The sequence below is a fragment of the Chenopodium album genome, chromosome 17 (genome assembly GCF_948465745.1).
Source record: "Chenopodium album chromosome 17, dcCheAlbu1.1, whole genome shotgun sequence".
NCBI lineage: Eukaryota > Viridiplantae > Streptophyta > Magnoliopsida > Caryophyllales > Amaranthaceae > Chenopodium > Chenopodium album.
The window spans coordinates 32,926,014-32,998,102 of NC_137850.1; the positions used below are offsets into that span (position 1 = coordinate 32,926,014).

At 36.1% G+C, this 72,089-nt stretch overlaps 2 protein-coding genes across 5 annotated transcripts; both read right to left on the reverse strand.

Annotated features, from left to right (window-relative positions):
* Positions 1 to 14,214: 14,214 nt before the first annotated feature.
* LOC145587792 (trihelix transcription factor ENAP2-like) lies at positions 14,215 to 21,533 on the reverse strand. Its single transcript, XM_081644466.1, has 2 exons — positions 20,509 to 21,533; positions 14,215 to 14,681 (listed from the first exon to the last, which is right to left on the reverse strand). Exons 1-2 carry the CDS (start codon positions 21,398 to 21,400, stop codon positions 14,668 to 14,670), a joined length of 906 nt encoding a protein of 301 aa, XP_081500592.1. The 5' UTR covers positions 21,401 to 21,533; the 3' UTR covers positions 14,215 to 14,667.
* Positions 21,534 to 25,272: 3,739 nt separating this feature from the next.
* On the reverse strand, positions 25,273 to 42,644 carry LOC145589577 (serine/threonine-protein kinase CTR1-like). 4 transcript variants are annotated; one of them, XM_081646203.1, is made up of 17 exons: positions 42,374 to 42,644; positions 40,076 to 40,448; positions 39,579 to 39,782; positions 36,269 to 36,460; positions 35,911 to 36,170; positions 34,602 to 34,712; positions 34,325 to 34,402; positions 31,111 to 31,206; positions 30,491 to 30,577; positions 29,778 to 29,898; positions 28,671 to 28,968; positions 27,657 to 27,780; positions 27,556 to 27,575; positions 27,105 to 27,261; positions 26,258 to 26,546; positions 26,084 to 26,156; positions 25,273 to 25,505 (listed from the first exon to the last, which is right to left on the reverse strand). In XM_081646203.1, exons 2-17 carry the CDS (start codon positions 40,310 to 40,312, stop codon positions 25,423 to 25,425), a joined length of 2,430 nt encoding a protein of 809 aa, XP_081502329.1. In that variant the 5' UTR covers positions 40,313 to 40,448; positions 42,374 to 42,644; the 3' UTR covers positions 25,273 to 25,422. The 4 variants fall into 4 exon arrangements, with proteins under 4 accessions (XP_081502329.1, XP_081502330.1, XP_081502331.1 ...); XM_081646204.1 differs by lacking the exon at positions 34,325 to 34,402; XM_081646205.1 differs by lacking the exons at positions 34,325 to 34,402; positions 34,602 to 34,712.
* Between the last annotated feature and the right edge of the window lie 29,445 nt (positions 42,645 to 72,089).

Genomic DNA, 72,089 nt, shown 5'->3' on the forward strand with positions numbered 1-72,089 from the left:
CAAACACACACAACAACCAACAAGACTCTTCAACTAGACACTAAATAATTTATTTAGCAGTGATCACGCATCGAACGGGTTTCCAACTCTACCTCCCCCAAATTAATTGAGGTTACTGACACGGGAGCTAACCGTGCCAGCATCAAAATCACACATAGGTGGCGGAATTCTTGCGCATAATAATAATAAAAGGAATGTACAGCGTCCTGTACTCCAGTAGAAGTTATGGTTAAATATAAAACCCCATAACTCCCCCCATATGTTCATACTCAAGGTATATACGTTCCAAGAGTTTTGGCGCGTAATCTCTTTCACTTTACGTTATTTATAGATTATTAGACTTGGTGATGACTCACAAACCACAATCATTCAATCAACAGTAATTATTCAATCAATTAAACATACCAATTTAATTCTTGAATAGTTAGTGACCACATAATATTTAATGTTGAACCCTTTTAAATCTACCTCAGTGTCAAAGACACCTTAAACGCATAAAGCGCCACAAATTCTATCCCTCGGTGTTAAAAACACCTTAAGTGCACTAATGCACCAACATACAATTTATTCCTCGTGTACATAGACACTTATATAGCTCCTTTCCCATGCTTATAGCATCAATAAAAAATTATATGAACCATAATAAAATTCCTTTTCAATATTCCCAACCATATTAAACATTTAGTTTAATTAAACATGCTCTCTATCATGCCATAAAATAAATATGTGGTTCATAAATAATATTCCAAGCTATTATTTTCCATTCAATAATCCATCACAAATAAATCATGCTTCATAATCCAATCACCAATAACATCCAAATCATAATTTTCATTCCAAACCTAGCATGATATTACTTGTAATCAATCAAACACATTTAGCATGCTACTACATCAACATAATTATGCTAAGTACGCGAACGTACCTCAATTAAGCCATTAAAATAACCGAGTACTCTACAACAATTCTCGAACCAAGTCTCATACATAAAGGGACAATAATACTAAATAAATTACCCTTGTATACACAATTTCCAGCAACTTAAACTCACTTTAAACTATTTAAAACAATCTGAAAATTATTTTAAAACCCCTAATTAAACTCCTTTTTAATGGGTAATCACACCCTTTTATTAAAATCACAATTATACTACTTTAAATAAAATTCCAGCATTTTAAACTAATCAAAAACCCTTTAAAACTTCCTCAATATACATCTTTATACTTAAATTATCCATAGAAACATTAAATTATCTCTTACCCTTTAAACTCAAGAATAAATTTAAAGCATAAAAAAAAACTTCGTTAAAAATCAAAAAATGCCCGAAAATCATATTTAGAGGCTGAATTTGGCCACGAAAGGGTGGTGACTACCAAATATAGTGAGTCTTTCTTAAAACGTTGTTTCCACATGGAAAACACTACTTTTTTATCAAAATCGGATGAGTTTAGAACCTGGACGGGATTAAAACGGGATTAATATTAACGAACGGAAATCTAAAAATTAAAACACAAATTTACGTGTTCAAAGTAATCTAGAATTAAGTTAAACTAATCAGTAGTTATAATCACCAAAATTTCAAGACATCATTACTATAAAAGCCCTAAATCAATTGTTCATAAAAACCCTAAAATCATGATTTTCAATAATTAAAAAGCCTAGGTTATAAAATTTACAAAATCTGAAAATTATGACATTTATTAAATCTGAAATTATAAAGTTTAATCATCAAAAATACAATTTGATACTAATTAAATTAACTTCAAACAATAAAATCAAAACCCTTAAATCAATTATTATAATTACACAAATTAATAAAACAAAGGAGAAAGAAAATAAGACTAACCTTTTTGTATGGGAAATTTTGGGGATTCATGGGGTATTTATAGAGTAGAGAGTGTAGGGTTAAATTTGGGCTTATAAAAATGTGGGCTTAAGTTATGGGATAGGGCTTAAGTTATGGGTTTTGGAATGTGTTATTGCAATAAGAGTATGTAGGAATAATTAACATTGCCCATAATTAATAAATGTTTGGCCCAAAATATATTTTACTTTTATAAAACCTTATATTTAAAATATTTTAACCCTTAAAAATATTTAATTAAAATACTTGAGTACATAACAATACATTTTATTAATACTTAAATACTTTATAAAAATACATAAAAATACGGGGTATTACAGATTGTGTGTTTTGTGTGTTTGTTGGTCTTGTATGTATCTTGGCCCTATGATGACCCATTTATAATGGAGAGTAGTGGAAACAAGTAGAGATAAGCTTTTCAGGTGATGAAGCATATTCATGAATGGGCATATGTGAAGAGCGAATCATGCTAGTTTCTATAAGTATATGAATGTGTTATTGCTTTATTTATTTATGATTTTATTTATATGCTCGACTAACGCAAAAGTTTTAGAGTTGGTTAGGCTTTAATAAGGGTCTATAATGGTTCCAAGTTGTAGGTTGATTTTATTTTACTTCATTTGACTTTGGTTTTGACTTTACTTTCATTGGTTGACTTTTCAAGTTGACTTGGTTTGAATTGTTTTGAAATTAGTCTTCCGCTGTGTGTCTTTGATAGTTGCCTTAGCCGTTTTCACAGTGGCGGTAATGTCTTAGATATTCCTATTTCAAGTTTTAACAGGGCAAAACAGGTATTTTAAAAGAAAGGAATTTCTAGGGTGTTACAGCAGTAGCGGTGTTGAGGGATGAAGTTAGAAGAGAGAAAATGAGTTAGGGTTAGAGGAGTAGTGGCATTGTTAATAGCAGAAGAGTAAGAAACAGTAGCAATACAAGATATAATCCAATTTAAACAAGTTCAGTTAAAACCAAATGCAGAAAAAGAAGCCCATAAAAGATCCCACTCAACTCGATCATAAGCTTTTTCCATGTCTAATTTGAGGGCTAACCAACCCTTTTTACTCTTAGATTTATTAAAGAGATTAAGAATCTCATGGATAGCATGATCAGGGGTAAAAAAACATTTTGCAGAGGGCTAATTATTTTCATTAGGGAAGGTTTTAATCAATTGACCAAACTTTTGAAAATAGCTTTTAGATTGTTGTACAATAAGCCTATGTTGACTTGCCCTAGATGGGAATGCACTTTTGGAATTAACATAATAATAGTATGATTAAGTTCTTTAAGGAGAATTCCATTAAAGAAAAAACCTTCATTCCTAAAAAATTTACAGATGTCCGGGCCAATAATATGCCAATAGTACTAAAAAAATTTAGAGAAATTATCTTTGGTAAACTCGAACTTTTTGATTTTTCAGTGGTAAACGTTTAAAAAACTTATTACCAATGGTAAACTTGAATTATTGATTATCATAGATAATAGCTATTTTAATATAAACCCACTAACCATGGTTAATTTAATTTCTTTTATTTATTAATAATTAAATTATTTTATATATAAAAAAAGTCAACCTCTTCTCAGACCACCACCAACGCAGAAAAACCACCGCCCACAACCCTCCTCTCTTTCTCCTCCTTCCAACGCAACCCTTGATAACCCTTCCCCTGGCGGCGGCGACTAGCTCCCCACTCCCGCCCGTCGCCAGCGACCCCGATTCCCCCCTCCCCCGAATCCCCCTGCCATTCCCTCCACCCCGATTTCCCATCCCTCATCCCAATCCCAGATTTTTACCCAAACCCTAACCCTAAATAAATCATGAGTGATACTAGAGCGACGACCGGATTTACAGTAACCGCTGTTGCTGCTACTCGCTCCACTTCTCTTTATTCCTTAACCTCAAAATTCAGAATTACGGCTTCGAAATTGGATTACAAAAATCAAATTTCCAGAATTTGAAGATCATAATTTCTACTTGACTTGATTTGATTGCTTTGGTTGTCTGAAAAATTCAATTGATTAAACCCTCATCGGCTGCGTTTTCTGATTTCTTTTGGCCTTGGAATCGAAATTGAGATATGCTAGCAAGTGTGGGGGTCGCCGAAAGGCGCCGCTGGCCGGAGGGGAGGGGGTTAGGTGGTTGAGTGGCCGGGTGGGTGGAGGAAGGGGTTTGTTTTTTTTTTTAAATAATTATTTCTAATATAATTTTTTTAATTAAAATAACTTTAACTATAATTAAAGAGTTTAATGAAAAAAATGATCATTAATATTAACAATGAATTAATAAAGATAATTAGGATTTACTATTGATAATAAGTTTTTTTAAAGTTTACCACTGAGAAAATTAAAAAGTTCGAGTTTACCGAAGAGAATTTCCCAAAAAGTTAGGCCCATAAGCCATAACTATTCGAACCAGGTGCCTTATAGGGAGACATATCAAAGAAAGCGTAACGAATTTCATCATCCGTAAAATCCATAGTAAGAATTAAGTTATCTTCATGAGAAATAACTAAATCAATCCAGGGTAAGGAAATATCACAAACATGAGAATGTTCGGACTTAAATCTTATAGAAAACTCATTAAAAAAAAGATCAGTAATTTCTAAACGAGTGTCCACCCATTGATTATCTTCATTTTGGAGACAAAAAATTTATTTTTTACTAGAACGATATTTAACCGATCTATGGAAAAATTGAGAAAAATGATCACCTTTAGTTAACCAAAGTTTTCGGTAGCAAACATAATCTCTCTCCTCCCAAACGCTCTCTTCTCTCTCCTCTAAAAAAAGAAACCTACCCCTCCCGTAAACCTAGGTGCTCGCCGGAGATCCGGCGCCGCAGCCGTTTCTCCGGCGAGTGTCCTCCATTTTCTCTTCTTTTTATCTGTGAGGATCGCCGCCGACGAGTTTTCGTGCTCCTCCTCTTCTCTTACTTCCCTTCTCCTATCTTCTTTCCCTTTCTTGATCTGTTTTTTTAGGCGTCTTCAAACTCCGAGCGACGCCCTCATCCCTTCTCTTAAAAACATATTAATATCGGTTTAGAAGGTGTTTTTGTGACCCTTTTCCCGGCTAAGAAGATTTAGAGAAGCCCCTGTATAACCCACCTTAAAGAGGAAGGTTCAAGTTCAAAGAATTTCGCCGGCGAAACAAGAGGCCTAAGGACTAAGCCTAACGCCGCCGTCATAAAGGTCATTGGTATTTTTGATCGTGACGGAAATGGTGAAGTTAGGGTTAGGGTTTCATGGGTCCTTGCGCTGGAGGGCTAAGCCTAACGCCGCCGTCAAGAGTGGTTTGTGACGGAAACGATGAAGTTAGGGTTAGGGTTTTGAGGTTCTTTGTTGTCATGGTTTCGAATTATGGGTCCGAAAGGGGCTCTCTGATTTGGCTGGCTTACTTAAGTATGTATTTTCTTCTTGTTATTCAGAGTTTGCTTTATTTTATAAAGTTATGTATGGTTTATTTTAGCGTTTCTTGGTTGTTGTCCTGTATTTCTGGTTGTATTGGCTATATAGTTTATTGAATGGTTGTGTGCGGAGGGAGTTTGGATCCCTTGTTAAGGGAATGGGTTTTGTTGTTGTGTTGGGAGAGTTAACATGGGTTGGCGTTGTTTGGGAGACGAACAAGAAGTTGACCATGGCTAGGGTGAAGTGTGTGTTATGGTGGAATGATTATGGTTGTCATTCTGCTCCCTTCTTTGTAGTGATCATTATGATCATTACTCTTGAAATTTTCTATCTGAAGCAGGTGCCCAAACTTTGATTTGGGGTTTCTCGAGCCTTGACGTTGTTAAAACTATCTTGCCAACAAGAACAGCTTTTGAAGGAAAGGTCACATGTACAAGTGATCGGTTTGAAGGCCTTACTTGGTGATAAGTTGATCCCACTGTAGGAGTTTATAGGTACTATAATGCGGAAAAACATGAATCATATTCATAAAAGCACCTAATCCCAAGATCGCATGCATAACACACAAGACACATAATCATACCATTGAAGCGTGAATTCCACGTAGCTATTATAATTGGACGCCGAGGAGGAGGAGAGAGCCGTGAGAGAGAGAGAGGAGTTTGAGAGGGTTAGGCTTCGTGTTTGCTAATTAAGGTTTGATCAAACTGATCACAGAAAATCTTACATCAAACCCTAGACGCCTAGTCTATTTATAATCTTATTATAATTGGACTAGGGCACGAAGCCCAAAACCCTCCTTATTCCTCCCTATGGCCGGCCACCTAGAGTGATGAGGCTCATGATGGGCCTCGTCCTCTAATGCTCGATCTAGGCCCTTTGTGTGACCTTATAGGATCCGTCCAATTGGGCTTTAGGCTATTTTACTAGCACAAAGATCGTTAGTACCTCTAGCTATGATAAAACGACGATCCAAATGTCCGAACTTAATTATCTCCATAATTTGATCCAATTATATATCTAGTAATTGCACACGACGAAGACATAAATCCTTCACCCACTAGGTAAGGTTAAACTAGCCATGATCGAACAATTTTGATACTCTCTGCTCTCTTTGTGTTTTGAAGTAGGTATCCGCTCTTTGTCCTATAAAGAGGTCCTAATCCGCAACATGTCCGACCAACCCCAGTTATGTAATATGGTTTTTAATGTCGAAAGTTGTAAAGGCTTAAATGTTAAAAGCCATGTAGTAGTATGTTTTAGTTTTTATTTCGTATGTTGTAAACTCTGATTTTATAAATATAATTTGCTAGTGTAAAAAAAAAAAAGTTAACCAAAGTTTCCTGGCATATTTACCTTAGAATTTTTGGCCAATCAAATAAAAGAAGTTTTTCACGCTGTCGTATAAGGCGGACAAGGTGTAATCTTATATGCATATTATTAGGAAACAAAACCAATTGAGACTCAACTGAAATAAGGGGTAAATACAAGTTTATCTGTCATATTAACCAATTTTATTAATCTGGTGGCAATTTCTGTAAATATATTCAAAAAGCGTGGTCATTTATTCAGTACTTTTGGTGAGTTATCTAATTACTGTTTGCAACTTGCATTTAGGAAATTACACATGCACCCCTCAACTAGTACATGAAAAGACGCATGTACCCCTCCACTAGTACTTGAAAAGACGATTATACCCCCAAATAAACAAAATATTTCTAGAAGATAAAGTGCGCACAACTGTGAAATAAGTTTAGATTGCTTTAAACTTAACTTAGCTTGGATATTACCATATTTGGCATGATCTTAATGTTTTAAATCAATTTTGGTGCACTACTTAAAAAAAATCAATTTTGGTGCGCTTAAGCTTTTGTAGAATACAGAAGAAACGAGAGCCATTAAATCGGCCTTTCCAACTTTTAGTGATTATATTCTCAGCCTCCATATCTGTTTGTCCACACATTTTGGAAATGAAAAGTAGATAATTTAGGATTCATAATATTATTAGTTATCAATGTGATAGGAGCATGATCCGAAATGGAGAAATGTTCATATAACATAGAAGCAGTGATGTAAATCGAGTCCCCTTTCTTATAACTATCTTTATTTCATTATTTAGGTACTCTTTTGGTTTTACCTTACTCTTAAAGTGGGGGTTTTACAAGTGAGTTTTTAATAATGTTTTTATTATTTTCTTAGTAATAGTTATGTAATAGTTTATCCTTATACCCAAGACTAGAGAAATCTACCTAAACCCCTCATCCACACTTTCCCGCATCCCGCACCCAACAAACTGCTACCTACCCAACTCCCCAAGCCACATAAAATAATACTCCCATTTTCTTTCTTTTTCTTCCCTTCCAAGCTAAATTCATATTAGGAAATAAACTCTTCAATTTCAATCAGCTTTTTTTTTCCGATCAGTTGAAGATCTAACAATGGGACGCAATTGCAGCAAATTAAATTTAAGTCTTTTTTCTCAATCTTATATTTCACTGTTTACTACTTTGTGATACAATTATTTGATTGAATTTGCTTTTTTTTTTTTAGATACAGTTATTTGATTTAGTTTTTTATCTTTTATTTTTATTCTTTCATGATTAATTTTAGATCAAATAAGCAACTATAATGCTTCCAATAAATCATATGTGCTCACTTTGAAAAAGCGTTAGGTAACTTATGTTCATTAGTGATGATTATAATTTCCAGATTAACTAAAATGATTAGAAACCACTTTTTCTATATGAACATTATGATGAGTATATTTTCATAATTCCTCAATTAATATTAATTGTATAAATTCGATGCTTATTTTGAGATAAGTTGATGTTCATTTGGAGATAAGTTAATGTTCTTTTTGAGATAATTTGATGTTAACTTATTATCTTTTCATGACCATGTCCATACTATGATATGTTCATTTATGTATTAATAGATGTTCATCTCCATCCATATAAAATTATTTCGATCATGTCAATTGTCTCACTCATGTTCATTTTCATATAAAATTGGTTCATTTCAACACTAATTCTTGTTCAAATCCAATAATTTATATATCTTGTCTATCAGGTTAATAACGAGTTGTGGATATTGTGAGTTAGACCACACACACTAGGAAGACGACAAAAAGAAGGAAGACGACAAAAAGAAGGAAACCAAGAAGGCATGCAAGCAAAGAAGAGCTTGAAGTTTTTTAATTTGGATTGAGAAATTTATTGTGTTTGATATTTTGCGTGGAATTGTATTGTATATTTTAATATCTAATACTTGAATTTTTGTTGTATACAATTTTACTTTGATTTTGTTAAGAAGGAAATAACCTTGAATACTATAAGTAAAAATCACATTCTTCAGAAATAGACATCTAGCTAGTATATATAAAAAGTTCACATTAGGAAAGCAACATGTTCATAAACAAAAAAAATAAATGTTCATAATTACTTGATTTGGTGATTGAGCATTAATAGTGGTCAATGTTGAATCTTCATGGACAATATAAGATATGATTGTAAAATTATTTTTAACAAAAAAGTAAAGGTTTTCAGTGCATTATTATATTAGAATGAATATGTTCATTAACCTCACACTTAATCATTTCTTTTACTATCTCTTTTACTACTATATATTCATTATTATGTCATTAAATGTTCATAACCATATCATTAAATGATCAACAACAACATAAAAGGAAGCACCTTTATGAATAATCCACCTTAACAATTTTTATTATTTAAAATATATCATAAATCATAACCCCCAAGAATGTTGTAGCAAATCTTAGGGAAAAGTGTTCAAAACCCAATTCTTAAAAAAAAATATATATATTCATTATTGTATTAATAGGTGTTCATTTTCATTTGGATACATAAATAATGATGAAATAGTATATATAGATAAAAAAAAAAAAAGGAGGATTGTTAATAATAGAAACAAAGATACATATACTAAGATTTATTCTTCAATCTAGCAAGGAAGATATTATATATTGTTTGACAAAGTAATTGATGTTCTAGAAAACTATATTATGTTTATGTACATAGAAATTTTTGTATAATAAATTGAACATTTATGGGAGCAAAACATTATGCACGTTAAAGAGTAAATTTCATTTTTAATATTCGTATAAGTCTAAAGGTTAAATACTATAAGGAAAAATCTTCTGTATATTAAAACACCTAAATGGAAAGTCGGTGAAGTAGACCTATATAAACTAACCTTTAAGAGTTAGGGTATCCTAAGATGTCACTACACGACTATTTCAAAATTCTCCCACTTTTATTCATTTATAATTAATATATAAATGTTCATTTTCATTCCAATACATGATCATCTCATTCTAATCAATTCTCGTCATTGCAATGATACATGATTATTCACATATTGAAGATGAATAATCATGTGTTATATTAATACATGATTATTCATATATATAAATAATCATATATTAATACTTTGTGCCAATTTTAAAATTTATTCTCACTTTTATCTATGTACATATTTATATTAAAAAATGTTCATTTTCATTCTAATACATGATCAATTCATTTATAAATGTTCATTTAGATATATCAATGTGCTCATTTTCTTAAATAGTCAAATGTTCATCTCTATAAAATCATATGAACATTTATAAATTATAATATTCATCTCTTTTTATCCTTTTATATATATATAAGTGGTCACAAGATATGACCAGCCGCACAAAAAACACGCTATTATAAAGAGTAGTGTCTTAATATGAAGCACAATGACCGCCTAGCTAGTTTCTTTGAAGTAACGTTGCCACATCTCTCATTATAAATCCGAAAACACGATAATATACTCTAGATAATTTACTATCATTCATTTAATTTCTTTTTTTATGAATAGTTTGTATGAATTGTAATAAATATACTTACATCGTATAAGAAGTACTTATAGATTTATAATGAACATGCTCATTTTAAGAGACCTACATTATTTGTACATTTACAAGGCTACAACATATGTTCATTTTCAAGGTCACATACTAGCTGAACATAAATATATGGTGGTTGGAGCTTTACTCATCTACTTCTATCCCCTCATCAATCCTTTAATATGCAGATGTTTTGTTTAACGCAACTTCAACTTCAGCCACAATAATTGTCGTCGTCGCCGCCGCCACAATAAAACATTAGCAATTAAAAATCATCATCGTGACAACCTTTATGCATATCTTCATCCCAACCAAAACTAGGGAATTTTGGCTCAAATTCTCTATACTATCCCTGTGCTATTTGCTTGATATTGCTTCGATTAGACTTGTAGTTTGCTTAGCTTGTTGACTTAATTGAATATAAGTTAGGATCATCAATTTAAAATCATTACAGTGGAAACTATAAAATCAAATAATGATAATCGAACAATTACAATAGAAAAACAGAGTATTATCAAATTCAAAATCAAAAAACAAAATCGATTGATTAGATTGTCATTAAAAATACGAATTACTCACAATCATGATTAAAAAAAATTAAGCTAGAAATCTCCATGGAAGAAGAGAGAATATTGAAAAACAGTAAAAAAAAAAAAAAAAAAAAAAAAAAAAAGAGGAGAGAGTATAAATTCACTAAAAAAGAGGAGAGAGAAAATGAAGCAAATTAGCTATGTTAAAATATTTACACAACTCTGCAAATTAGAAGTAGTAAATAAGGAAAGAAAAAAAAATAAAAATAAAAAATAAAACTTGCGAAACATAACGAAAGAAAAACCTTTTAGTTTAGAAGGGGGTGTAGGGAGAATTGCATAAACTAAAGTCTAGGGAAAAATTTGTTATAGTTATGGGGCATTGGGCTTCCAAAGTTGTGTTAATTGGTTAGAAGACTAATATTAGGGCCTGTTCATATTTACTGAATTGAACTGAACTGAACTGATTGGAACTGAACTGAATGCGACAAAAGTAAGGCTTTTCTCTGCTTATGGTTTCTAGTAATGTCACTTAGGTGACCTGTTTTTCTTATAGCCTTAATTTCATTGTTAAGGTGTTCTAGATAAACTAGCCTTGTTTGTAATCCTCCAATCACCTTCCTTACATAGTATCCAGCTGAACCGAATCCAATTGTACATACAATGGTTGATATTTTTATGCGTGTTCTTTGCTTTCTTTTGTTGTTAAAGTGAGCCTTTGGCTTCAAATTCTAGATGTTTTATGTCGGGTTCTTTTGTCTAGTATGTAGATTTTGTAGGTATAAATGATGAAATACTACTCCGTAGTATTGATCTTTTGATTGGTTTTTCTGCCTTGTCATTTTCTTATGCCCATCACCTACCTATTTCTATAATTTCCCCCCATTGACGATCTAGTTACGCTATCAAAATATCAAGTGGAAATCATTTGAGTGAGTCAATGGGTATGCTGTAAACATGTACACGAGCACACACATTGACATGTTCCAATTACAGTTGATAGTTTTTTTAGGCCATGAACCTATATGATTTTTGCATGTTTTGCATAGTATAGTCCATCGATAAGCTATATTACTACTTAACTCTCTGTGATCTTTGTTCCTGATCCTTATTTCACATGTTTGACTTTGTGGTAACCTAGATATTTCACCTTGTGCCTTTTTGAGTGTGGTGAAACATTAAAAATTGTTATTTGCTAATTTAATCTGTGCCTGTTGAGTTGTTTGCCTACTTGCCTGGTATTTTATGTTACCTTGTAACTGTTTTCTATTGTATAGAGTTTATTCAACTGTTATTTTGTTGGGGGGCTATTCTACCGAGTTACTAATGTTAGATGGCATTTCTTTATTTCTCCTTCAGATGCATGTGATTATAATCTTTGATGAATGTCCTGATATTACATAACCTTTATCATCAGCTTCCGTGTTTCCTTCTAGGTTTTCTATTGTTAAAATTTTCTAACAATAACGTACTAATATTTTGGCTGATAATATGTCTACATTGTTAATCTTTGTACAATTAGTATAGTATGTCAGGGGGAAGAAGGAATTCAAAAGGAGTATGCTACCGTTGCTAATTTGCTGGACATATGTTATCCTCTTCCTTATCCTTTGAAGAATTTGTTATTCTCGTCTGATTGCGAACAAGGGAGTTGATCAGGGGGTGATGTCGAAACTGTCTAGTTCTCTTGTTTAACCTTGGCTACGTTGTGATGGTGTGCTTTGTTATTTATTTTTCTGATTGTATCATGTGTTCCGGAGATCGTATGGCTTCTTGTGGTTTATAGCTTATACCTGGTGCTGTTAATAGTTTGCACAGAACACAGGTGAAAACTACATGATACCTTGGTTGAGCTGTTGGTACTAGTAGTCAAACTGGCCTTCATGTTCTGGTAAGTGCAGTAAGTAAACTAAGATTCTTTTTTTTTTTTTTTTTTGAGAAAGTAAACTAAGATTCTTGAGTGCATGTTGTCATGTACTTGCTGTTTGGAAAACATGGGGATGCTGTGCTCCTTATGGCGATAGTGGTTTGGAAACAGGTACTAGGGTAGTTTTCGAGTGGGGATTTCTCCCTTAGTGCATATGCATTTGCTTTATTCTTGTGTAGTTTCGTTGAATCATTGGAGGTGGGCTTGTAAGGCATTAAATTACGTAACCTGGTAAATAATGACCAATGACGGCTAGTCTGCCACTTTGATTGTTTCCCACATACATGATACAAACTACAGAGTACTAGAGTAGTGCCTATTTGCTTTGCTCTTGAGTCATCTGAAACCACTTTCAGGACACCTTGGAACAGTTGGAAGTGTTATTGTCATTTGTCGGCCTTTTATTATTGACGGCGATTGCTCACTAGGATTAGTCTGTTTCCATATTTGGAAGCCCTGCACTTACTTTTTCTAGTTGAATTTGAATCATTGAGCTTTTTCATGACTATGGTCACATGTTTATGATGTTCACTTCGCACTGAATGTTTACCAATGCATACGGAAATATTACCTGATTATACTACCTTATGGTCTTTTGGTGAATGAACATTATGTAAGTATCATCATGGTTTAATTTGCAAAAATCCTAAAGTACATGGACAATATGTCAATACCAGGAGAAAACATGCTATGAACTTTAAACGAAGAAATAATGCAATTAAAAAAGCGAAGGGGTTATGATTATGGACTATGTCATAAGTGAACCCATATTAATATGTACTCGTATTATATAAAAGTATAAAGTAATTTCATTTTATACTTGCAGTAGCTTGAAACGATAATTTGCTACATTTTACTCGGTAACTTTTAAGAAGCAATCACTTGTGACTCATATTGTTCTTCTTGATTTACTCGACCAAGGTTATTCTGCATTCCACCATAACTTGTTAATTAAGGCTTTTTTAACAGCTAATATTTCACTATTTCAGGCATTTCAACTACTAAATTCCAATTTATTAATGTTCTTATTGTTGAGGAGTACTGTAGCATGTTTATTACAAGAAAAAAGAAAAATAAGCTTGCTTAGCTTAGCTTAGAATAAAATACGGAGTAATAATTCTCAAGAATTTTTTAAACACAAAATATGTAGTATGAGCGTAATATTTTTGCAAGGAAAGATATATAAAGTTGGACTAATTTTCTCTCAAGATCATAGAGTATGATACTATGAGCACATATGCACCTATATGAGAGTTGCATCATTGCATGACATAAGAAATAGAGATTTATGAGGCTGCGCTAGATTATGTTCATTATTGTGACGTGAAAATTTCTTGCATGGGATATTCATACCTCTTTCTATATTTTCTTACGGCGTAGGTAAAATATTGACTTCATATTTCTATTTGATTGAAAAGGCTGTAAATTTTAACTTTTATTTACAATTTATAAATGTCTTAAATTGTTTCAAAAAAAAAATGTCTTAAATTGTTTCACAAGTAGCATTTTAGCAAAATTTAAGAATAATGTAATGCATAACTATTTGTTAAAAAAAATGTAATGCATAACTATAAATTTAATAAGAAATTCAAGCCAAACTAGTTGAAGATAAAACTCTATTGCTTTCAGTATATGATAACAAAAACAAAACTAACTGTACAAACTTGTAGTCTTGTGATCTAAACAAGCCTATGACGGACATCACCAAAGTGAAACAAGGAGATATGCTACTCATACTAAATTTCAGACTAACATGACAAACAACGCACATCTTAAACATACTAAGAACTAACTATGTATGGATTTCTGAGATCAAGTTGTTCCTATTAAGCAAAAAGAAACTATAGCAAATAAAAAGGGACTTTTGACGCAGCTATACGTCTTCAGAAGACTAGATTTGTATCTTTAAACTTATCTGAGTTTTGTTGTAAAGCACCAGCAGTATGAACCAGAAAGGTGGATTTGCCAGTTTTGAAAAGATTCGCAATATATCCTAACACATGAAGTATTAACAAACTTTTGCATCGTTTCTCTTTCTTCTCAGTGCACAAGCTACAAGTAACTGTCTGCCACAAGAAAAGAAACCCGCATTAGAATCTGGATCAAGTTTTCTCTGCCAAACTGCCAAATAAAATAAGAAAAGCATCTTCCAATCGCAACGCAAAGCAGGGGCAAAATTAAGCATGGCTTACAAAACTTATAAATAAAAAATTCCCAAAAATGTTTCAGGGCAAGGCACATTTGAAAACTTAACCTGGTCTTTCTCAACAATCCTCTGACAATTCAACAGCAGAAATAATCAAATCTGAGATTTTCATGTATGTAGTTGAATTTCAGTCAAATTGTCTAGATTAAATGAAGCAAAAGGATCTTTCTTCTCTCCGTGCCATGCAGCAAAACAACCTTATGATACAAAGAGCTATTCTAACATTTTATAGTTATCTCATTGCAAATAAGGAAGACCAATAAGACAAGTTACATATCGAACCAGCAATTATAACGCCAAGTTTCTTTAGCTGTCAGTACAGCAGAAGATGCTGTTTTAGTTGCATAATGCTATTAATCTCCAGATGAACCATGAGCATATTGAAGACTGTAATACTAAGCTCGTGCAGATTAAGGAAGATTTAGAAGGAAAGTAACCCAGAGTTGCTTTGCTACTGTACTTGGCAGCACAGAAACAAAGTGGTGTGGGAGAAATGCCTAAGAACTGTTAGAAGGCCTGAGCTGCAAAGAGATTTGATGGTTGATAATCTTGATATCTTCCAGAAAATCAGTTTTGTTATGCCTGTTATGACCAGCAGGAATAACATGAATTGGTTCAAACATTCGTTTTGTAATTAGTTTTGGTGCTGGGGTTTTGTTTACCCTGGTTTGTCTGATGATGTTGTACAGTCTGCTTCAGTTGGCAGAGTTTTGATTGTATTTGTTTTGAGTTGTTAATAATATTTCCTTTTTAACTTTTTCAAAAAAAATAAAAAAATAATAATAATGACACCGAGTAGTTTCTCTAGTTCAATCAAATTCCAAGGTACTTTAAAATTCTTTATGGCCTATGCACTTCAGATGCATCAACATCATTGTTCCTTAATTCCCTCAGAAAGATAATGCATTCTGCTATTAATAGCAAGACGTCTATGGATCAGTTAAAAGGAAAAACCAAAGGTTTGCAGTCCAAAACATCCATATATGAACCAATCAGTACAAATAATATTATATAATATTGAGAAAACAAGACATTCTATATGGATTTATGTGACAAAAAATGGTTCTTTTGACCACTTCCCTACTGAAATAAGAGCACTGGAGCGAACAGAAAGGACATTCGCACTACAACTGTAACAAAACTATCTACCAGAACATAGATACCATGCAGAAGCTAATAGCTACCACGAAGAAAAAGGAAATTTTTTCAAATAAAAATAAATAAATTAATCTTGTTTGTCTCTCTCAAGCATTCGATTTCAGACTATCACTCTCTGCCACGCCAATTGCAATATTCAAAAACCAACTCAGGATTCGCAAAGACTTTAACCTTCCTTGCTCCTCAAATTTAGAATCCAAATTTACCTTTTCACCTTCCTTAGTTCTAAGTTATGCAATCCTCAGTTTCTCCTCTCTTAAAAACAATCACATCATCTTCTCTCAGGTTGCGAACAGCCAAACCAGGAGTAGGTAATGACAACTCTAAGCAAGCAGTTGAACATGTTGGTGAGCAGTCAGAAGATTGGATGCTTGGCAGGCTAACAGATGCACATATCAACTCTTTCTGACCAGCTAATACTCAGCTCTTTTCTCTAACAAGTAGAAATTAATATTCAATTTTTGTGAATAAGACCAGCTTCAAATTTAATCCCCCTCTAACAAGTTGAAATTAATATCCATTATTTGTAAACAAGACTAGACTTCAAATTTATGAACTACAATTGGGGAAATTTTCAACTTATATGTATGTCGTAGGCCTTGTAGATTCATGTTATATGCCAAAGGAATAATGTAATATAGGAGCAAAGGTTATAGCTACTGGTTGTCATGTGAATGTTGAAGCTATTTTGGTTGAGAATATTTAATGAAGTCTTTGTCTAAAGTTGGAATAATATTGTTTGAAGATAATTGACTCTGACTAATGAAAAGGAAGAATAAAAAGGACTGATCATAATATGCAATTGCATTAGTTGTATTCGTGTCTAGATTGTGTTATGGATTGTGGTTCAAACATAAGCCTAAATTTGATTGCTACACCAAATTGAAATTCCTGGATACCCTTCTGTCCCCATGGTAAAACATCTTAATAAAACAGAGATTTATAGCAGATATTTCAAACTTAATTCTTCTAACAATGGCTCATGTAGCCATATTCATGAGTAATCATTAAAAGATCAACCATCTAAGAAAAGTTTTAACATATTTTTGCAACATCAGCCAAAATGTATAGCCTCTAGATTGAAACCGCTTATGGACTCTCTCATTAGCCCCTTCCAATCTAGCTTCATCCCCAACCGCTCTATTGATGAAAATATCATCATCATAAAGGAGGTAGCTCACTTCTTCCATAAGTCGTCCAAAAAAGCTAACATTATGGCCCTTAAGATTGACCTCACAAAGGCTTTTGATAGCATCGAGTGGAGTTTTATCGAGGATACCCTTAGGGCCATTAATCTGCCTGAACATCTCATTACTCTTATTCTAATCTGTGTTTGTACCTCGTCAATTTCTGTCCTTTGGAATGGCCAAACCACTAATGCTTTTAATCCAACTAGGGTATTAGGCAAGGATGTCCCCTTTCCCCCTATATCTTTGTTCTTTGCCTTGATTGCCTTTCTTGTATGATTCGAAGTAAAGTCCACAATAACGATTGGAAACCTATGAAAATTGCAAAAGACATCAACTTATCCCATCTTTTTTATGCCGATGACGTTTTCCTTTTCGGAAAAGCTAACTTGGCTAATATTGAAACCATGATGGAGGTCCTTGATGAATTCAAAAACATATCTGGCCTTGCTATAAACATTAATAAATCTACTATCATTTTTCCTAGGAAAATGGACTTCAACAAAAGGAAGTCGATTTTTGATTCTGCAATATCAAGAACTCTTCTTCCTTTGGGAAATATTTGGGGATTAACATAAGCCCTAATAAACTGAAAATTAAAGACTGCTATGAGCTCCTTGGCAAAACCAACTCTAGAATAAGGGGTTGGCAAAGCAAATTGCTAAATATGGCTGGCCGCACAACTCTTATTAAATCTGGCTTAACTCTTACCCAATGTACGCTATGCAAACGAACATCCTTCCTATTTCCCTTGTTGGTGATCTCCAAAAAAAACATTAAGAAGTTCCTTTGGAATAGGGTCAACAAGGCTAGATACATCCCTAGGACCTCTTGGGGCATTGTTTGCAATCCCATTAACTGTGGGGGGTTGGGCATTAGGAACCTTAGAGTTTGGAATCTTTGCTTCATGGCCAAACTAGGTTGGAAGCTTCTTACCCAACCTCACAAACTTTGGGCTCAAATTCTAACCAAAAGATATCTTAAGTACTAACTTCCTTGATTATAATGGTAAACCTTCTGATTCTCAAATCTGGAAAGACATTCTTCAGGGTAGAGAAATCTTAAAAAAAGGCCTTACCATTCGTATTGGTGATGGAGAGGATACCTCTCTTTGGTATCACAAATGGTTAGGAGATAAACCTCTCTATCTCCATGAAAACATCTCCATCCCATATAATAAAGGCCATTGGAGAGTCTTTAATATCATAAGAGACAAGAAATGGTTCACCAACAACATCTCTCACCTTATTCCCTCTAGCATTCTTCTTAATATTGAAGCTACTCCTCTTCCTATTTTCCACTCCCCAAAGGATACTCTCACTTGGTACCTTCATGTCAATGGAGCTTTTACTATTAAATCGGCTTACTACTCTTCTATTACTCCCATCACTTCCCCTAGCCATTTCCTGTCTAACTTCCCTTGGAAACGAATGTGGAAAAACCATGCCCCTTTTAAGTATAAAATGCTATTTTGGAATATTATTAAAGGCATTCTACCTGTTGAGGTTGTCCTAGCCACTAAAATTCCGAATTTTGACCCTAAATGTACTAGATGCACTTGGAATAATGAAGATAATATCCACCTATTTCGTGATTGTCCAAATAGTATTGCCTTTTGGGCCCTCATTTTCTCTCACTTCCCTCCTACTGATTTTAATTTTACTGGATTTTACAATGATAATTTTGAAAATTGGATTTCCCTAAACTTCAATCATGATATAGGCTGGAAAGTTTTATTTTGTGTTGCTCTTTGGCATCTATGGTCCATCAGGAATAAAATTGTTTTTGATCAATCTATGGATTCCATTTCGACTTGCATTAATAAGTTTTACTCGGATTATGCTATCACTATGAAGCTGTCACAGGTTCATATTGATGTTGCTTCATCAAGTTCAAGTGTCTCTCCTAGAGTTTGGTCTCCCCCGCAACGAGGCTACTACAAACTCAACACAGATGGGTCTTGAATAAGCTTAGGGGAAGCAGGAGCTGGTGGTGTTATCCGCTGCAACAAATGGCAGATTGGTTACTCAATGAAAATCAAGACTCTTGGGCCAGCTTCTTCTGAATTGCTAGCCATAAGAGAAGGCCTCACTACAGCTTGGGAAAGGGGGATTTGGTTTTTAGAACTAGAAACTGACGCTCAAGCCCTCACCTATATGCTGCAAAATCCAGGCTACTACATGGACCATCACTTGGCTAATATCACCAACGATGTTTCTCAATTGCTTCAAAGGGAATGGAGTGTTACCATCCTCCATGTCAAGAGGACCGCAAACAAGCTAGCCCCTGGCTTGGCCAATATTGGGAGAATGCAGGATGACGAGCTTGTGACCACTTCCACGCTCCACCTGATCTCACTCACTCCTACATGAAGGAGCTTGCTAACACCGTTGCCATGACTGATGGCAACTGACAGTTACCAGTGTTCAGGGGCTGCTCATGAGTCTCTTCGAGGCTCCCCCTCTTTCTCTTACTATGCCAGTTTATGCTTTAGTTTAACTATTGCTTTTTCTGTTTTCTTCTTTTATGCCTATTTGCTTTGGGCTGGGTTCATGATTGCCAATTTTCAGCTTCAGCGCAATCATGGAACCTCATTTTGGCAACAAACTTGGTATTACCTAGATGATTTTATTCATCTAGTGTTTATGTAATATACTACCTCCGTTTCATATTTTTTGCAACTTTTGCCAAAAATGGATGCTACACATTATTTGCAACTAATCTTTTCTTTCCTTTTTAGGTTGTCATTTCTCTCTTTCTCTCTCCTCATCACATGCATTCTTAATTTTCTCTCTCTATCTTACACTCACAAACAAATTTTGCCTAAGAGTCCGTGCACTCTTCAAAGTTGCAAAAAATGTGAAACGGAGGTAGTATTTCTTTTTCTTGTTAAAAAAAAAAAACAGAAACATGATCAACACATTCTCATCTTCGACAAAAGCACAATCATCCCACCCTCCCCTTCTCTACATTTCCAAAAGAAAAGAGACACCAAAGTGCACTTTTGCTTTGGCTATGCCATATTCGAATCATTCAAATACAATCGATTCTCATTTTAATTCCAGCAGTAAATTAGAGATATTCATCATGATCATTGCCATAATTGCTAAATTCCCCACAAATAATATGCTTAACATTAGCTTCAAACTTCACAAATTAAACAAATTCCAACCACTTAAAATTACAAACTTGCTAATTAACACACGCAAACAAAACCATATCATAATTGCAATCATTAGAAAGCTGGAAACATGCACAATCCAAGTCTAACCTAATCTAATTATAATTAAAGCCATGATTACTATAATAAAGAACTCGAAAATACAGTAAAGTAAATTATACCAGCATCATCAGAATGTTTGGACCGTTTAATCCTAGCAAGCTGAAGCTGAGTATCCATCAACAATTTCATCCTCTGATACTCCAAATCCTTAGTAAATTGCATCCTATGCTTCTCTAAATCAATCAATTGCTCTTGCTTTACTGTTTCTACTCTCTCATACACTTCTCCGAACCTCATTATCGCCTCCGCCAACTGCCTACATCCATTGTTGAAACCTTCATCCTCTACTCTACTATCTCTTCTCTCTCTCCCACCGCTATCGCTCGATGTGCCGGTTCGCTCCGACGACTCTCTTTCTCTTTCCTCCGACGACTCATGCGCCTCCACCTCGGCTGCTGCTGCAATAACAGCCGCAAACTGCCGCCGGAAAAACGAATCATCAACAGGCACCGGCCGCTTTCGTATCAACGCCGACCTCGGAGCCACCGGAAACTTCGTCAGCGCCGTCGTCGTCGACGGAGTATCCGGCGATATTTTCCGACCAGAGGAGAGAGGTTTTTCGCCGTCGCCGGAGATGAGGAAATCGAGGCGGGAGAAAAACGGCCATGGACTAACGTAACCGCCGGAAGAATCAACAGTCTTAGATTTTTCGATCTTGTACTTCTTCTTCAACGTGTCGATGCGATTTTTGCACTGGATGTCGGTGCGCCGGCGACGGTCACCGGCGGAGTTGACGGCGGCGGCGACTTCGAGCCAATGGTGTTGACGGAGGTTACCGCGATTGAGAGCGAGGTGGTGGGAGCCCCAAGCTTCGATGAGAGCGTGTGTCGCATCTTCCGACCAGCAATCTTCCCGGAGAACGGGGGAAGCGCGGGTGAGAGTTGCCGGCAATGGTTGAGGTCGAGGTCGGAGCGCCGGCAACGGTGAGGTGTCGTCGGCGTTAGCGGCCATGAAAGGTTGCCGGCGAGATGATTAAGGGGGGTGTAGGAGAGAAAGTAATAATGAGGAAATTTTGTTTTGTGAGAAATTGTTTTTTAGGAAGGAATTATGGTTTGTGATCGGCGGGGATAAAAGGTGGGGGTGATATGGTAATTGGGCTGGGTTTAGTAAGGCACTAGCTTAAATTCCGTGTAATGCACAATTTTACCAAATTTATAAAGATTTATAATAACATAATTTTTCTTGCAAATTTTTTTCACTATATAAAATATACAATAAGGTAGGTTGTACCCATACATCTTAGGTATATATTTTAATTTTAAATTTTAATTTATGATTTTCTTTATAGTAATGATGTATGGTTAATTATCTCTAAGTAAAAGCAAAAAAAATTATTGAATTTGGGAGTGAAAAATTGCATTACATTCAAATTATTTTTTCTTGATATAATATCTTATAGAATGATATCTTATACAGTGAAATAGATATAGAAAATATGTGAATTTTTTTTTAAAAAAGTGAATTACGATTATATGATTTAGTTAATATTTTTTTAAGGAAGTGAATCATAGTGATATAAAGAAGTGAATATTTTTTTTCTCAAAAAAAAAAAGTTTTGGAGGGAAATAAATAACACCAAGAAGTGACACGTGTCATTCTTGGTGTCTGTTTTAGTATTATGTTATTGATGATTGTCCTCCTCACTTAAAAACTTCAAAATATAACTATATAGGCCCTGTTTGGTGGTTGCATTTGAGATAGCGGTTAGCATTTTTACCAGTCAAAGCACTACTAGAAAAAATTTGAGAATGTTTGGTAAGGTAGCGATTTCAGTAGCGGTTAGCGATAAAGATAGCTTTTAGGTAGCTTTTTTCAAACGTTAAAAATAGCAGCGGGTAGTGTTTGGCAAATTTTTATTATTTTTTAAACAATATGTATGTGAATTTTTATATATTTTAGTATTACAACCGCTACTTTTACCAAATATTCATACTATCAACCATTACTTTGACAGCTAACCTATACCCACTACTGATTGACAGCTACTCGCTACCTTAACAGCCCCGCTATTTGGCCGCTAAAAGCTACCCGCTACCACTACTTTTGCCAAACATGAGCATAGGCCATGTTTTGTGATAGCGGTTAGCGTTTTGAACAAAATACCACTAAAAAAAATAATAGTGACTGACAAGGTAATGATTCGGGTAGATGTAGTGTTTAGGTATCAAATGTTAAAGATAATAGGAGATAGTTTGTAAAATTTTTGGTTTGAATTAATATGTATGGATTTTAATGTATTTTAGTATTGTAACCACTACTTTTGCCAATCCCTCATACTATCAATCATCACTTTAATAGCTAACTTTTCCCCAAAACTAATTAGCAACTAAACATGGCATTGGGCCGTGTTGGGCCAACCAAAGACCTTTTTGGGCCCAGGCCAAGCCTGACCCAATATTAGTGGGCCATGCTAGATCGGGCATGAAATTGCAAAAACGTGGTCCAGGCATGGTCCAAGTCCATGGGCCTTTGCGATCGTGCCGCATTAGCCACGTGCTTGGCCATGGCTCACGGACGTTCCTCAATAAATCCAATTTTTCTTGCACTTTGTATGTTTTTTTTTTTTTTTTTTTTTTTGACACAGGCTAAAGCATTGCACTTTGTATGTTATGATATGATATATATGCAATGAATGATAGTTGATCATAAAACTTACTTTGTTTATTCTTCATTTTGCTTAATTAATAGTTAATTTAATGATTTTAATATTTGTATTAAGATATTTTGGTTGTACTAGTATAATGGTGATGGGTGTCTAGCGGTCTAGCCTATGGGCCTTTTTCGTTCTTCTATGGGCTAGGTCGTGTCGTGCCTACACTCCAAATTACTAGGTCCAGGCACGACCCATGACCCAACATGAATAGTGTAATATCTCCGTATTTTTATATTATTATATATATAAACTATATAATTTATTTATTTATTAAAATGATTTTTTTTACGAATTAATTATTTGAACTAATCAAACATACTTTAAATAACTAAAACCAAAAATACATAAATAAAATTATCAAAATAATTTAAATAAAGAGAGGAAAGAGAAGGGTGGAAGACCCAAACAAGGGGGCCGGTTGGTCAGCGGTTGTGCGACGGTGGAGGGCTGCCGATCGTGGCCGGAAGCACGACGTGGTCGGTCGTGATGTGGCACTTGGTGGCAGCTAATGGGTGGGTTTATGCTCACCCAAAACCCACGAAAAATAAACAAGGAGAAAAAGAAAAAGAAAGGAAAAAGAGAATAGGAAAAATAGCTTACCTTGACCTTTGACCTTTTGGGTGGCAAAATTTGGGGATTGAAGGGGTATTTATAGAGTAGGGTAAGTTAGAATTATTTAGGCCTCATAAGAAATGATATGATGGTAAAATAATTGACCTAAATAATAAGTAAATAGGATGATTGACCTTATTGTGAAAATGGGTTACGTTTGGATTAAATATTTATTGATCCAATATTAAAACTTGTTTTACTTATATTAATTATTAAATAGTTTGACCCCAAATTTTTTTTATAATTTAATAAAATACATTAAAAATACGGGGTATTACAGAGATCAACTTGGATTTTCTCTTCTTCTATTTACCCTCTTATTCCCTCCTTTCTTTCATTCATATAAACCCTTCTCTCTCTGAAATCTTCAATGGGATACTCACCCAACTCTTCCAACCCACCACAAACCCCAACACATCTCCCAACCCTACAATGCTTCAAATGTAGAGCACCTACCACCACCACCACCACCACCACCTGACTCAACCTCTCTTCCATCCTACATCCCAATCCGTCTACCTGTCGTCAACCTCCTTCCCAACATCGCCACCAAAAACCAACAATCCATCACCTTCACTTCCGTGAATCCCGTCCTATAACCCCACCATGTCCCTCCTCTCTCTCCTCCTTTCTACTTCACCACCCTCATCAACATACATCACCTTTCCTTCCGACGCTTATCAAAACCGAAATTCTACTTGGAATTGAAAGGGGCTTTCAGAATCGAATTGCAAAATCGTAAGATTTCGTGGACATGCATAATTATTGTTAGAAAATAGTTGTTTACCCACTAAGCAAACAATAATTGACAATATATATTTATAAATAACTTCGTATGCATGTTTTAAACTCAAGGTTTTTGCTAGGTAAGAGAAAAGAAATGTGTAAAATCAGGTAGAATCGTAAATCGAATCGTATGGACAAACATGAATCATAAAATCATATGATTCTGAGATTTAAATTGGGATTTTAATAACTATAGACGCTACCCATTTCATCGATTTCTTTTCCGGCAAATCTTTCCACTCTTTCACCGCTTATCTCTCTGACTCCATTCGCGGTCACAAGATCTACGATCCTTTCCCTGTTTCCAACACCCTTTCCAAAATTATCGTCGTTTTCAATACTTTGAGTTCCTAGGTTGATGAGATTCTATGTGCTCTGCAATCCGCTAGATATGGGAATACCACTTTTAGGGTTTGGCATGAACGAATGACTGATAATTCCCAGAAGTTTATGCTTCATATTTTGCTACAATCTGTGAGACTGTGATTAGGGATTCTGTTATTGAGCTTGTTCCTTGTTGGCTTGATAGCTTTCACAGAGAGAAGGGCTTAAATGAGGGAAGGAGGAATTAGAGGGAACACACAAGAAAGAGGGTGAGAATATTAAAAAAAAAAAAGAGCACACAAGCTGCACATTACGATAATCTTTTTCCATTACTGAGAATTTACTGGGGTTTTTGTCTATGTGTGATATACTTGTATGCAATTCACTATAGTTGTAACTCTTTTCAACAGTTTACTGCTGATGTGAAATTCTCTAAGATGTAATTATCTTCGCAATTCAAATTATAATCTCCCCTTTTTCCATTTCAAAATTTGAAATATCATCTACTAAGTTTACAACAAAGAGAGCCGGAAACATGGTAATAATGGTAACAACTCTATTCCTCTACTAACATTCTCTCGCTATACAAGGATGTGAATTAGCAAAGTGCATATTCGCAGTCAAGCAAGCGGGAAAGTATCTCCTTGCAGTTTGGTCGTTCATGTGGTTCTGCCCAACAATCTGCAACAATCAAATCAGACAATGAGCTCCTAAGTCCCAACAAAACAATCTTATGATGCCAAAAGAAAATGAAGAATTTTAATATAGTCAAGTTAGTATTCAACAATTAACTTTTACTGGCAGTGCCACTCCAAAACAACAATGGTTCATGGGACTTAACTTCATAGTAGAAGTTAAGGTTCAAAAAAAATTACATGGGTTTTGTTTCCTGACATTAGTCAAGCAAAGATAGTTGACTCGTGTGTCATGTACTCTCAACCATGGTGAACATTCTATATGGACTAGAGGACGCATCTTTAGATTAGAACAAGGTCAATATTCTACTGGTCTAGCAGCTACTGTTTTTTAACTAATCTTAATTCAAGTAAACACTAACAATATAGTGAACAAGAATCATATAACATGTACTCTATTTCATTATTTCTATTAAACCAGCTCAGCACTTTACCTATTCTGTATACGTCAACCAAACTGATTTTCTACAGCTCACTATATGTCATGCACTTCAAGTAAATAGTTGGCAAATCAATGAACTCTCAGCTATACAAGAAAAGATGTAGCAATAATCAGAAGAGTACCTGTAATGAGCCGACCAAGAGGTCCTTCAGGAATTTCTAAACGTGAACCCTCATTTGCAACGGCATAAACCACCTGCAAAATAATGTCCAGATTAGGCAAAACCAAAATTAGTTCACAAAATTTTACCTTCTTCAGATCCAACAAGCAAACTTAGCAAGGTAAATACTAAATACCTTTTCCGGTGGTACACCTTCCCAAGGCCTGCTCAGAGTACAGAGCTCCCACATGATGACACCAAGGCTAAATATGTCACACTTTTCTGTAAAAGGTTCATTCCGTATGAGTTCAGGAGCCATCCATTCAGGAGTTCCAGCAGATGAAGAGTCTCCGATGGATGAGTCTGTCATTATCCTTGACAATCCAAAATCACATATCTTTACTGTCCAATGTTTGTTCACAAGACAGTTAGCACTCTTCAAATCACGGTGAACAATCTTCATTCGGTGTATGCACATCAACCCTCTGTAAGTGGCACACAGAAACTATGGTAAGTTTGCATTCATAAGATTTAACAAACCTTAATAGATGAGAGTGGTCCAACCTAAGCCAAAAGCCAACGGTAATTCATCAATCACACAGCATATTCTAGTTTGAGATATAATTTCATCCAAATGTAAATGTAGATGCTCATGATAGAAAAGCAGGACATTTGACTAAGCTGTCAGAGTTATCCTTTTTAGCAATAATGACCCATGAAGGATAAATACCTTACTATTTTCTCCTGAATTACACATTATTCATGCAACCCTGGGAACTTGAGAAGTACTATCATTTTTACGCCGTACAATCATACCCCATATGAGTAGCATAATTGCCATTTTCAACACTCAGCTTAAATTTGAATAATTTGGTCTGAATAACGGTAACACTTCAATTGAGTTCAACACAGAAAATTGTAAATCATTCAACGACTGAGGAGTTCAGTTTTCATCTCGTAGCAAGAGTATCAGTCACAAACGCAATACGAAGTAGAAAAATGACAAAAAGTAGTTTTAAATATAATAGCATATTCAGACAAACCTGCATATATCACGTAGCATTTTTAATCTCCTCCTCCAGCTAAGCTTCTTCTTCTGACCACTCAGGTGGATCAGATAATACAAAGAACCCATTTCCATGTATTCTGTGACCATTGATAAGCGTGGTGGTTTTGTGCAAGCACCAAGAAACAAAATAACTGCAGAAAGACCAATAGTAAATGAGAATATAACAAGACAACAAACTACGAAGTACTATGCTGTTCAGTATTAACAATATTTTTCATAATAAGTAACGCAGAACTGTAGGCTTCCCAGATGAGTATTTAAAATCCCAATTAATATGTTTGCCAAATTCTAAGGCTTACTCCTATCTATCACAGATGATCTTGATTATACAATTTATACTTGGTTCTAGGGCCAAATTTTGCAAATGAAGAGCCAGATGCAGATATTATTTTTGAAATGCAATTATAACAAGATAAGATGGTTACCATTTGGGTGTCGAAGGCGGCTGGAGGCAACACGGGAAAAAGAAAAGGTGTTAGATTTCACAAAACAAAAAAGAACATAAAGAAATAAACAAATGTAGTACCTAAGAATAGCTATTTCATTGCAGAAATCCTCCATGTTTTCAGAAGTCAGATCCTGCTCTAAAAACAATTTGATGGCAACATCCGTCCCATTCCATATTCCTCGAAAAACTTCCCCAAAGAATCCTAGTTAATGAAGAAAGATAACATAATTAACAAAAAAATGGTAATTATACTTTATAAAATGGGGTAGCAAAAAGATCTGTTAAAAAGTACTCATTTCAATCAAAATTAATAGTCACATATACTATAATAATTGTATCAAAAAAAAAAAAAAAAATAGTCACATATACTATTTTATGTTTACATCTTCAACTGTGGAGAAAGTTGTCACCTTTCATTAAAAACAATTTGATTTGTTTGTATCTTCAATTTTGCTCCGTAGTAACAGAAAAACAACAGAATAAAGATCTTTAACCAAGTCTTAGAATCTGACAAGTAGAAAAGGAATGAGACTCCCATAGACTAAATAAGGATTTCAATCAGAGACATGCCATAAAAGCAATCAAAACCCAAGTTAGACCTTTGGTTCAACAATTTCCTTTAAACTTATAAACCAATAATCAAAGCCTATTAGTTTGTCACTGAATCCAAACAAAATAATGTAGACAGAAGGTAGTTGACACGTCAGGTGGATATGATCTCTAATAGAGAGCCTTATGAAGGACACATGAGGCCTGCCATACAAGTGTCTGATTTTATCCTTTTCCAGCTGCACAACTGCAAAATTTTAGGCCTGTCAATCTCCACAACCATTCCTTTGGCACATCGTTTATACATTACCATCCACATGTTCAATCTATCTTACATTTCCTAATTCCTAGGCTAATTAATCAATTTTACCCTTAACATTGTTATCGTTATGCAGCTAAGAGCCTAAGAGTACCAAATACAGACAGCTTAGACTTGCAATGAACACCTGGACCACAGTTACAGCACATTTACAGTAGCATCAGCAGTTCCTAACAGTTTCACAGCTCCAGTACACAACAGAAGAGCAAGAGAAGAGGGCTTACCGATTCCAACACGAGTTCCAACAGTCAACTCAGAAAAATCAATATTCCATTCATCATAAGGAAGCAGGGATTTGTCACGATACATGCGCGCTTCCAAAATTTTATTCCATGTTGACACCATTTCATCACTTGGAGCCTGTCCTGATGTCATATTCCTTTCTAAGGCTCGACTCATGTATTGATGAGGAGATGATGGTAGTGATACAGCTTTTTGAGTACTTTGCTCCCCATGCAGAGCATATAAAGCAGATCTGGCCCCAGAAATTTCATCTCGATTCCCAAGACGGAAATCAGAGGCCTGAATGTGGAAGGATAAATTGGTCATACACTCTCGTCAAGAACGTTTTTCTTTTTGGTATGATTGATCAAATATTCAAGAAAACATTTGTTGTACTAGATTTTCAAGCAGGCTTACATGGTCCCTAAAACACATGCAACACTTTACATATGTTCCCAAAGGAATAATAGAAAAAACTAATAAAATAAAAATTTGAAGTCTAGACAGAGATTTGAGCAACAATGTGCTATCAGATAGGATATTGACTATCAGAATCCACCTTACAAGTTTTTGTAGTCAACTCAAAAAAAATAAAATAATAAATAATAAAATAAAATGATTTGGAATAAGGAAGATTTGTAAATCAAAGAACTATGTTGTACATATTAACCAGTAGAATAAACATTTTTTTTCATACATTAAGGGGACGTTTGGTTAGAGTATTCAAAACAGAGTGGAAAGGAAACATATAAGAGGGAGAAAAGTAATCATTTTACTCTTACCTTTAAATTTGTTTGGTTTAACCATGAAAAGGAATCGCTTACACCTAACTCCCTTTCTTTTTGTTTAAAGAGGGTAAGGGTAATTGTTACCTTAAGTTTTAAAGAGGTAACAAACAGGTGGAAACCATTACCCCTAGGTAATGGTTATTGTTACCTAAACCTTCTAACCAAACCATTGGCAACGGTAATAGTTAAATTGAATCCGTTTTCAACCCAAAATAACTCTTACCAAACATGATAGAATCTAGAGAGGAAACTGTATATCAAAGAGTAATTCCCTTTTAGACCAACATACATACAGTCTACTATAAAGTGAAACCTACATACATTTGTCTCAGGATTGACACCAGCGTTAGTACTGCTGGGCGAAGTGGGAAGAGACCTGTCCTCACCCCGATCTCTCAATATACGGTTTTGCTTCAACGTCTCATTCATTGCTCGCACAGCCCTGAAAATTTAAAACACGCATACATAAGAATGTAAACCATACCCGCAATATTAATAAAGCAAGTAATTAAGGATTTCCAGGGTCAAACAATTCTCTTTAATATGAACCCTGCTCAAGCAAGCAACCAACAACATAAATTGTTCAAGTAATATAATATAAAACAAAAGGCATAATATGTCAGTTTGGCATTTCATGTATCCGAGTGGCAGAACAGTATTTTATAATTTGTCTGGCTCATACAAGGAAACAATCACAGCAGATGCATTTTGGGCCAGAACAGCTCAACTTGCATCCATCACAAAAGATGACTGTCACGTCTGTCAGTCATTCTCCAGGAAACAATAATAATCTGGATGAAATCCAGAAAAGTACAATAAGTTTGATGGTTGAAAATCATGAAGAAAAATAATACAGGCACAATTCACTTAAAACACTAATCAACTTTTTCCTGCACAGTATAATGATAAAGTCAGCCCGTGTACCTGATCACCTGATGCCTCACTATAAAACAATTCTATTCCCAGACTGATAGATTTGACCAACATTCTTTGACAGATGTGCAAGCTTAAACACAAACACCAGAAACACAAACCTCACGATATCGTCACCAATTTCTGGGGTGATGCTGATGCTTCTTCGTCGTAATCTACGAGCTTCAGATGTTGGTACACCAACTGATCTGTACACAAGAACCAAAAGCAGAATTTTTTTTAAATAAGAGAGAGACAAGAGTGCAAACATTGGCAAAACTTAAACAAATCAAAGGCCTCCTACCTTCACACCCTCAAATCAAGAGGGCAACCTAGGAATGGTACAAACCAAAGGAAATCCCTAAGAAAATGGCAATATGAATTCTGTAAAGTTTTTACTAATGTTAAAACAGATAAGTTATGCCATCGTTAGGATTAATGTTCCAAGATGCAATCCCTTGATAGATCATGCCATTGTTATAAAATGGACAATCTGGGAATGTTACAAACCACGGAAGATCCCTAAGCAAATTCAGAGATGAAATCTTTAGAGTTCTTAGTAAAGTTAAAGAAGACAAGTTATGCCATCGTTAGGAAGGATATTCCAATAAAGATCAGGATCAAATTCAACCAATTTAGGACTCTGCCTCACTATATACCTCAAATTCTCAAAATATGATTCAGAGGCTTTTCCTTTTTACCATACAAACATTTAGCAGAGTAGAATTTAGATGTTACAGACCTTGATGAACCAGCATCATCAGCAAAATCTCTAAAGGTTTTTCTTTCACCACCAAGCATTGACCGACCTCGTGCGCGGAGTGAAGGATGCTCAGGACTACAACCATAAAAAAAAATATATATATAGATAAGCAAAATCCAGAAGCCATACATCTATCATACATCTAAAAGTTCAACGACATGGTTGACATTGAGCAAAGGTAGACATACTTTTTGACATAAAATACCACCAAATGAACAGCATAAGCACACTTATGTGACCCATTCCCTTAAATAAGAGATGCAAATCACATTACAAGAACAGATAAGCTCCTTTTCATTTTATTTTCCTTATTTGTATATTTCCCCTTTCTATGACAGAGAAAGGTTTAACAATCAATCAATCAATCAAAGCCTTAATCCCAAAAATTAAAAATAACAAAAAGAGCTACTAGACAGTTTTGGGCAAAAACTTAAATAACCAAGCAAAGTACAGCAGTTGGTTTCTTAAAAGCACTGATTTCATGGGCTCAAGGCCACATGGTAAGCTAATGAAATCATTCAGTTAATCACAAGAAAATCATTGTCATGGACATCTGTTATACAATTAGGGATTCAGGAGCACTGGTTGTTTTTAACATTTTATCCACAATCATAAGACATTTATAAGAAGAAAGTCCTGGTTTGATATGTTTGTGTAGATTAAAGAAGCGGAAAGGGAAACAAAAATATCACCACCATTCACCGTATTACAACCTTTACCACTAAGAGGACTTCAAACATAATAATCTATCCAATGCTTTTAGGGTCACCAACAACTAACATCAGACACCCATCACACCACCCTCTCCAAAGAGGTGGCGACCTCCAACAAGACTACAACCATCATCCCCCCCCCCCCCCCCCCTTCATTTTATTTTCTCTTTCACTCTTTTTCTCAAATCTAGATCTCAGGAATTCAGGTGGTTATGGGAAGGGTTTTTAAGTGGTGGGGGTACGTAATTGGTGGTGTGTGAATTTTTGATGGATGAGGGTGAATTTTCAGGTTGGATTGGGGTGTTATAGGGTTAGAGGCAGTGGTTGGGTGGATTCTATGGAGGCTAGCAGTAGTGGTTTGGTGGATTTTGTGAAGTTTGGTGGGTTTGGTACTTTGGTGGTGACGCCAACAATGGTGGTGAGGCCGATGCTGCTGAAGGTGGACCGGTGGTGGTGGGTTGATGCTGATAAAAAAAAAGGTGCCAACGGTGGTGAACTAGTGGTGACGATGGAGGTAGATTTATGGTGGTGTGGTGGTGGCTAAGGAAAGGAAATTAAAATGAGTAGAGGGGAGGGGAGAATCAACTTAGAAAAAACTTTGGGAAAATGGAGAAGGTAAAGGCAATGACCTAAATATCACTACAAACGTCAACAAAGGGAATCAACTCTTTTGATCCTCTTACCCTTTCCAAAATACCTTGTACCAAATGCCCCCTAGCTACAGTTTGTAAAAAAGTGAGTGGGCTTAAGAAAACAGTGGATAAAGTTAGTATAAAGAATGAAAAAGTGGGTGGGTATAAGAAAAACGTGGATAAGGTAAGAGAGTGAGTGGAGAGATGCAAACAGTGTGGAGTAAGAAGGGTAAGGTAGTGAATAGGGTTTGCCAACCATGATTAAAATAAAATAAGTCAAACTTTCTGAAACACCCCACGAAAACTGAGTCGGACATTCCTGATCAGAAAAAGCATATATTATCAATATCTAAATACAAAAAAGAAGGCAAACGGCAACTCAAGTGCAGCACTGCATTTTGATAGAATAATTTTATGACAGATATTACTGAATTGTCATACGAGAGTTTGGAGGCAGAAATTTTCTTCTGCAGAGGCAATAAATGGCTACATCAGTCATCAGGATTAGCCAATGAACCAAAAATGTATTTTCCCAAGTCCCAAGTACTTAGCTATTAAATATTAGACCTAGTTTAACCCAGATCTCCACCACAAGGGAAATATAAAACCTAGTTATGAACCTACAGTGTTCCATGGCTTGCATTCTCAATGCCAGTATACAAATGTTGCATTACCTACTACAGAAACATATAAATTATGCTATAAGATACAGGATCTGCATCCACTTCAATTTTTTGGAAAAAAATAAAATAAAAAATTTGAAAAAGTAGCTAGCTATTTGATTTTGACAGCAATAAATGAGAAGACAAACATGCTAACTTTCCTCAATTGCATCTAGTGTTCTATAAAATGAAATCATGTTGACAGACAACATAGCGCGAGAGCTGATATGCAACAAAGGCACAACCTACTTGTACTAGTACACACAAATCAACAAAGGAACTTAACATTTTGTGTGACTAAACAAAGAACTGATACAACATAACAAATCAAAGAAATGCCATTAACAAAATGTAGTCAGCATCTAGTTTCATTAAAATGATTAATCTTCTTAGTAGTAGACAGAAGATAATTTTAACCACATATGAGGAATAGAAATGAAATGCCAAGACCTCATATCTCCTTAGTTTAAGATACCAGGAAATTGACAGGTACTATATATTATGATGCTAATTTGGTATACTAGTATAGAATTATTTCTTTTCAATATTAGAATCGGCAACAAGCACTACTAGAGCATCATTTATGTATGTCATTAACTATTACTCCCTCCATTTTAAAATACTTGCTCCACTTTCCATTTCTGGCCGTTTTTGAATACTTGCTCCATTTCCTTATTTGGAAAGCTTTTACAATATTTAACTCCTTTCTCTCAACTAGTGGACCAACATAAATCATATTTTATTAATTTCATATTCTCTCTCCTTCATTTCTATCAACTACTTTTACTTTTTACAATTTTTTATTCTTCCACTTACCCCACTACCTCCATATTTTATTACTTTCTGCAATTTCTCCTAAAACTCCGCACATAGAGAAATGAAACAAGTATTTAAAAATGGAGGGAGTAGTATTAACCATCACTTTTGTACATCATTAATCAATTATACTAATCTCAGTTCAACACAAAGCAATATTAACCTTCGCAATAGATGTCAAGATTGTCAACTAGGATGCCCAAACGGCTTAAGATTTCAATAGCCAAATTCTAGTAGCTAATTTCAAACCTAATGAACAATAACTGCAGAATTAGGATGCATTTTCAACAAACATATCAAAAAATAATAAAAAAAATAATAATAAAAAAAATCCTCATCACTTGAAGATGGAAGTGGAACCAAGGAACACCTTGAACTAGCAGTCCGCTGTTCAGCAATGACCTTCCTCCGACTCCGTCTCCAAAATGTAGTCGCAATGTTCAGTTCACTATGTGATAAACTGAGGCTTGTTAAAAAATCAGCCCAACCTGAGCACTAATATGGCAAAAATTGAACTAGAAAGACACACAAATCCTTAATTGGTATATGTATTTATTAAGATACCCCCTTCCCCAGAGAGAGAGAGAGTGAGAGAGACTCAAGTCCTTGGCATAAAATGTCGAAGTAGATGGAAACGGGTCAAATACCTCAATTTTCTTTCAAGAGTAGCAGTTCTAAGCACTCTATTTTGCAGCGAAGGACCAGCAGCATTCATATCAAACCTCCTCGCGAATTGACCAGTATCATCTTTCTCTGCACTGAAGTAAATAAAGAACATTGACAAAATGTATCTAGCAACCATGTCTATGGGTCGATATGGAGCAACCCTCGCCTTTATGTTACATACATTGAATGGACCTAAGAGATACAAGACGCAGAACTATACTTAATCATGTTGAATCTTCAATTAGTTTTAGATTTTAATATATAAATTAACCATTTTCAAAGCATACCTAAACAACTACAATTTATGAAAGAAAATATTGAAGCTAAAGTTGCAAATATTGACGCTTACATCAACCCAAAGATACACCAGTAAGGACAGAGGAGAGTTAAAATAACTGAAATGTTAGATGCTCAGGGAGGCCAAAGAAGACTTGAATGGAGGGAGGTAAAAATAACATGAAAAAAATGAGTTTGCAAGAGCAAGCAATATTCAGTAGAATTGAAAAAGAAGATCTTTGAGAACGACCACAGGAGTTAAAAAAGTATCTGATGGGCAAGTGGCTAGTGGTTTAAAAACTGACCAAGAAACTTCTTAGTGGCCTGATCAGTTTATTTACACATTGCAGTATTGCACCAGGCTATTCATATCATCACAGCTTCTCCAGGAACACCTCCCCGTATCAATATAAAAATAATTTTTTCCAAGTGGACTTTCACAGCCCGAGTCGACAACTAGACATACATATTCCATCCCTCCTCCAGGTGCAGTTTTTTTTTTTGTTCAGTTACTTGACAGTGTACACCAATGGTTTAGAAATAAAATTATATCCACAAAACCAGGAGAAGGTAGTAATAAATAACACACATCTCAACAAACTATAACCCTCACAAAAACAAACCCTTTGAACCCTAAAGTTTTCAATATGCTCCAAATAAACCCACCATCAATTTTTTCTTTCTTCCAAAATAGAACAACCTTTATCAACAACATCAATGTCTGGATATCCTTTTCAAAACATAAGATGCAGATGCTCAATGCGAGAAAATATAAAAAACTACCAAGAAGGAAACAACATTTTCTGAAAAAAAAAACCCTCCACTTGTTTTAGTAGGAGATTCAAGGATCTATATAATATTTACAGACATGAACAATCATATACCACAACTTAATATATAATAGGACATACAATCTTTCTGGACACCATATCAAAGCCTGAATTGCCAATAATATAAGAAATTAAGATTACTTTTTAACATATAATAGGACATAGCAATCTTACTCCAACTAACCTTTCTTGATCAACTCTTTCAGAAAATCCACACATAGGACTGTTGGGCTCAAGTGGAGAGTCACAAGAATCATTTTCTGCAGAGTCACTCTCCCCTGCTGCAGAGATATGGGTTAAAAAAATAGCCCTGGTAGATCGAGGAATCAGTTGACCAGGAAACCTCATGAGATCAACCAGAAGTTCCACTGAATTCAATACTACTACCACAGACATATGCTTAGATGAATCTGCACACTCAATTCTTTCATCATTGGGCAATCCCTGGAAGAAAAAAATATGGAAACAGAGACTAGATACATTAAGACAAGATAACATTGAAAAAAGAATTCTGAACCAGTCTCAAGATGAGGGTAACATACCACCATAAGCTTACTCTCTAGACCAACAGTATCTGCCAGAACTTTGAATAAAATTGCACGAGGACGACATGAACCATTTTTTATTTGACCAAGCAACTGAACCCCACGAGACATGGAACCTTGAGAAGCTTCCTCTAGAAGAGACTTCACAGGACTGGATTCCAAATTAGGACGTTTATAGAGATCAGAAACCTGTCAGAGTAACAGTAGGAAGAAAATTAATATCAGTTTCATGGAGGGGCAAACAATCAAGATTATATATATGTGTGTGTGTGTGTGTGTGTGTGTGTGTGTGTGTGTAAAGCTGAATTTTTACCATCAATATATATAAAATAATAGAAGAAAGGAACACAATTAAAAAAAGCATCACATTACCAGGGCTATATAATTATGTACAAAAAAATGCCAGCTAAATGAGGAAAATCTATAAGCCAAGTATCAATGAAGCACAAAACATAGTTCTCTGAATAATTCTTTGGAGAGAAAAACCAGTAAGCTCATTGTCAATGTATCTCCTAGTTTTGTACAGAAAAACACGTATCCTTTGAATCCATATGACTTATGTGCCCTATTCCATTTAAATGACATATTATCAAGTAACTCTGGTATCCATGCTGAAATTCAGCAATTTGCATCTGCATTCTATGATTTAAAGCAATTTCCAGATATTGATGTTGCTGCTGAGTGTCCTTTTTGGTATTTAATTTTTATTTGGTGATGCAAGAAAATTTTGATGGTGGGTTTATTCTGAAGCATAGAGAAAATCTTGGGATTTGGTGGGCTTGTTATGTGAGAATTATGATCAGTTGAGAACTTGAGATATGTGATAAGCAATTTCTTCCTCTTGGTTTGGTGGAAATTTTTTTTTTTTTTACTTTAAATGCATCTTGTGCCAGCTGTCAAGTAACTAAACAAAAAAGAAACCTTGACAAGATGCAATTTGTAAAATCAAACAAAATTAATGTGAAACAAAATGCCCCTTTCCTACCTTCTGTGAGATTCTATGTCATCAATTTCCCATAAAATCTTGGGGCACACAGACATAACTTAAATTTGCAGACAAGAACCAGCAGAATAGGATAATAAAAGCAAAACCTAGGGCTTTTTTGGTTGACATGGGAACTAAAATTCAAAAGGTGATTTTTAATTCATGGGAATTTATTTCCTTCACACAATTCCTAGGAAATAGCCATAAGAAATTTGTAATTCATAGGAATTTTGAGCGACCAAGGGGGAGGAGGGTAATTTATTTCCCATGTTTTGTGGGAAGTTTTAATTCCCATGAATTTCCAATTCCTCCATTTTCACAATTTGTTGTCAACCAAATAGTAACCCCATTTGCAAATTCCCATGAATTTTCATTGCCCACATGTTTTAAGGTTAATCAAACAAGCACTTAGAAGTTTACGAAAGCATCATGCTAACTGACCAGCAAGACAATATTATCTAGAGCAATGCATTAACACCATGGAACTATGGAAGTATTTGAATGATCATATAACTACAAGCTGATGCAGCATATTTGCACTACCCTCAGTCCCCCAATACCTTTGTCATGTCCAACTAGAGGTGATCATGGGTCAGGCCAGGCTTTGCCCAAAAGATCGGCCCAAACCCATCATTTTGGACCAAAATTGGGCCAGGCCAAAATTTTAACTGTAAATTAATTTTTCGGGCTGCCCAAACCCATTCTATTTTTTGAAATTTGGGCTGAGCCAGGGCCCCAAAATCTGTCCAAACCCGGGTTTTTTGGGCCACGCCAGCAGGCCGGGCTTGGCTTGATCAGGTCTATGTCCAACCAACCAGCACTTCCACCACCCTAAAGCTCCAATGCCATATCCAAATTCCATTTTGAGCTTGCTCCAATGCTCCACCACTCAAACCAAAAAAATTCCTCAAACTCCCATCACTGCCGCCTATGGACCAATAAACACTCTATCTTCCCAGCCACCAAACCAGGAGCTGGAAACATTATGAAAGAGTCCATGGTCATTTAGCTTTGCTAACCAGAACCTTTATCAAATCAACCCCATATTGAAACACACACGTCCATGATAGGAAACCACTATTGCCACACATAAATAAGCTGATTATGATCTAAATTTTTATGGCTACATCAGCCATCTGATGTCTTCACAAGAGGAGGAAAAGGTAAAAATTCAGAGCATATGGGCATTTCATATCACAACAAAAAATCGTACTTTAAACAACAGAAATTTTCGACCACTAAGATGTCCGTAGGTATCATGGTTTTGTTCTCGTCACCTTATTTAATTTAATGGATTCTCGTCTAAATTTTTCGATTTCTGGTCCGGTCGGGTCTAGTATGGTCAGATTTGGTCTAGTCTCATCTGGTGTTGATTTTATTGATTTTTATTTCTAGTCTAACTCATCCTCATACTATTGTTTGATGTGGATGGTCGTGATATTTCTGATTTGGTATGGCCTCATCTGGTCTGATGTGGTTTTAACAAGAATAAGTAACACAAAGTAACTAGAATATATATCTGAATTTGATTTTTTATCTGGTCTAGTTTAAAGTCTGGTCTGTTTATGTTTTAAGGTTGGCTGGGTAATTTGACGGATTGAGTTCTTAACAGCCATAAAATTAACCTACCGAAATTATGGCTGATTTTAGACACCTACCGCATCAACCGAAATACCGAACAATGCTTTTTCATCAAATCCGACAACCCGGCAAACCTTAAAACAAAACCCAACCCCCTCACTTGTATCACCCACCTCCTTTTTTCCTTTCACATTAACAATTAGCTCATCAACTTCCTATCTCTCATCCACCTCCTTCCCTAGTATCAATTACCTTCTCTTTCATCAACCTCCTCCTTTTAGCTGACGGGCCCAACCCCATCCACTTGAGAATAAAGCTTTGGTTTTGTTGTTGTTAGACAAATGTGAAAATTCTAATAGAAAGAAAGGACATAATATAAATCATGGATATAAATAAACAGTATTATACATAACAAAGAATGATTGTAAATAGCAATCTCGAAAGTAATGGTGAAAGAAGTGATTGTATAATTGATGCCAAAGGTGGGGCTTCCTCTTTCTTATTTCGTTGGAAAATTTTACTTTTCGTGCGGCATTTTGGTTCACCACATCCAAGAATGAGAGTATAAATTTAGGGATTGTATAAGCAAATGAAACTGTAACAATAAAGAGAAATAACAAACAACTAGATAGAGAGGTTAACAAATTATAGGCTAGAATATATATAAAATGATAAATATCAAGTTAAAAGCCAAAATAACGAGGTAGGAGTGACAAGACAATATTGTTAAGTAGTGCTTACCAATCCAGCAATCTTCTTTATTATAGCAGCCGGATTTGAGTTTAATCCTTTCACTAAAGCCGTTATAAGTTGCTTTAACATATGAAGTTTCTTATCCCTCTGGGCATCTACAAGAATTATATCAGCCCTGAGGCCGTCAGCTTCCAAAGTAGAAAGCTCATCTAGCGTAGGAAGACGATCAAACATCTCCTTAAGCTTCTTATCCTGCAACATATAACGCATCAATATGTTAAGTCTCATAACCATTGTGATAAGCAAGTTTAGAAAACTTTCCTTACCTAACCATCATTCATGCAAAAATAAAATAGAAGAAATAAGAAATAAAAAATTACAGATGGACCATTTTTCTCTGGCAACCAACAATCCAACATTACTAACACCACCTATGACCTAATGTATTAACAGTAGTAAAATTTCAGTTCTACCTAAACCACATTTTAAAATAACATAAAATGATAAAAGCAGATGAAAAAACAGGTACAAGAAAAGCTACTTACCGGAACAACAGAATAAAAGCCATTTGGAATAGCTTCAGAGAGCACTCCAGTGCTCCAGAGAATCTGAGATGCTGTCTCAGAGAACTGCTCATCCTGCTCATTGTGTCTAATGGCTTCCTTATGTTCTTGAGAAGTCAAAGAAACCGATCCAAAATCTTCCACAAAATCTGAATCCCACCAGGTAGAATTAGAAGACCTCTGTTCTGTTTGCCCAGTATCATCATGTGTCTCTTCCATGTTGTCAAATATTTGGAATGCAAAACCATTTCGCCCCCACTTATTACCCCATAAAAACCCCTTCCCATCCAGATGTGGTATCAAAACAACAAATCATTGGCTTAATTTTGCATCCCATGACCTTGAGGCACACAGCCTGTGCATTTCAGACAATAGAATCAAATCAGTTTTCCTATAAATTAAAATCCTCCCATCACCTATATTGGTAAAGGCAACAAAATAGGGTTGGCATCCCATACATATAAAAGTAAATCAGTTAAACTCAGGTGAAAACAGCAGCTAATGAACTCAGTTGATACATATTTTTTTAAAACATCCTCTTCAGATGACCTAATACAATTGAAACCCAGTACCCAACTTTCAATGCCTGCAGTGAAGTCTATTCTAATTCATTCTGACCAGACTTTCATCCCAAAGCTACATCCAAAACATTACTAGGAAGAAAAACGATAACAATTAGCCAATAACTTCTTCAAATGATATAAATGGAGGACAGAAGTTCCAAGCACACACATAACAATTCGACAAATTAGATGTTCTCATATCATTCGCAATATTTTACACGGATAAATCAAAGGCCTCACAGAATACAGATCTTAATAAATATTTGTGCTGGTTAAAGAAACAGCATACATAATAATAATGCAGTAGAACATGACAACATATTTTATAGAAAATTTCCCACTATACTTTATTTTTCCACTCTTGGGAGCCAAAGGTTGAGTAGACCCTCCATAAACAATAACATTGAAATGATTAAAAGAAAACCTTGTCTACATATTCTTCTAGAAAGATTATTAATTGTTCTTGGAGATATCCAACATACATGATAGGTTTGGATTTGTCAGAAACTATACACTTACTCTACTTTCTCTATTTTTGGTTACTTATACTTAAGGAAAGATATATTAATGTGGGTTCCTTTCAGATTCGGCTCGGTATATATTTTCTTTTTATAGTTTTTACCTATTGATAATTAGAGATATTAATAGTTGGAGACATGCATTGCCAAGCATGAAAAGAGAAGTGTCTGATCTAAAAAAACACAGGAAGTATATGAAATAAGTATACTACTCACGAAAATTACAAGAACAACATATAGGGTATTATCTATATATGATACTCCGTACACAATTTGTTGCGATCAATTAATTTGCAAAGAACCCCGATCGTTGGTAACTCGACAGAATGACATCCCAATAATGTTGATCTAAGATTTCTGAATTCACAATCTAACACAAAGGTCAGCAACCAAAAGCAAGTAACGAGATAAATCAAGCTTAAGTAGGTGGCATCAGCATAACCACCAATGTCATTTCGAAAGTGGTTCATTATAATCTTTTCCTATTTAGTTATAGTTAATTAATGCTTCAATATATGAAGCAACAAAATCCCCAGCTTCCCGCAATCCTGCAATGACAACTTACTGCTAAGGATATTCTAATATTACTACAACCAGCAAGTCATAAATGAACCATCACCTAAATGAACCATCACCTGAAAACCTATACAAATGTCTAGAGTTCTCGGCGCAACTAGTTAGCCTAACAAAAGGATATCTAATGATTGCCCAACGAATCAAATGCATAGTAGTACAGAATACACAACAAGAATCTTTAAGTGGTGCACAAAATTTAAGCTCACAATTCTTAACACCATTGACAAGATTTCCAAATGTCATAGTCGTCATTGATCAAAAGACCCTCAACGACGAAACCAGATAGTTCGTAAGCATTAAACTAAAGAATTTGCTTTCTTCCAAAATAAAAATCTAACGAATTAGCAAAAGATTAATTAGTTTCCAAAAATACAGCAGAACGATTAAAACCCTAATACGATCTTGAGTAATTACAACGATTAAAGCATTATAAACAACACATTAGCAACCAAATCTGACTCAATCAATCAAGATTAGCCGCATTAAAATCCTTCTCTAGCAACAAAATCGGTCGTTATAATCCAGAATAATCATAACAAATAGTTGAAGAAATAGCCCTAAATCAAATCAACCAAACCCTAGATTGCGAAATCAAAAAATTAAAAAAATAACAAAAATGTTACCTCAGAATCTGGTTTGAATGGAGAGAGAAAACTCAGAAGCTTCTTCAATGGAGAATTGAGAGTGCGCAAGAATGTAGAATTCGGAAGATTGATGAGAAACCCAGTAGTCGGATCCAGAAGAAAGAAGAGAGAAATGAAAAATGGAAGATTTATTGATTTCGATTTTATTAAAGATTGAATTAATTTCTTAATGTTGAAGATGATCTGAAAGAAAGTGAGAAAATTGAAATGGAGGAGAGAGAAAAGGGTGGGGTAGGAAGGGAGGGAGGACGTGAGTCACGTGCTGGTTTGAGAAAGAGAAAGAGAAAGAAAGAGAGAAAAGGAGTGTTGTTGTTGTGAGATCTTTAGGGGGGGAAAGAAGCAGTGTCCGACAGCCAGCTGGCAACGTGGTGGCTCACCAACATCCACACACCTTCGTCCGCGTTTTATTTTTTGAAATATCATTCATTTTTGGAAAAGTTATAAAATCCAACCTATACACACCCAAAAAACTAAAATTGAATTTGAGATTTTTGATAAATTTTCATTGTTAGGTGGAACAATCAGATTATTACATAATTGTTACATGGATTACGTAAGGAAATTACAATGCTTAGGCCCTGTTCAATTCCCGTTAAAAAAAATTATTCTGTAAAAATAATTTCAGTTCAATAAGTTTAGTTCAGTAAAAATAGTTTCAGTTCAATTAATATCAGTAAATTTACAGAAGAAATATAATAAATACCAGTAAAAAAATAATAATTTTAGTTCAGCAAAAATAAGTTCATTTCATTAAAAATAATTTTATTTCAGCAAAAATAATTTCATTTCAGTAAAAATAATTTCAGTTTAGCAAAAATAAAGTGAAAAGTGCTTTATTAGTTTTACTTATTTTTCCTTACTTAAAGACAATTTTTTAGATTACTTTTTTTTATATATACTAGTCGTTGGAGCGTGAGATATGTAAGATACGTGCATATGATCGTGTTTCGTATTATCGTCAAAAGATAAGTCATTGATCAAAAGACCCTCAACGACGAAACCAGATAGTTCGTAAGCATTAAAACTAATGAATTTGCTTTCTTCCAAAATAAAAATCTAACGAATTAGCAAAAGATTAATTAGTTTCCAAAAATACAGCAGAACGATTAGGGGAGCTTAATTTAATGTACTGTCAAAATAGCTTGTTGTATTATCGTCAAAAGATAAGTAGTTGGAATCAGCAAGTTATTTTGTCTATAGGTAATATGTTGTTGACTATACATGATAGGAATCTTGGAAAGGATCTGTGAATAGGCATTGGAGTACTATAAGGTAAGAAAGGTTATGGATTATACATTTAAAGGAGTATCCTTAGGCGCATAACTCCTATATGTGAGCTATGTATATAGGAGGGCAGGTAAGTCATTTCAGCTGGGGCATTTTAAAAAACTAAAAAGTTGATGTAGCTTGACCTTCCGCTGACCTGTAATATTTTGAATTGTAACGGAGCATTAAAAGGGAAGTGAAAAGGCAGAGGACTTTATGTTTCTCTCTCTTCTCCCTGTTTTAAAAACTCAAATAATTTTCTCTCTCTTCTCGCACTCAGAGTTCGTCGTGAGAGCGGTTAGTTATCGGTGGTGTTTGTTGACATTCTCCTTTGTCGGTTCGGTTGGCTGTAGGATTTGTCGGGGACGGAGAATTTAAAGAAAGGGAAGTGAGTTTGTGCGGGTATCCGTCGAAAGGGCGTCATTTTGCAGGTATGTGGTCGAAAACCTTTTATATTTACATTAAGTTTGTGTTGAGGGGTGTGGTGAGGGGTGGACTACATCGAAATTACTGCAGCGAAGTAGTGTAGTCGAAATTGGGGTTGAAAATGTTGTTTTATTTCGTCGAAGTTAGGTATTTTGCATATAATTATTGATTTAGTTTGTTTGTAAATTGCTAATATTGTTTAACTTTGAGTTCATAAATTGGTAATTGCTAAAAATTTAAGAAATGTGGTGTTCAATAGGAAATTAGGGATTGCATTTTGAGGGTAAGTGGATGAATTTGTTCTGGACGTGAAATTGGAAATTGTTTTATAGGCATTGTGAAATTGATAATGTGATCGTTTACGAAGTTCTGTTAATCAATTATTAGTAAAGTATGGGTTTATTAGATATTAATGTAGCTTTATTAATGTTGTTGAAGTTTTGTGATTTAATTGTTAGTAAAGTATTTGATTTAGTAACGGATTTTAGTATTTGATATGGATTGCGGATTTAGTATTTGATATGGAATGTGGATTTAGTAATTTGATATGGATTGTGGTATTATTAATTTGATTGGTTGTTTGAGTGTGTTTTATGATTTGGCTTATGATTGACTATTGATTGAGGAAATGATGGTAATGTGGAAGTTGTTGTTTGTTGTGAGGGCAATGTAAATGAAGAAGAGGAAAAATTCAGGTGGTGAAGGGTCCTCAGGTGCTGTGAGGAAGAACTTGGTGAGTTTGTTTGTGCAATATGAATGGGACTTGTGTTTGATTATATTGTGTTTGTTTGGTGATATTAAATATCTTAAAACCTTGATGTAGGTGTCATCGAAAGCAATATTGAGTCGGGTCGGTGAAGTAGTGCCCAAAAGGAAAGGTGGTAATAAAGGCAAGAAAATAAATGAGGATCCCGTGTTTAAGGTAGAGGAGTTGGGTGATTATGAGTCTAATGATGATGTTGACGATCAAAATGGTGATTATGAAGAAGATTGTTCCACCGATGCAGCTACTGACTAAAATGGTGTTAATGAGGAAAATGAGGAATTTGAGAGTGGGGATGAAAAACGAAAATCCCGAAAACCGGCATTGGAGGAGCTTCTTGTGATGTTGCTGCAAGATCGTGTCAAAAGTGGAAAACGTAAGGGTGGTCAGGATGAAAAAAAGAAAGGGAAGAGAGCAAAGGTAAATGTAATCAATGTTTTGAAAATTGTAATTTTTTGTTGATAATATTGAAGATTAATTAATTGGCTTATAATTTACAATAAGGGTTTAATTTTGTCGCAGGTTTATGCGGGTGAAAAGGTGAAGGCAAAGGAGATTGTGGTGAAAACCCAGTCACGAAGGACGCAAAAGGTATTATGGTTCCTGTTTTCATGGAATTGGTTGTTTTAGACTTACGTGTGTGTCTGTGTGTCCTTACTTGTTTTTAAAGGTTTTTTTATTTAATGGAAATGCAATAGGTGAATGTATCTTTCTATGATTGTTTGTGTATATTTTTAAAAATATTCCAATTTTTATTTGTGGGACTTAGTGAATTTTGTTGTGTATTGTTTTTTTCAGTCTACTTGGATTTATTTCCCCTAAAGTCCTCTAACTTGGTAATTGTAAGCAGTACGTTGTTATAAGTTATTTAAATATTTTGCTGTTAGAAATCTGAGAATTTCTTGTGAATTTAATAAAATTTTATTTTGTGCTCCTATGAAATATGTATATATGAATTACTGGAAATAATTTAGCCCTTGCTAGTGTAGTTTTGATGGAATTGGTTGTTTCTTAGCTATGTGGGGGTGTGTGTGTCCTGACTTGTGGTTGTATGGAAATATTTTTATTTAGTGGGAATGCAATTGGTGAATGTAACTTAATTTCTCTGGTTTTTTTTGTGTACGCTCCAAATCTGAATGGTGTTGTTGGGCGGTTTGATGATTCTAGGAAGGTGGTCAATGAAATAGGGTTTGGTGGCTTGTTAAGTATACCTATCAGTTACTTACCTCGTAAATTTGCGTACTGGCTTTTCACAAGGGTTGAAGGAGATGGTTCCATACAATTTGGGGATGGATATGTGTTTCCTCTTAGCCTTGTGCAGGTGGAATACGTTTTAGGTATTCCAAAGGGTAAGAAAGCAGTTCCCTCTACGATTCCAGAGGACAATGAGGAGTTGCAAGCTGAGGTGAGGCGGATTAGCGCATTGTATGCTAAGGGGGATCATATTTCCTTTGCTTGTGCTACGACTTCAATGATTCAGACTGACAATAATGGCAAAGTTTTGCCTTTGTTGGAAGAGGAGGTTGAAGGAACTATGTCTTCGATAAGTGCAATTACTAGATATATCAAGGATCACAATTATGGAGATAATTAGTTCGTTCTTTTGGGTCGTCATTGTTTGGTGCTAGATATGACAAATGATCTTTGGGCTAGTTAAATAGTCTAAAGCCCAATAGAATGGATCCTATGAGGTCACACAACAAGAGTGTTGGGTCAAACAAGTTAGAAGCCCATTATTGGGCTTCATGAGTTTATGACATGCCATATTGATTGTTGGGCTAGGATAGTTAGATGAGCATTATATGTTTTGGGCCTAGTCATGGATTTATTTAGAGATATGATCTATAAATATAATCCATGCCTAGGGTTGCATGATATAACAATTAACAGTTAATTGTGCATCAAGCAACCAACTCCCAAAACCCTAATCTCTCTCTCTATTCGACCCTCTCTCTCTCCTCCCTTGTCCGTGCGTGCGGCCGCCCCTCAAGGTGGTTCGTGTGGTGGTTCTTGGGTGGTTCGTGGTGTGCTCGTGACTCACATCTCCGTCAAAGGTTGATTGAAGCGTTCGATCACAACTAACTAGCATTAGTGGAGGTTTGATCCGTGCTCATGGACCAAGTAGAGGAATCACGTTTGGGGTTCTTTGTCTCCCTTGTTCTTGTTCGATCATATGTGGAATCACGCTTCAAAGGTATTAATTCTAATTCTTTATGTGTTATGCATGATCTTGGGTTTTAGGTGCTCCATGAATATGATTCATTTTTGTCCACATATTGTACCTATTAGTTCCTACAGTGGTATCAGTTAGCCTATGCATGTACATATATTGAATATTAATTCTTTGATAGTCCACAATTTTAATTCAATTAGGAGGGAGAATAATTTAATTATGGGTTAATTATTATTTTAAATGCGATTTCACAATATAGAATCATTAAAAGTTGTTTAATTTGCTCCAAATTAACCATTAAAGGTCCGAAAATTTGCCCTAGATTGTTCGAAAATTTCGAACACCCCTAACCCTAATTTCAAAAATTTCGAAACTCTAAACCCTAATTTGTGAAATTTGTGTTTTGGTTTTGATTTAATTCGTTTACTATGTTATTAATGAATTTAATCTATTTGATTTCATGTTAAATTATGAATTTTTCATGATCAAATTATTTAATTTAAGAGTTAAATTGAATTGGAGATTAATTTCATGAAGAACCCTAATTTCAAGATTGAATATGATTTAATTTTGAAATTAATTGGACCACATTAAGTTAAATTTAATTTTATCAAAATTGTTTTGTTTAAAATTAAAATTAAAATTAAAATAAAAAAAAATATATTAGCGGTGCAACCGCGGCTGGGTGGCGCAGCCACGGCGGCTGCCGCTGCGGGTGGTTCAGATGGGAGGGCAGGGTGGGCAGTGGCCGGACAACAGCAGCAGCAACAACAGCGTACGCAAGAGTTGCGTGAGCTGCTGCCGCCGCCTCCATCGTCGCTGCACAGCAGCGTACACCGCAAGGTGTACGACCACCGTGGCTGGCTTCGGCTGTCCACACCACGGTGGCTGGCGCTGATTTCAAAAAAAAAAATTATTTTATTTTATTTTAATAAAAAAAATCAGATTTCAAAATTAAAAATTAAAGTGATAAGTTTTGATTTTGAAAAGATAATTACCAAGATTAAAGTTGTTAATTTTGTTAAGTTTGGATAATTATGGAGCAAAAGATTTTATTTGGATAATAATTGATTGAATAATGTGATTATCCCATAATTATTTTAGGATATTAATTACTTTAAAATATTGTGATTGGCTAGTAATTAGGATAGAATCTCCTAAATTAGTGAGGATAATCATGGATTTTAAATGTGATTTATCTTCCATAATTAAAATAAGATTTGATTCTATCTCATACCTATTAAAATATATGATATTTTATGATTGGTAATGAATAATATATGATATTATCTAATTGCAGTATTTAATTAAAATATGAGATATTTAAATCCATGTTTCCTTAATTGTGAACATTTGATGTTGTAGTTTAGGAAAGCATGATGAGTGATTTATTATGTGACATTTTATAATATATGATATTATTTATTGCTATGTATAGACTAGTATGGCCCATAGATTATAATTACGATCTGCGCATCGTTTCGTATTTTTGTAATCTAAATACGGTCTGCGTACCGTTAAGTATTTTTGTAATCTATTTTATTTTATTTAAGTAGTAGATAGAATAGAATAGTATTACAGGTTGCAGTTGATCCAAGAAGCAAATGGAGTGAAGGCCCAAAGGAATAGATGGATGAGATCCATGAAGATTCAAGTGGGAGCCTTTATTGCTTTATTAGTTTTCTTAGGATTAAGGGGCCATACTTTGTTATATTTTATTTATGCATTAGTAGATTATGCATGATTAGATTTCATTTATGTTGATTGATGATGCGTTAGAGTTCACTAAATAATCACAACATAATAAAATCTAGGTCCCAGTAATATTGAGGTTGCTTTTCCAATTGGATACCCAAACTAACCTTTGATCATTAGTGATGGGTCGGCCTCAGTGGAGTGTCACTTTTTATCTTGGGCTTTTTGGGGTAGATCACGTTCTACGCATTTGATTGGTTATACTCAACTAGGTTACCTAAAACGTTTAGAACCTTGAAGCTAAGGGAAATAATTAAACATGTGATGATTAATTATTCAACCAAGAATTACAAGAGTTGTAATTAGTAAAGAGTTTACTCACCTTGAAAATGTAATGGTTGATGGTGAGCTTCAGTTCAGTCAATTATTGCACAAATAAAGGGTCTTGGAATCATTTTATTCAATAGGGATCAATTAAATTGAATGAATGTTTTTTAAAGTTACCAAATTATATCGCTTATGGTACTTTAAATTTATTAAACATAATTATTGAACTTTGCCTCGTTTTGTTTTTGTTTGTAGATGAATAACTCTAATGACAACACTATTTTTCCAACAAAACTAAATTTAAGGCTGAATCTCAGAAACTTCAGGGAATGGGAAAATGAGCTGAGAAATGTTCTCAAAAGCCAAAAGCTTGAAGCTCGGTTATACATACCCATTGAGAGCAAATACACTGTTGGTTTCACTCCTGAAAGGCATGCGAAAGATGTTTCGGATGCAGCGAAAATCAGGAATCTCATATTAGAATCCATTCCAAATTGTTGGAAAAAGAGATTTAGGCAATATGAATTGACCAATTTGTATGAGTGTCTTCGTGCCATCTGTCGTGGTGGCATTGGGGCACTAGGTAGTGGAGGAAGCTTCAACGACTATAATGTAAGAGATGTCGTTAATTCGATACCTCAGTTTTACTATTCCTGGACCGACAACGTAAGGTATGAGGCTTACAAAGTGCATTGTAAGATAATGGCTAAGAAACTCATGCCTGGTCAGTCAGTAAGGGCCCATGTAATGGAACTGATTGATTTATTCAATTAGATGGATGTCCTTGGGAAACCGTTTGATGATGACTCCACCCATGATGTTATTTTGTTCTCACTCCACGATGGCTTTGATGTAGTAAGGCTTTCTCATAATGATGAGGGGTCGTCGGTGACATTGATCAACCTTCTACTCAACCATGCTGAGGAGTACCTGAAAAGGAGAGGAAGCGAATGCTTCTTTTGCGGTGGTTGGCCTAGCCATACACCAGGGTGTCCCCATCATACACCAGTGAAAACAGAAGGTAAAGAGTTACTTGATGTTTTTGTTGTAGAAATTAATCTTACTTCATCTTCCACTTGTGTGTTCGATACCGGTTGTGGTGCTCACATTGTTAATAACATGCAAGGCTTGAGAGTGAGTAAGAAGTTAGCAAAAGGGGAAGTGACGCTTCAAGTAGGAAATGGAGCAAAAGTTGCTGCACTTGCTATTGGAAGTTATCACTTGAAACTTCCCTCTGGACTTATTTTGGTGCTTAATAACTGTTATTATAAAAAGCACAGAACAGATGGTTCAAACCCAACTTAACTATGGCATTGTAGGCTTGGTCATATTAACCAAAAGCGTATTCAGAAATTACATAAGGATGGACTCCTTTCTTCTTTTGATTATGAATCATTTGAAAATTGTGAGTCATGCTTGCTTGGAAAAATGACTAAGTCACCCTTCACGGGTATAGGTGAAAGAGCTAGTGACCTTTTGGGACTCATACATACAGATGTGTGTGGACCTATGAGTTCAAAAGCTAGGGGTGGATTTAATTACTTCATTACTTTTACTGATGATTTAAGTAGATATGGTTATATTTACTTAATGAAGAACAAGTCGGAAGCCTTTGAAAAGTTCAAAGAATTCCAGACTGAAGTACAAAACCATCTTGGGAAAACAATTAAAGCATTACGATCTGATCGTGGTGGTGAATATTTGACCCAAGAATTTGATGAACATCTGATTAATTGTGGAATACTTTCACAATTAACCCCTCCAGGGACACCTCAGTTAAATGGTGTGTCGGAAAGGAGGAATAGGACCCTACTAGATATGGTTCGGTCCATTATGAGCTTTACTGATCTTCACATATCGTTTTGGGGATACGCATTAGAAGCAGCTGCCAGAGTACTAAACAGAAGCCCGTCCAAAGCGGTTGAAAATACACCATATGAGATATGGAAAGGAAGAATCCCAAAGTTGTCTTTTCTTAAGATTTGGGGATGTGAAGCCTATGTAAAACGTTTACAAGGCGATAAACTACACCCTAAATCAGACAAATGTTTCTTCGTGGATTATCCCAAAGAAACAAAAGGGTATTACTTCTATAATCGCGAAGATAACAAAGTGTTTGTTGCTCGCGGTGGTGTCTTTCTAGAAAAGGAATTCCTCTCTAGAAAGCCAAGTGGGAGTAAAGTAGTTCTCTAAGAAATTCGAGATGAGCAACAAATGGATGTGGATAACCCCACATTAGAGGCGAGGGCGCATGAATCGATTAATCATGCGTCGGAGCAAGCTAATTCGACTGGCGAGACTCCTATCGTCCCACGTGAATCTAATTCATGCGAAAATCTTCAAAGAGTTGGAGAGAAAATTTCTATTGTTGCTCCTACCCCACGTAGGTCTACCAGAATCAGAAACAAACAGTTTGTTGAGGTTCTGTTAACTAAGGATTCAAAAATCTTCTTATTAGAGAATGAGGAACCTACAACCTACAAGCAAGCTTTGGCGAGCCCTAACTCAGATAAATGGCTTGAGGCCATGAAATCCGAAATGGAATCGATGTCTGAAAATGAAGTGTGGACCCTAGTAGATCTGCCTAATGGGGTAAAACCTATTGGTTGTAAATGGGTCTACAAGATTAAAACAGACAAGGATGGAAATGCCTACATCCATAAAGCAAGACTGGTTGCGAAAGGGTACAGACAGATTCATGGTATTGACTATGATGAAACCTTTTCACCAATAGCTATGCTTAAGTCCATTCGGATTCTTCTAGCGATTGCTGCATTTTTCGATTACGAAATTTGGCAGATGGATGTCAAAACCGCCTTCTTGAATGGGTTCTTGACGGAGAAAGTGTATATGACACAACCTGAGGGTTTTGAAGATCCAGAAAATCCTAGAAAGGTATGCAAACTTCAGAAATCCATTTATGGATTGAAGCAAGCATCGAGGAGTTGGAATCTTCGTTTTGATGAGGCGATCAAAAAGTTTGATTTTCTCAAAAGCGAAGAGGAACCTTGTGTATACAAGAAGTCTAGTGGGAGCAGCGTAGTTTTCTTAGTCTTGTATGTGGATGACATACTGCTCATGGGAAATGACATACCAATGCTTGAGTCAATCACGGAATGGTTGAAGAGTTGTTTTTCCATGAAAGACTTGGGTGACGCCGAGTACATTTTGGGAATCAAGATCCATCGAGACAGGTCTCGAAGGATGATTGGATTGAGTCAAGAGACTAATGTTGATAAGGTTCTTGACAGATTTTCGATGAAAGACTCTAAGAAAGGATTTCTCCCCATGTCTCATGGAATTACGCTCAGTAAATCTCAGTGCCCTAAAATGCCAAAAGAGATGAGACGTATTGCTGATAGACCTTATGCTTCGGCAATAGAGTCAATCATGTACGCCATGATTTGTACAAGGCCAGACGTTGCATATGCTCTAAGCATGTGTAGCAGGTTTCAGGCAAATCCAGGAGAAGCACACTAGACAACTGCTAAGAACATCCTTAAGTACTTGAGAAGGACTAAAGGAATGTTTCTAGTATATGGTGGCGAAGATGAGTTGGTTGTCAAAGGTTATACGGATGCGAGTTTCCAAACAAACAGAGATGATTTCAGATCATAATCTAGGTACATTTTCTGTCTGAATGGAGGAGCAGTGAGCTGGAAGAGTTCAAAGCAAAGCATTGTCGCAGACTCTACGACAGAATCAGAGTATTTGGCTGCTGTTGAAGCAGCTAAGGAAGCAGTTTGGATTAAGAAGTTCCTAACTGAGCTGGACATAGTACCAAGTGCTCAAAAGGGAATCGAGTTGTATTGTGTCAACAATGGCACCATTGCTCAATCAAAGGAGCCTAGGTCACACTTCAAATCCAAACATGTTGAGAGGAAGTATAATCTCATTCGAGAGATCGTTGGCAGAGGAGATGTCAAGATGTGCAAAGTTCATACGGATGAGAATATCGCTGATCCACTTACTAAACCCCTTCCATTGCCTAAGCATGAGAAGCATACTAGTGCAACTGGATTGAAGCTGATGATGTAATTTAAGTTGTATTTGTTTTTGAGAAAGACTTATTACATATGTAATACATTCATTAGCAGAATTATGTTTAATCAGAAATTTACTATTTCTCTTATTTAATTATGGTTTTTGATATTAAATAAAATGTCCAAATAATTATGGATTGATGGGCTCATCAGGTTGATGACCTGGTGAATGAAACCCCACAGGTGAACAAAATCCATATATTATTTAAGTTCCTAGTCCGAAATCATTAAAGTGGACATAAATGATTTCAATGAATGGACTAGCATGTAAGATTGATTGGATAGAGCAGTTTCATGGGCTATAGGGGCATAGTGATGATGCTTGGTCAATCACATGGGTATGCATGAATGATGCATGATCGAACTATAGACCTACTTTGAAGTTCAAGTATAGAGCTTCCGGATATATTAGTGGATTCCTTTGACATGAGTGGAACATTGATTCTATTCAATGATTGATTTAACTGTGGTACACTCAAACGTCTTCCTGTAACTGGAGATTATAAAGTGTGTTTCCCGGTTGCTTCATAAGTTGAGTGGGAGCCTTGGTTGCCACAAGATTGGATTGAGTCTACCTATTTAATTAGGAATGTGTCTTGGTGACAGGGTAAAGTCGTATCCCCTAATCAAAAGTATACCTAAGTCCTCTAACTAAAGCAGATAGGGAAGTAGGGTCGAGTCCACAGGGAAACTGGTCTTCCTATTCCTAATTAATTAAAATAATCTAAATTATTAAGGTAACAAATTAATATTTGCGAAAAAGGGAATTAAACTAAAGAGGTCAAGTTTAGGGAGAAAATCAATAATAAAGAAGACTAGGGTCGTAGGTTCACATATAATTAATACTCCGGGATAAAACGTAACAATCAATAATCAACATTGCACAGATAACATGATTAACAGGCTCTCGCAATTTATTAATCAACATAGATCTAACAGGCTCTCGCAATTTATTAGATCTAAGTTCCTATTGAAAATAGCCATTAATATCAAATTAACATCTGCTCGATTCATCAATTCAATATTGCTAAACATTCACAATCAAATTACATCTGCTCGATTCATAATCTAATTGCAAAGAATTAAAACAATTCAATAAGAAATTATCATGCAAAATCAATAATCAATAATTACAAATTATCCCTTCATATTAATTATGGATCCCCACAAACCCTAGAAAGAAACTACTTAGACATAATTAAATCTAAATTAAGCAAAGCAATAAAGTAAGCCATAAGAAATTAAAAGAATAAAATCACTATATTAGATAGGGAAGAAGATGTTACCGAATCGATGGAATTACAGAGTGAAGTTAAGAACAGGAAAAAGAGTTGAGAGAAAATCTAGAGAGAGAAATAAGCTAAGTAGAGAGAGAAAGTCTAAGAGAAAGGATAGATGAAAATAATCGTAACAAAAACGTACTTAAACAAAACTCTAAACAACTTCCTAATTAGAAACTAAGTGCTCGTCTAACAAGCGCCTCCAGAAACACGCGCCCAATCGGGCTAGGCACCGCCCGATCGGGCGCGCCTTTTTCTCGCACTACGCTTCGCAACAGCAGCACCCGATCGAGCTAAGCTTGCCCGATCGGGCCCTTGCTTCTCTTCGAGGCTAAGACTTCGATTGGGCTCGAATCTTCGGCCCAACCCGGATCTCCTCTTCGGGCCTTGCACACTTAGTCCAAATACCTCGGTATCCCGATTACCGAGCCCTTAATCACCGGCTTGATGACTCCAACCGGCCTTGGGCTTCAAAGATGGTCGTGCTCCTCTAATTTCCGTAGTCGCTCCATGAAAACCCGGGAAAATGCTCCAAAAGCGCAATTTCCTACAAAACTCAACCAAAACTACGAAAACCCTAGAAACACCAATTAGTAATAAAAATGGCTCGAAAGAGCCAAAAACACTACTAATTATGACCAAGGGACTGGGGTAAAACACTATATAAAATGGACATATCAAACTCCCCCAAGCCAAACCTTTGCTTGTCCCTAAGCAAAGAGCTCATCAATGAACATATAAAACATGCCTTACCCCAATAAACAAATCAAGCATAAACGATTCAAGGCAAATCTAATGATCATGCTTCAATATCAATCAATCCCATTCATCCAATCACTCTTCCTCCCCAACAATTGTCAAGTAGAGCAAACCACATGAGCATATAGAATTCAAGACTAGTGCTTACACACTCAACTCTCATTTATGTGGCGAGTAAAAGATGTACTCGATCGCTCTCCAACCAACCCCTTTAATGTGAACAATGCCCTCCCAAACTCACACACTCGTGTGTTTAAAAAGACATGCACTCAACCTAGTAGTCGACTCGGAATATGCCAAATCATAACTTGCATTGATAAACAACACTTTCACATTCACACAACTCTATGCACAAGGTCGGAAGGTCTTTAAAGCTTGTAATGTAAGGCTAGGGTTAAAGGTAGGATAAATTTGGGAATATGTGAGAGAAAAGCTTATGCATCAAGGGAGCCAAATCTTAATAAACTCATGATCAAAAATAAATGATGATCATACATCTCCAACAACATAACCAACTCTAACAAGAAATCACCAAATACAACTCCAATATAAACAATCCCAACACTTACAATTTCACACATAAGAATATAATAATGTAAAACTCGAGTGGACAAACAAATTTGAACTCATTCTTTCTTTTCAAACTTGAATTTTTTTCCTTGAGCAACCTTCATATAGAACATTTGAACATATCACAATTTTTTTCTTTTGCTCTTTTTTTCTTTTTTTTTTTCATACCATCATACTTTATTTTTTCAAGAAAATTCAACTTTCAAACTCATAAAAAATAAACCATGATCAAGAACAAAATAACTCCTCATCATCACCCAAATTGTGCAAATAATAAGCACACTACAAACTCCCTCACCTCACTAACTAAAAGCTCCCCCAAGCCAAGCTTGGGACTAGTAACCAATGGGGCTAAAAAGGCTTGTAATGTGGCTAATAAACAACAAAAAGTCAAGGCAACAACATGGGTAGCAAGAAGGGAACAAATGTATCTAAATAAATCTGAAGGCTACCTAAAAGAATGAACGCCTTCGTCCTCCACATGTGCATAATAACGAGTCATGAAACACTACTCATAGTTGCAGACCAATACTCAAATTCATTGACATACAGGAACTAAACACACATTCCTAACCAAATCAACTAGTCAAGCACTATATTCACAAGTAGTTGGGCAAAACTGACGCAAGTTTAGGAATCCAAACAATTAAACTTCAAATCATGACCAACAAATCCACAATGCTCATCATCATATACCAAGAATCAAAACAAGTTTTCTCAAGTATGGGGCACAGGGAAGCATGATTTACAATTCATTGGAACATATTTTTGGAATTTTTTTAATTTTTCAATTTTTTTTTGTCTTTTTTTCATAAAGAAAAGCAAATAAAGACTACACTAGAAAGCAAATAAAACTATACTAGAAAGCAAATAAATAGAGAAAAGGAAGAGAATTACCATACATAAGATCACCCCCCCAAGCCAAATCAAGCAATGCCCTCATTGACTTGGGATTGTAGCTAGAGTAGCTACTCCTCATCCTCGTCCATCCCCGAATAGCCTCCTCCATGGCTCGAACCACCTGCAAAATAGTTAGGGTCTACATTCCCCCCAAGCCCGCCAAAAGGAGCATCGGTCCCATAACCGTGGACCGAAGAGTAGTCCACATAGGTACCAAAGGCACTCGGGTCCGTATATCCTCCTTGAGGATATTGGAACCAATCGGGAACAAGTGATTCGGGGGGAATAGCCCCCCGACGTGCATAATCATCATACATGGGGTATAAACCCCTCCCAAGGTTCCTCTCCACATACCCCACTCTCCTATCTAGAGACCCTACTCTAGTATCTAAGTTCCTCACCAACCTCTCCACTCTCCCTTGCCCCATCTCAATCCTATCTAATTGGCTCCTAAAAGCCGAGAAGTCGTAAGGGGCGTTAGGGTCAATGTTGTAGTTGGTTGAAGAAGTGGGAATGTCATAAGTGTAGGGGTGGGGTGGTGGTTGGTGAAATTGAGGTTGTGGTGAAGGCGGTGCTTGGTGAGACGCTTGAGCCTCACCTTGGTTGCCTAGATCAAAGGTGTAAGAAGGTAGACCCTTCTCAAACTTAGTCAAAACTGGGTTAGGCAACGTAAAAGCATTATCCCTTTTACCCGACTCTCTTTGTATTACCCACCAAGTATCACCCCCTATGACATTTAACCAATTGAGGCCACTTAGATAGGGTAAGTCCATGAGGGTTGGGCCGGCTACCTTCCCCACATCGTTAGGGACAAAATTAAGATGTTTAACCGCTATGTGAGTTACTAAACCGCCAAAATAGATGGGGACCCTAGACCTACCACCCTCGGCCGCGTTGGCCACCCTTTGGAAGTGTTGGGCCATCTTATGGGGAATGTTAAGTTTATCGCTCCTAGGAATCATATAAGACCCTAACGTTAGCGGGTTCATGCCTCCCAAAGATAGTGAGGCCAACAAACCGTTGCCAAAACTTTGGCACGGGATGTTGTATCCAAGTGCCCTTGGCATGTTGGAGGTTTAAGTTCGCATCCCCCGTAAGGGATTGATAGACAACGGCGATGTTGTCTTGGGGAGGTTCAATGGGTCTATCCGATTTCAACTCAAACTATTTACCAAATTCTTTCAAAGATAATCGCACATCATTATTTAGCAATCGAAATTGAACATGAGTAATCAAAGCATTAGATTTTATAACATTGAAACTAAAAATAAATTCCAAGGTCAAATAGTCATATGTATCAAGTGCAATTTAAATAAGCCACTCATGCCAATACCCTTAAACAATTTTTCTACCGGTTTATCAATTCCTAGTCTAGAGAGTGTAGGATGATGAACAAAACGCGTAGGGATTACCTGCCTCGAAATGAGATTGAGCATCCTTTGCTTTTGTTCTTGAGTGGTGATGACCACCTTGCTCCATCCCGGAATTTGCAACTCCGGGTCGACCATTGGTGGTTGTTGCCTTGAACTTTCACCCCTTACCGTTCTAGATCGCTTGAGGGCCATCTTTTGATGATAAATGGCGGAAATTGAAGCTTTCTCTCTCTTAGGGTTTTAAGAAAAATTGAGAGAAAGTGGTAGAAATTTGGTGTGGATTGTAGAGAAAAGTGAAAGGATTTAGAATATGTAAAATTTTTTGAGTTTTGATGGAAGAATTGGAGGGGATCTTTAAATGAAGTGAGGTTTGAAGGTATGAAAATGGAGGTTTTAGAGAGAGAAAGTGTAGATGAAGAAGAAGAAAGAAGAGGAAAGTGAGAAAAGAAAGGGAAGAAAGGAAGAAAAACGGAGGTCGAATAAAGGCGCGCCCGATCGGGCAAGCCTCGCCCGATCGGGCGCGTATACGTAACAAAATTTCTCCTATTTGCTCGCCCGACATTTCTTTCCCTTTCACTCGATTTTCCAAAAAAGGCGCCCGGTCGGGCAAGCTTCGCCCGATCGGGCTAAAATACCTCGAGCTCAAACGTCAGTTGCGCGCCCGATCGGGCAGGCTTCGCCCGATCTGGCAAAAATAGCTCGAAATCCAACCTCAGTTTCGCGCCCGATCGGGTAGGCTTCGCCCGATTGGGCGAAAATAAGGCTGAAGTTAGTCTTGCTTGCGCGTCTGATCTGGCAAGCTTCGCCCGATCGGGCCCGTGCCCAGCTCGGAGCCCCTTCTTTTTCTTCAACTTCTTTTCATCTTCAATTTTTTCTAAGTCTCCTTACTTGTAAAACTTATACCTGTACAAAAACACTTATAAAAGGTAAAAGTACACTCTCCTCGCCTTTATAAAAAAAAAACTCAAAAAGTAAAAAGGAAAACTAGTCTAGAAATCAAGAAATACGGGTTGCCTCCCGCAAAGAGCCGGTTTATCTAGGTCCCGCACGACCTTCTTACCACCTTGTAGCTCAGGATGGGAGTGGCGTTAGGAGGGTTTCCTCCACATCTCTAATAGTAGCGCCCTCATGATACACCTTCAATCGTTGGCCATTTACCTTAAACTCTTCACCTTTATCATTAACCAACTCTACCGAACCGAACTTGTTCACCCTTGTGACAGTGAAAGGACCGGACCACCTAGACTTCAACTTTCCTGGAAAAATCTTTAGTCTAGAGTTGAAGAGTAGAACCTTATCACCCGGTGCAAACTCTCTTGGTAGGATCTTTTTGTCATGCCACTTCTTGGTCTTCTCCTTGTAGATTCGCGCACTATCATATGCCGATAATCTAAACTCATCCAACTCATTGAGTTGGAGAAGTCTTTTCTTACCCGCGACCTTAGAATCCATATTAAGCTCCTTGATTGCCCAAAAAGCTTTGTACTCCAACTCCACAGGAAGATGACATGCCTTACCATATACTAATTTATAAGGCGAAGTACCAATTGGTGTCTTAAATGCCGTTCGGTATGCCCAAAGTGTGTCATCAAGCTTCATACTCCAATCTTTCCTTGACTTGGCCACTACCTTTTCTAGAATCGCCTTGATTTCCCTATTAGAGACCTCAACTTGACCACTAGTTTGAGGGTAGTAACTAAGCCCGGTTCTGTGATATACACCATACTTCTTTAGAAGGTTATCCAATTGTCTTTCATGGAAGTGAGTACCTCCATCACTGATTATAGCCCGTGGAACACCAAACCTTGGAAATATGATCTTCTTGAAGAGCTTGATGACTACCTTGGCATCGTTTGTCGGTGAAGCTATGGCCTCGACCCACTTAGACACATAATCGACGGCTACAAGTATGTAACAATTCCCGTTGGAATTTGGGAACGACCCCATATAATCAATACCCCAAACATCAAATATATCTACTTCAAGAATCCCAGTTTGGGGCATCTCATGCCTCCGCGAAATATTGCCAGTCCTCTGGCAAGAGTCACAAGCCTGCACAAAAGTGTTAGCATCCTTAAACATAGTGGGCCAATAAAAACCCGACTCATTAATCTTGGCCACCGTTTTAGTGGGGCCATGATGTCCTCCATAAGGTGAAGTATGTCAACTGGTAAGAACGCCATGAACTTCCCATTCGGGAACACACCTGCGAAATAATCCATCTGCACACTCACGAAACAAAAAAGGATCATCCCAAAAATAATGTTTCACATCAGAAATGAATTTCTTTTTCTGTTGGTAGGACAAGTCAGGAGGTAGAGTACCACCCACCACATAATTAGCAAAATCAGCATACCAAGGGTGTTTCTCTACAACTGCATACAGGTTGTCATCAGGGAAAGAATCATCGATAGGAAGAAAATCCTTACCTTCATCATACCTGATTCGTGACAAGTGATCTGCCACTACGTTCTCTGCACCCTTTTTGTCTTTTATTTCAATGTTGAAATCTTGGAGCAAGAGAACCCATCGGAGTAGCCTAGGCTTGGATTCCGCCTTGGCTATTAAGTACTTCAAAGCTGCATGGTCAGTAAAAACAATGACTTTAGAACCAACTAGATATTATCTAAATTTTTCTAAAGCATAAATAACAGCAAGAAACTCCTTCTCCGTAGTAGCATAGTTGACTTGAGCCTCATCCAAAGTTTTACTTGCATAATAAATGGCATGCAAAACTTTGTTTTTCCTCTGTCCAAGCACGGCTCCTAAAGCAAAGTCACTTGCATCACACATGATTTCGAAAGGAAGATTCCAATCGGGTGCACATATGATGGGTGCCGATATCAAAGCCTGCTTAATCATGTTAAAAGCCTCAAGACACTCGTCTATAAAAATAAAAGGGGCATCCTTGAGTAAAAGCTGAGTTAGTGGTTTAGCAATTTTAGAAAAATCTTTGATAAAATGACGATAAAATCCCGCATGACCCAAGAAACTCCTAACTCCCTTAACATTAACTGGGGGAGGTAATTGCTCAATCACTGAAATCTTAGCCTTATCTACCTGTATACCCTTATCAGATACAATGTGACCAAGAACTACTCCCTCCGTCACCATAAAGTGACATTTCTCCCAATTTAAGACTAAATTGCATTCTGCGCATCTTTTCAAAATTTTAGCGAGATTAACTAAACATGCATCAAATGAAGAACCATACACGCTAAAATCATCCATAAAGACTTCCATAATAGACTCTATGAAATCGGAAAATATGCTCATCATGCAACGTTGAAAGGTGGCAGGGGCATTACATAAACCAAAGGGCATTCTACGATATGCAAAAGTACCATAAGGGCATGTAAATGTAGTCTTTTCCTGATCTTCAGGGTGAATCGGAATTTGGAAAAATCCCGAATACCCATCCAAATAACAAAAGAACTTATGGTTAGCCAACCTCTCAAGCATTTGATCAATAAAGGGGAGGGGGAAATGGTCCTTCTTAGTGGCGATATTTAATCTACAATAGTCAATGCACATACGCCACCCTGTAACAGTTCTAGTGGGAATCAATTCGTTTTTATCATTTTTAATTACAGTCATCCCACCCTTTTTAGGAACTACCTGTACAGGACTTACCCATTTAGAGTCAGAAATAGGATATATAATACCTGCAACAAGTAATTTCATAACCTCTTTCTTAACTACTTCCTGCATGTTAGGATTCAACCTCCTCTGGGGTTGAATACATGGCTTGTAATTTTCCTCTAGGTGTATCATGTGCATACAAAAATCAGGGCTAATACCCTTGAGATCATCAATACTGTACCCTATTGCCTTTTTGTGGGTTCTAAGAACCTCTAGAAGTTGGGAAGTTTGTGGGTCATCAAGGGCAGTACTAATGATCACAGGGTGCAATTCCTGCTCATCAAGAAAAACATATTTTAAATGAGAAGGGAGAGGTTTTAGTTCAGGTTTCTTCACCTCTGCAGGTTTTGATTCCTGAACCAAATTTACTACCTTCATACACTCTTCATTATCAAATTCCTTGGTGGCAAGAGCTCTTTCTATGTCATCCACTTCTTTACTCCAAATGCTCAAATCACCTGCACATAAATTTCCACAAAGAGTTTCCTCCAAGGGATCCTTTGCAAGAACCTGTGGTAAGCTTTCTTTACAAATATCATCCATTATATCAAGAACATCAATCAAATAACAATTTTCTTCAAGCATAGGACCTTTTAAAACCTTCCCTAAGTTAAATGTGATATTATCATCGCCAACAGAAAGGGTTAGTTTACCATTTTTCACATCAATAATGGCTCCTGCCGTATGGAGAAAAGGCCTACCTAATATAATGGGGATTTGTGTATCCTCAGCCATGTCTAAGACGACAAAATCAACAGGGATAAAAAATTTACCAACTCTGACAGGGACATCCTCTAAAATACCTAAAGGGTACTTAACAGAACGATCTGCCATTTGCAAAGTTATATTAGTCACTTTTAAATCACCCATATTTAATTTAGAACATACAGACGATGGCATGACACTAACGGAAGCACCCAAATCACACAATGCTTTATCAATGAAGACATTACCAATATGACAGGGGATAGAAAAACTACCGGGATCCTTTAATTTTGGTGGAGATTTATTTTGTAGTAATGCACTACATTCCTCAGTAAAAGCTACAGTCTCTACCTCATTAAAGGCTCTCTTCCTAGTCAAAATGTCCTTCATAAATTTAGCATATGCAGGAACCTGTGTAATAAGCTCTGTAAAAGGAACCGTTACTTGCAAATTTTTCACCACTGCTTATCCAATTTAGTTTTCAAATTTCGATTGGGGAATGGTAGTTTGATAATTGGCTTTTGTGCCTCTCCACTTTTCTCCTGAGTGATAACCTTCACTGGAGTTGTACCCTGTAAAGTATTATCAGAAATTTTAGTGTTATCCTGGAGCCCTGCAGGAACATTAGATTTAACAGAATCAGGATCAGCAATTTTAATTAAATTAGGTTCATCCTCTTTGGGCATAGGGGGCCCATCGTAGTGTGAACCACTCCTCAGAGTAATTGCATTTGCATGATCTGTAGGTTGCATTCCCTGCGATGGTAGAGCTCCCTGCTGGCGAGTCTGCAGAGTAGAAGATAACTGAGCAATTTGGGTATCCATGACTTTATTATGGGCTATAATCGAGTCAATTTGTGAATCTCTACTCTCCATATGCTTTTGCATACTTGCTAGCATTGTTCTAATTTCTGATAAGGCAGGGTCAGAGGATGAGGAGGAAGTTTGTGGTGGGGCTTTCTGTCCAGAGTTAGGATGGTAATATTTCTGCTGTGGAGGGGGTTGCTGTTGTGGTTGTTGTGGAGGTGGAGGGTTTTGTACATTGGTGCTCCGGTACGAAAGACATGGATGATTTCGGAAGCCGGGATTATAGGTGTTGGAGTAAGGGTTATTTTGCCTATAGGTTTGAAAGGCATTGACTTGCTCAATAGAACTCCTACACTCTTGCTCCCAATGTCCTACAACACCACAATTTTCACAAAAAGCATCGTTAGCATTATTAACAACAGAAACATTAGCTACGTTATTAGGAACTACAGTAAGATTATCTAATTTCTGGCAAATAGATGTTAACTGAGCCTGCAAAAAGGATACAGAATCAACATTATGTTTCCCTTTGTTAGCAAACCCTCTCGGATTCCCATATTGGGAATTGTGAATTGCCATATCTTTGATAACTTGCCCCGCATGTTCAACATTAAGATTCATGAATCTCCCACTAGCTGCAGAATCTAGAATTGATCTAGATGAGTTTCCAAGTCCATTGTAAAAAGCTTGGATCAACTACCATTGTGCCAGATTATGGTGGGGGCATTCTCTTTGTAGATCCTTAAATCTTTCCCAAGCCTCATATAAAGCTTCATCTGGCTCTTGGGCAAAGTTTTGAATAGCGCTCCTTAGTAAAGCTGTTCTCTCTACAGGGTAATATTTATTGTAAAAATTCAAAGCAAGAGTTTCCCAGTTAGTAATACCAAGTGCATTTCTATTTAAACCATTAAACCATAATTTAGCTTTTCCACATAAAGAGAAGGGAAAGAGAATCTCCCTGATTTGGTCCTGGGTAACCCCAGCTTGCCTGATGGTATTGCAATATTGACAGAAATCTGCAATGTGAAGATTAGGATCTTCACCCTTGGCTCCACTGAATTGCTTCCACTCTATCATCGTGATAAATTGAGGCTTGATCTCAAATTGCACCCCATCAAGGGCCGGAGTAGGTGTAAGGTGTGGAAAATCTGTCAGCGACGGCTGCGAATAATCGCTGAGCTTGCGAGGTGGTGGAGGTGGATTCGTCATCTCTGATTCAGTTTCTGAAAAAGTATCCGAATCGCTAGAATTAGATGGGGTTTTCGAAGGTGGATTACCTCCAGAAGAGTCTCGTATCTGCCTGTAAAAATTCTTCTGTCTATGGAAAGATCGTTCGATTTCAGGATCGAATGGAATGTAACCTGATTTAGAACTCCTGGGCATAAACACAGAACTGAACAAACAAATATGAGAAAATTATCTCAAAGAACTTGCGTTCTATGAGTCAAGAGAAAAACAAAAAAAAAAATAATTTAGACTACAAAAACTATCAGAAATAAAAATAAAACCGTTTCCCCGGCAACGGCGCCAAATTTTGACAGGGTAAAGTCGTATCCCCTAATCAAAAGTATACCTAAGTCCTCTAACTAAAGCAGATAGGGAAGTAGGGTCGAGTCCACAGGGAAACTGGTCTTCCTATTCCTAATTAATTAAAATAATCTAAATTATTAAGGTAACAAATTAATATTTGCGAAAAAGGGAATTAAACTAAAGAGGTCAAGTTTAGGGAGAAAATCAATGATAAAGAAGACTAGGGTCATAGGTTCACCAATAATTAATACTCCGGGATAAAACGTAACAATCAATAATCAACATTGCACAGATAACATGATTAACAGGCTCTCGCAATTTATTAATCAACATAGATCTAACAGGCTCTCGCAATTTATTAGATCTAAGTTCCTATTGAAAATAGCCATTAATATCAAATTAACATCTGCTCGATTCATCAATTCAATATTGCTAAACATTCACAATCAAATTACATCTGCTCGATTCATAATCTAATTGCAAAGAATTAAAACAATTCAATAAGAAATTATCATGCAATATCAATAATCAATAATTACAAATTATCCCTTCATATTAATTATGGATCCCCACAAACCCTAGAAAGAAACTACTCAGACATAATTAAATCTAAATTAAGCAAAGCAATAAAGTAAGCCATAAGAAATTAAAATAATAAAATCACTATATTAGATAGGGAAGAAGATGTTACCGAATCGACGGAATTACAGAGTGAAGTTAAGAACAGGGAAAAGAGTTGAGAGAAAATCTAGAGAGAGAAATAAGCTAAGTAGAGAGAGAAAGTCTAAGAGAAAGGATAGATGAAAATAATCGTAACAAAAACGTACTTAAACAAAACTCTAAACAACTTCCTAATTAGAAATTAAGTGCTCGTCTAACAAGCGCCTCCAGAAACACGCGCCCGATCGGGCGCGCCTTTTTCTCGCACTATGCTTCGCAACAGCAGCGCCCGATCGAGCTAAGCTTGTCCGATCGGGCCCTTGCTTCTCTTCGAGGCTAGGACTTCGATTGGGCTCGAATCTTCGGCCCAACCCGGATCTCCTCTTCGGGCCTTGCACACTTAGTCCAAATACCTCGGTATCCCGATTACCGAGCCCTTAATCACCGGCTTGATGACTCCAACCGGCCTTGGGCTTCAAAGATGGTCGTGCTCCTCTAATTTCCGTAGTCGCTCCATGAAAGCCCGGGAAAATGCTCCAAAAGCGCAATTTCCTACAAAACTCAACCAAAACTACGAAAACACTAGAAAACACCAATTAGTAATAAAAATGGCTCGAAAGAGCCAAAAACACTACTAATTATGACCAAGGGACGGGGGTAAAACACTATATAAAATGGACATATCACTTGGCCCCTTGAGGAGGGAGAATTCAGAAAATGCATGGCCGTGCTCAAATGGATTACATAGTAATCATTTGTTTTGTAATTCTAACTCAGATTTCAAGAGAAGATTTGTAGATTAATATGATCACGACATGAGATGAAATCATATAATCAAATCGACACACATTGACTTAAGGAATTTGAATATTGCGCACTTGTCTCAGACAAGTGGGAGATTGAAGGAATTATGTCTTCGATAAGTGCAATTACTAGATATATCAAGGATCACAATTATGGAGATAATTAGTTCGTTCTTTTGGGTCGTCATTGTTTGGTGCTAGATATGACAAATGATCTTTGGGCTAGTTAAATAGTCTAAAGCCCAATAGAATGGATCCTATGAGGTCACACAACAAGAGTGTTGGGTAAAACAAGTTAGAAGCCCATTATTGGGCTTCATGAGTTTATGACATGCCATATTGATTGTTGGGCTAGGATAGTTAGATGAGCATTATATGTTTTGGGCCTAGTCATTGATTTATTTAGAGATATGATCTATAAATATAATCCATGCCTAGGGTTGCATGATATAACAATTAACAGTTAATTGTGCATCAAGCAACCAACTCCCAAAACCCTAATCTCTCTCTCTCTATTCGACCCTCTCTCTCCTCCCTTGTCCATGCGTGCGGCCGCCCCTCAAGGTGGTTCGTGTGGTGGTTCTTGGGTGGTTCGTGGTGTGCTCGTGACTCACATCTCCGTCGAAGGTTGATTGAAGCATTCGATCACAACTAACTAGCATTAGTGGAGGTTTGATCCGTGCTCATGGACCAAGTAGAGGAATCACGTTTGGGGTTCTTTGTCTCCCTTGTTCTTGTTCGATCACACGTGGAATCACGCTTCAAAGGTATTAATTCTAATTCTTTATGTGTTATGCATGATCTTGGGTTTTAGGTGCTCCATGAATATGATTCATGTTTTTCCGCATATTGTACCTATTAGTTCCTACAGAGGTATCTAATTTCAAGATAGCCTTTCTTATTTTTGCGTTGGGGTACATATTGTGTGCCACCACAAACTCAAGTTTTCTGGTTGTGGCACTTAAAGTTGCACTAACGGTGTATGATGACACGACGACTTACGATTGGTGCACTTGGACACACAGTTGGTTGTGCGTTGCTGCGAGGAAGTGTCATTAAAAAATTCAAAGAAAAAGGTTATGTTGCAGGATCAGGGGGATGTATCTTGTTTGTGTTGGTAAGCATTTTGTCATATTTATTGAAATAGTTGTTGATTATGTAAGTTGTCTTGTAGAGTAAAGGTATTGAGTGTTGTACCTACTTGGTTGTTGTTTATAGGTTTTTTTATCTTAATCATTTGAGTCGCGTTAGACTAGGAAATCATATTTAAATCATTAAAACCTTTTTCTCTTTTATGGGTAATAAAACCCTAACTGAGTAATTAAAGAGTAGTGTGTATAATTAAATTCCAGCATTAAATTGAGGGCTTTATTAAACTCATCAAAAACATGTTTAAACCATGAATTAAACAATAACAACAACCTAGCATCAATCCCTAACCAATTATACAAAATCCCCAATTTCTAGGGTTCATAATTTGGGGTTATTGATTAAATAAAAATCTGAAATTTATATTAATAATTTGACAACATCAAAATCCCAAAATCAATACCAAAACATAAAAAAAATCATGTCTTGAAAACAATAAATCAATAGAATTAATTTTAGGAAGAGAGAAAAAGTTTTTTTTAATACACAAACCGCAAGAGGAGAGAGAGGAGAGAGGGACGGACGACCGACGGTGCTGCCGCTAATGGTGCTGCCGGCGTGAGGGAGGAAGAAGAAGGATAGAAGAGAGTGGCGTGGGAAAAAGGTAAAAAGAAAAGGAGAAGAAAAATAAGGAGAAAAAGGAGAGAGAAAATAAAGAGAAAACCTTTGAAACATTTTGTGAAATCTGACAATTATGAAATTTGAGTGGAAAAATCTTAAGGTTTTAAGGTATTTATACTCCCCTTTTTAAAAACAAAACTCATATTTACAACTTTTCCATTACTAACTAATTCCTACCCCCCCTCAACTTTTCACTTAGGCCAACCTATTGGGCCTTTACATTCCCAATAAGTTGGTCCACTTATTTAAATAGGATTGACCTAATTTAAAATACTTTTGTTGTCTCAATTCATGATTCATTTAATTTATACACACTTACAATTTATTTAAATAAATAATTTCTTTTTAAAATGAAACAAATCATTTTAATAAATAAAATATATAAAAATATAATAAAAATACGGAGTATTATAATTTGATGCTGAAGCATTTGAACTACTGGAATTAATGTTGGCGTACAGTAAGCTTGACTTTTGCTGGTCCTGGCCGAGCTGATATCCTTGGAAAGGGTGAGGTATGAGAGATCATCTGGCATGGTTGGGGTGGAAGCAGTGTCCGAATATGCTGCCTGCTCCCGCTGCTTGTGCCGAATGTATTCCCTCGCATCCTTCCAACGCCGAGACGACTCAATTACTTCCTTTTGAGGTTGTCTGGTGTGCCCCCCTGCCTACTGTGTTTTCTCAAAGAGCCAAGATACATTTGTCCGTGGCACCCTCGATGATAGTCCAGGTCGGCGGAATGGGGTATTTCCAGCATCTTTGGCATTGGCATTGGCCGCCTTGATCTGAGCTTTCCTCTGAGGGCCTTCTTCTTCTCTCCTGGGCAGCTGCCTAGAAGTAGAAGGCATCTTACTTTCAAGCTCTCTTCGGAGCTTGCTCAAGGCAACTTGGAAAGAACCAACAGTCACCGAAGGATCCTTGGCCTCATGGAATGAGGCAGTTAGAGGATCACTGGTATTGATTGTTGCAATTCAATTCTTTACATGTCTGTCCTGACTAGGACCGGGACAGGTGTTAGGTGTCTGACCATCTAATGCCATAACGGACAAGTATCCCCACAGATAGCGTTAATTGCTTGTTTTGAAGTTTTTTGTGATTCCCTTGGGATATTGGTCGCACTCTCGGACTGATGGGCTCGGACACCTGCAAAATAACAAATATTCCGTTTATTAGAATATTCGCCTCTGACGATTAAGTAAGTAACCGAAAACGGAAAGGCTAGAGAAAGAAAGTAGAGAGAATTTGGAGCTCGTAATACTCTTTTCACTGTATGTCACAACTTACCCCTCCATCATAAATGATTAGGGTATTTATGGGGTGCGTGGGAAGTTGTGCCCTTTTAGGGTTAGTGACCTAGGATGGCGTGCTCTGATTGGCGGCGCAATCAAAAGAGGACACGTGTCCCCTTGAGGCGCTGCTTTTGCGACTTTCTCGGGAATTGAGCCACATGATGTAAGGAGGTCTTCTCTCATTTAGGTGCTCTTTGTGTTGGCCATGTGTCATCTTCTTATAAGGACACATGTCGCCCTTTAATTTGGGCCACGTGTTGGGAGTATTTTTACCCTAAACAAAAATGATATTTGAATTTTTGGCGCCAAAATTGTTTTAAAACCTAATTATTATTTTTAAATTTTGGTTAAGATTTATTATCATTTATATTATTTTTAAAAATCAAATTATTTAGATATATTTCGGATATCTTAATTAAGCAAATTATATTTTATTATTTAATTAAAGGGGTCCGAAAATTCCTATTGATTGGCTATGATTTCCGAATTTTCCTAGTGTGGAAAATCTAATTTTCTTAGCTAGATTATTTAGTGAAAAATTGGTATTCTTTTAATTAATTATTTTATACAATAAATATTTTTTGCACGATTATTTTTAATCCCTTAAATCTAGAAAAATAGCTTCTTAAAATACACTAAGGAGGTCTGAAAATTTGAGCTATGTAAGTTCAATATTTTCGGCCATCTTGATTGATTTTTGGGGAAATTATTTTGGTTTTTTTTTTGTAATTATCTTCCTCAGAATTATTATTTTCCTTAATTTTTATTTTTCACCTTCTAAATATTTTTTCACCTTATTTCCCTACCTTATTTCATCCTTGATTATTCTCCAAATAAACATCTTTTGCCATATTATTTTTCATGACAACACACTTTTCTTAAATTAATTATTCTTAGTCACCTTAATATTAAAACTTTCCATAATTCTTTTATTCTCTTCTCCAAGTAATTCCTTAATTCCTTTTACCATAATTCTTCCTACATTCTCCTACCATATTTCATACATGAGCTAACCTATAAATACCCGTTGATTCATGGCCAAACACTCACACCAATTCTCTAATTCTCTCTTAATATCTCTTTAATTTTATCTTTTCTTTTTCTCTTCTTTTTCTTGTTCTTGCGCCACCACCACCACCAATCACCACGACCACCACCCACCATCGTCGCCTGCCACGCTGACAGGCTTAAGTCGTATCACCAAATCAAAAATAATTCCTAAAACTACTAACTAATAATAGATAGGGAAGTAGGGTCGAATCCACAGGGAAACGAGTCTTTCTATTCCTAATTAATTAAAGCAATCCAAATTATTGAGTAACAAATTATTATTGTTGAAAGGAAACTAAACTACGAAGGTTAAGGGTAAAGAGAAAGAAATCAATAATAAGGATGCCTAGGGTCGCAGGTTCACCAATAATTAATATTCCGGGATAAAACATAACAATCAATAATTAATATTGCACATATAACATGATTAACAGGCTCTCGCAATTTATTAATCAACATAGATCTAACAGGCTCTCGCAATTTACTAGATCTAAGTTCCTATTGAAAATAACCTTTAATATCAAATTAACATCTGCTCGATTCATCAATTCAATATTGCTAAACTTCTACAAGTAAATCACATCTGCTCGATTCATAATCTAGTTGTAGAGCATTAAAACAATTCAATAAGAAATTATCATGCAATATCAATAATCAATAATAACAAATTATCCCTTCATGTTAATTATGGATCCCCATAAACCCTAGAATTAAACTACTCACACATAATTAAAACTAAGCTAAACAAAACAATTAAACAAGGCCTGATAGAAGGAAGAGATTAAAGTAAGAGAGAGAAATTGTTACCAAAGTAAGGGAGATAAAGTGTGGAATTAAACCAAGAGTTGTAGAGAGAGAGAAAAGTTAGAGAGAGAAAGAGTAAGGGAGAAAAGAGAGTCTAAATACAATCGTCTCACGCAATGGTCCAAGACTTCCAAAACTAACTTAACAAAAGTGTATTTATACTAAACTAGGGAATCCTAAGCTAAAGCAAATTAAATCTGACGCTTAAAGCTTCTAAAAACACGCGCCCGATCGGGCGAGGCACTGCCCGATCGGGCCCGCCTTTTTCCTTCGTCAGGTCTTCTCTCACGCCCGATCGGGCAAGTGGCCGCCCGATCGGGCGCGCCTTTTTGCTCGTCTTCATAATCCGGGCGCTCGCCCGATCGGGCGCGACTCCTCCTCGAGGCTTGGACTTTAATTGGGCTTCGATTCTTCGGTCCAATCCGGATTTCCTCTTTGGGTCTTGAATACTTGGTCCAAATGCCTCGGTATTCCAAATACCGAGCCCTTAATCACCGGCTTGAATAACTCTAACCGGCCTTGGGCTTCAAAGACGGTCGTGCTCCTCCAATGTCCGTAGTCGCCCATGAAAACCCGGGAAAAAGCTCCAAAAGTGCAATTTCCTACAAAACTCAACCAAAACTACGAAAACACTAGAAAAACACCAATTAGTAATAAAAGTGGCTCTAAAGAGACAAGAACACTACCAATTATGACCAAGGGACGGGAGTAAAATACTATATAAATTGGACATATCACACGCACCACCGCATACCACAACTTTTGCAGCCGCTAGCCGCCACCTTCTTCTCTCTATTTCCTTGGTTGTCTACCTTTTCGTCTTCTCTTCTCTTATTTAATTAATTATTATTATTATGGGGGATTTATAAAATTTATTATGAGTAGTTTTAATTAAATAAAATCAGATTTTTATTCATGTTTATGATAAAATAATTTATAAGGTTCATGTACATATAGTTAGGGGTTTTTCATTTAATTGTTGTGATTATTTGTTAACCTTATATGAGAAAATAAAACAAGAGTGCTTGAAGTTCCTTTTGGTATTGTTAGCAAGAATCAAAG

Bases quoted from the DNA above. Each gene is read 5' to 3' on its own strand.
- LOC145587792 (XM_081644466.1), bottom strand. From the start codon at position 21,400: ATGGCCGCTAACGCCGACGACACCTCACCGTTGCCGGCGCTCCGACCT.
- LOC145589577 (XM_081646203.1), bottom strand. From the start codon at position 40,312: ATGGAAGAGACACATGATGATACTGGGCAAACAGAACAGAGGTCTTCT. The intron at 36,461-39,578 runs GTAAGCACTACT...TTACTCTGACAG, and splicing joins TAAAGAAGATTGCTGGATTG to GTTTCTGATCTCTATAAACG. The intron at 28,969-29,777 runs GTATGTAGGTTT...TTCCACATTCAG, and splicing joins GTGTCAATCCTGAGACAAAT to GCCTCTGATTTCCGTCTTGG.